This window comes from Ciconia boyciana, chromosome 1 (genome assembly GCF_034638445.1).
Source record: "Ciconia boyciana chromosome 1, ASM3463844v1, whole genome shotgun sequence".
In the NCBI taxonomy this organism is placed as follows: Eukaryota; Metazoa; Chordata; class Aves; order Ciconiiformes; family Ciconiidae; genus Ciconia; species Ciconia boyciana.
In genome coordinates this window covers 30,506,028-30,566,274 of record NC_132934.1, presented here as the reverse complement: position 1 = coordinate 30,566,274, position 60,247 = coordinate 30,506,028, and the positions used below count along the sequence as shown (strand labels likewise).

Here is a 60,247-nt window from a genome sequence, read left to right as displayed (position 1 = left end):
ACATCTAGAGAGATAAGAGAGGAACTGCATTAGAAAGTGGTTGCATCCTAAGCAGGCAGGCAGGCAAAGAAACATGATAAAGGATCAACTGGAGGAACTCCAAAAACCCTTCCATAAAGCGAAGACCACAACTGAGATGCAGAAGCTGAAACTGAACTGCCAAATTTAACATCTTTACTATAATTCAGATGCTTATAAAATAAACCCAACACAACTATTTTCTTGACAATAAGGGAAATAACTATGCATTGGTTTCACTGAATTTCACCATAAACCAGCTGCACAGGAAGAAAAAAAGGACGACATCTCCACCCCAAAGAAACAAGTTTTAAAAAGGTTTTCAGTTTGTTGTGTTTTTTTTTTTTTAATAAATGTGCTTTGTTCACAAAAAGTAGTGACATAAAGACAACAGAAATGCAAATACACATTTTTTTCCTTTTCCTCTCCAGCACCTTAAGAACAAGAGATCTCTTGCACAGTCATAATTTTCAAATATTTCATAACCTAGAACATTCTTCTTACACTAAAGCCAAATATCCAACAACTCCCGATATCACCACTTTATTGTTCAGGGAGGTATAAGTATTTATGTAAATCCCACTTTCCTCCTCTACCATAATCTACTGTCCCTTGTAAAAAAAAAAAATAAAAAAGAACACTTCAGGTATTTAGAATGAGCAGCAAGAAAACCAAGCTGTTATGAATCTCAGGTCCCTAAACCACAAATACAATGGTGTCACCAACCTGCCAAAAAGGCTTAAACTTTAATGTTAATATTTTAAACTATTTTGGAGAGATAAATCCTGGCCTGAATTGCTTTTTCGTATGAATCACAAACCAATTTACATTAACCGATGCCAACATATATGTTAGCTGGTATAACTTTTTTTTTAAAAGGAGTATCATTAAAATGTTAGGTACACTTTGAATTATGCACAGATTAAGTTTCCATAAACAGCTGAATTTATAGCACCAATATTTTAGCTTTAACATGAGCACTGCTGGAGTCAGTGGTTAACTGGGAAGAAGAAAGGCTCTGAATGACAAACATTTTAGTGAAAGTGGTAAATCATTAGATGCAAATACTGACTTATAGCCAACTTTGAAGCCATTCTGTATTTCATTAGAGAAGTATTCTCTGTAAAAAAAAAAAATTTAAAAGTCAACCATGTACTTGTATGTCTAAACTTTTTTTTTTTTACACATCAGAATATAATTGCTTAGTTTGTATATAACTATATAATTCAGATTAAATAACAAGTTTGAATCAGGTATTAGGGGATGCTTTAAATTTAAGAATTGAGACAAAAAACTTACGTTAAAGAATAAAGTATTGCAGTCCCGTTCATGTTTGAGTAAGCAGGACCAATGCAGGATGATTCTTTATAGGAAACAGTATAAAACAGGTAGGTCAAACCGTGACACTTTCAGTGCAAAACTTCAATGGAAGGGGTAAGTTTCATTTTTGTAGCAACCACTGTAAATGCCACATTACAATTTCAGTTTATCTGGTAACTTCTGTACTATAAATACAACTTGGTAGGTTAATGTGGTGTAAGGTATATTTCATTACAACCACCTGTGAAACTATATATTAGTATTTTCTACCATGTTGCTGAAGTCAGTCTTAAAACCATGATGTGGCACACAGTTCAAATCATTTATTATTAGGCACTTACATATAGATTTAAAAGCCTAACATTCAAATCTGAAAATTCTGGCCATTATTTTTAAATGGAGGGAAATCTAAGCAAAACTAATACTGAATCCTCAATTTTTACCACTGAACAGAATTGTTTTTTCCTGCAAAAACTCACAAATTCATTATACAAGTTAAAAAACTTAATAGATGTAAAACACTTCTTCTGCTCCATCTCCTTACAGTGCAGACCTGTTTTCAGACAGCTATGGAGTTTTTATTTAACTAAACAGAAGATTTTTGGGTCCAAATAAGCAAACAAATAATCTATGTTAACTTCACTTGTGTGGTCTGAATACACGCTTTTGTGCAAATATGTGTATCCTTGAAAAACGTGTGTAATTATGTTCCTTTTTACAAAATCAGTCTGTAGTTACTGTATAACTTGGGAGGTCTACAAGTAAGGACAATTAAAGAAAAAGTTGTTTGTTTTTAAAATGCACAAATAATTTACTTTAAAACATGACAAAACCCACCCTGTCCCCCCCAAAAAACACAGTTTGAAGAGAATACAGAACACCATAATTGGGGAAATACTGATATATGTTAGTGCTTGTACACTCAAAATTGCAAAACCATGTTCCATCTTTGAAGTGAAACATAATTGTCTAGACGTACCATACTCCTCGGGGCGGGGGGGGGGGGGGGGGGAATAACCTCTTCAGAAATCTCATGTCTAACTACTATTTATGCAATGAAATTACACAGTATGTATAACTATGGATGAATATATTCCAGTGTTTTGGTGTTATCTCAAGAGGGCTGCAATAAACATAAAATCAAATGTGCAAGCATTATATGTTCTCCAGCCCAGGCTTAACCAGAGTGAAACAAATTTTGGAAGAAAGTTTTGTTCCATAATTAAGAAGGGACATGGGTAACCAAGTGTCTTAACCTATCTGCACATTTAATTAAAGTGCAAATTATTTCTTCCTACATATACTTCTCAGAAGCCCACCAACTCCAGTGCCTTAAGCTCAACCACATTGAGTTAAAATATAGAAACAACATTTAGCAAATTAAATAGAATTCACACTTCACAGCACTAAAGAAGAGAATGGTACCTTTCTGAAAAAAAATTAGTGATACAAATCTAAAGAAAGTAACAGCAATTTATGCTATGACATGAGTCATTTGCATAAAACTTGTATTTTTTCCACTTTCATACAAGAATAAATTTTAAAATTCAAAAGTAGAAAAAAATAGCAAACTCTGTAAACCTTTGCATTTTCTTTATGCAAACCATTTTTGTGTGTTGAGCCCATGTTAGTATAGCAAAATTAGTTAAGCAAGAGGTTTGACTGAAAGGGCATTTCAGCGACTACATTAACTTAGAAGCAATATAGGATCTTCTAGCTCATAGAAAGGAATTGAACTAGACTGGCTTTCTCCAGAGTCTGAGTCATAAGGAGCGTCAGGTAGCTCCATAAAACCGTAAGCTAGCTGTTCATCTTCTGTGTCTGATCGAACATAGCAGGAAGTGTTGGAATACTCCTCATCCTCTATACTGTTGAAATCCTGTGGGATATACAACATTCCTGGGTAGTTCCTGCTAACTAAGTCACTTGTTGTTTGCAGGGAAGTTTTCCTAAATGCCATCAGGTGCATGTGAGAAAACTTGGAATACTTGAAGCGTTTAAAACCCAAGGACTCTATGGCAATTTTCCAGCTTTTCATCATCATAGCCCGGCGATTCTGATGAGATGAATCAGGAGTTATTACAAGCAATAAGCCATTTAATACGAGAAGTTCATGTGCCTTCTTGCAGCATATCCATCGTTGATAGGGTGATGGAAAGTAAGAAAGGAGGAGTGAGAAAACGACAACATGAAACAGTTCTCCAGGTAGAGAATCAATGGGATTTTTCAGTTGCTTAAGAAAGGCATCTATAGCATCTTGTGCCAGTTGGAGAGGTTGCTGAATTTGAAGATTTAAGAAGTCACATTTGTATACGCTCTGGTGGAATAAGAAAAACAGAAAAAGCCAAACAAACATCAAGGTTAGTTTAAAGGACAATTAGAATTCAAACCTACAGAACAATCAATGATAACCCCTTCATTCCCTTGAGGAAAATTCAAGCCTGCTGAACATCCCCCCTTGTTATTAAATTAAACACTCTAAAACAACAATTTAAAAACAATGCATATTTCCAGCTTTCACAGTTGCAAAGAAAAATTTTAGATGTGCAGTAATTTAGTGGAGATTTGATAGCTGAGAACCATTCGTTTAAAAAAAAAAAATTAGCCCAAATAGAACAGTGTCAAATCAACTATCTCAAATTATTTTGGAACAACTCAGATAAGCCTACATTGCTTTTGTTTCTCCAGATGCTGGAAGCCAAAAGTATCCCCTATTGACTGCCAAAATTCCATGTTTTCCTAGTATACCATACATTGTAATATGCAACTATCTTGACAATGTGGCAATAGCATGAAACAATGGAATTCTTAAAATTTACATCTACATTATGTGGTGGTTTGTTTTGGTTTGTTTGGGTTTTCTTAATAAACCTGAAATCAGTAATTAGAAAGTTTGATACCCCAGTATTTCCACCAGCTCTTTAAAGAATCCAGGAAACTTAGTAGTTTGGTCACTTGGAAAAAAGTGATATTCCTTAGTGTCACAGAAACAAATAAGTTACAGCAAGGCAAGGTATGTTAGAAAGTAACAGCACACTAACTGCTTTGCAGCAGTGATGCAGGTCCATATTTTAACCTTGCTATAAATGCAAAGTGTAGCAGTACACATTTGGGAGTTACCAAAGTAAGGTAAGGGCTTTAAATTAATCTGTTGATAATTTGTGTGCTCAAGCCGAAGACTGGAAATGACACCACAATAGAACATACAGAAGACTAAGTTCTTAATATCCTTAATCACAGAGCACTCAAAACATAAAAGGAGCAGTATGCTATTCACTACGTTTAAGTTTTGACACTTTATATTCGTCAAAACCTGGGCTGACTTCTCTGATAAAAAAAGGTATTAAGATACAAGGCTTCAACATGATAGCAACAAAAATTGTTATTAATGCCTAGAGAATGTGTAGTGAACGACATTTCTAAACAGGCAAGTGAACATGAAAGCAGAGACAAAACATTCTGTGGAGTACATCTGAAAGGTGGAGTTAGATCTGTTGCATTTTCATACTGCAAAAATATTTATAGTGTGTTTTATGAAACAATATTCAAAAAAGAGATCACCAGAACACTATTGTAAAGGTATTCATAAAGCAACTGATACGCACAATTGTTTCCAAGTAGAAGAGACCGTTATTTCTCTTTATAAAATCAAATTCTCTTCTGAGAATATGCAGTAAATCAGAAAAAATAATCAATGTTCAAAAAAAAGAACCACCTGTGATTCATTTTTCAGTAGCTTTAATATTGGCCTCCAATTTGCAAAAATCAAGAGACACACTTGCATTATGTGGCTATAATAATGAAATTTTAATTGCAACCATTATACCTGCAGGTCTATATTCTGTTTCCTTGTAATATTTAGAACAGGAAATTAACAGTAGTAATTTCATGATATCCTCTAATAATTTTTAAAATAAAGAAATGCTTTGAAGAATAATTGCTCAGAGTAAGTCTTGCTTCTAAGTATAGTTAGCATGTTAAAGTTAGAGGTTATACATACACAGTTGAAAAAACAATTTAGAGTGCAAGTATTTCTCAGTAGTGGAAAAATATTAATAAAACATGATGCAGAAATAATCTTAAAGAATTTCAGGACTAAAGTATGTTTCAAGTGGAATTTGAACTCTGCAGGCAGTTTTAGGACAAAAATGCTGCTAAACTGGAGATTGCTACTAAACTCTAGATATGCAAGTCTTCAACTGATGTTAAAGTCCTTCTAGACACTGTAACAGCAAACAGTCATATTTCAGTGCATCCACTGACATTTAAGAACACAATCCTACTCGTATTTTCAAGTTTTTAATTCCAGTACTCTTCCAGCCTCTTTTTCTGTCTCAGACTATATTTATTCCAATACGACACCATGTTTCCCAGCAGTATGAAATTATATTCAGATCTTCCCAAAGTGGAGATTCTCCCTTCATTCCAATTTTGCCCTTTTTTTTTTTTAAAGTGTAAACAAATTAAACTCCTCCGTAAAAATAACCACTGCTAATTATACTCCAGAATATGTGTTACAAGCAAAATGTTTGAAGGAATGGCCAACAAAAATACCAAGTCAAGAAGAAACCTGCTCTGCTTACCCCATCTCAATTCCCTCTTCCTAGTTTGTAATACCTGCATGTTTCCTTCAGCATACCTTACACCAAGACACTGAAAGTGATGAGTGAACAATGCCTTATCAAAGAGAACACCAGTCTTTTCTTGGTGCAGACCCACCCCAATCAGAACACAAAGCCAGATTACCATATTCCCATTATATTCCCATATTCATAGCTCTACAGTTCACATTTTCAGAATCTGTATGTTTCAGAGTGAACAGTTTGAAGACACTGATTTTTTTTTATTATATAACTAACATTTCAGTTCCTCTCCTATTTTTTCCACAATTACATCCTTCTTATTCCTCAAGTTAGCTGAAGTATTTTACTCAACTACTTGGTCTATATCCAAAGCATTTCTATAAACAGAAAGTGTATTAACCTATTTTTATTAATAAAGAAGGAATTATTTAACCCTCTATTCAATATTATTCAAGAAACTGACTTCCTAAGAAGCCTCTATGCTTCAAAAAGTATTTTGGTATCTTATCTAAAAGATCTGCTAAATCAGAAGATTTTACCAGTTCTTCTATTTTCAGCTTCTACCACTAAGTTATCAGATCCATTTCTCAGGTCAGACAATGACATTAACTACCATAAGAACCCTCTGGCTGTTATTCTGAAGTCTTAAATCAGTGCAGGCAACTGCTGGCCTAAAGATAAATTTATTAAGGAGGTTATGGTGCTGATACAGCTCAAAGTAGAGTCATCTTGAATATATCAGGGCTTATTAATTCTGTTTTGGAAGTGGCCCTAAGCTTATTCCAGCAGATGAGTTTGAGTGCACAAATTGTACTCCATGCCACTTCAAGGACACTTGCTAGCTAGGCTGCATGGTGTCCTGAACACACCAAAGTATCCAAGAGGATGGAAGTAAGACAAGCTGGTGAGCCCGAGACAGGCCTCACAGTAACTACGTTGATCTGTACAGTAGCACTCCATGGAGCTCCTATCATCAAGCTGTATTACTAACTGTGTCAGATGACAAGAAATCAATTATGTTATCGTTCCCTCGTACTAGGAGACAACCTGAAGTACTGGTTAGTACACAGAAATTGCAGCTACCTGACCACTCCCTCTCCTGTTTTCTGGCCTGGATTACTCACATTCCTCCATTACATCCACAGAAGTAATGTTTCTGGGACTCTTCCAATAATGGTTTTGGTCACTGGACATTTAAATTGATTTTCATGAGAACAGAAGTAATTTTCTTATGAAAACAGCATGATAAACTAGATAGCAAAATATTAACTACCATACCTCGAAATTAATGGTTAGATTCAGCTCATGTAACTTCAGGTGTCTAGGCTCCCATTCTTCAAATTAGGCAAGATGGAGCCCACTCAAAGTTTCTTTGTGTTTTAGATGAAACTAACATTGAATTGCTTTAAAAAGCAATTTATGAGACTCAGATTTTTTTCAATAATATCTTTCATATATCTAAGCATATACACAAAAATATAAGTTACATGTTAGGGGACTAAACCTGGTGACCACAACAAAATACCATGCATTTAGCATGTAAACCACACTGCAGCAAATAAGAGAACATTACTTTCAAGTTAACTGTATTATTGTACTTGTACACTTCTTCTCACCTCTCCACTTCTAGAGAGGGTTACCTTAGGCCACTGATTATAGAGCCTGATTTTAAACTGTAAGTGGTCAAGATGTGTACGGTCAAAGGTTTTTGTTTTCTGTCAGAAATGCATTCCTTTCTGTATCTTTTAATTTTCATTCCACTTGGTCATTTTTCTTGGTTGATAAATGCTTTTAGGATGAACAAAAGTTGGTTAAGAGCAAAAGACAGAAAGAACATATGATTACAGAAGAATTAATGCATTGGAGAACCTTACTACCTAGAGAAAATGAAGCAATTTACCCCAAAAGTGCTGATAAATTTGTCCTCGGGATTGTAGAAGTTCAATAATATGTGTAGCACTAGACTGAAAATCCCCCTTACAGTGCTCTTCTGGTTACTAAAACTCCCCAGAAAAACTCACCAAGTACAGTCACTGATCATTTCCTTCTGTCAGTGAATGCAGCTTCCAAGAGGTTCATGCCTAAGCATAAGCCTACTCAATTTTTATTTATGCCTTTTAAGATGCAAGGACTTATCTGAAATGCCATTAAAAGATGGCTACTAAAATTTTCCAATTTTAAGATTCACAACCGCATTATAAAGGCATAACTCTTGAAAAAATTTGATTTTTAAACCAAAACACAACTACAGTTTAGAGCCTGTTTATGGGAAAGGATGTAGTAGCAGGGCCACAGTTCCTTTTAAAGCACAGATATTTAAGATACATACTTAAGAATTAAACATACTTTTTTACAGTCATTTTGAAGCATTTTAGAAATGTCTGAGAATCAAATTTATATTAAATTCAGCAAACATTACGTACCTCAACAGCTGGAACAATATCTATGCCAACTGTCAGAAATTCTTCAAACTTCAGAAATGGATTAAAGCAGCTACCAACATCAAGTAATCTGATCTTCCCCAAGGAGTGGAGCAACCTAAGAAGCAGCAAGAATTCAGTTTTATCAAGTGTTACTTTTGATATTCTGAACTACAATTTCAGATAACTAATGCAAAAAATTTCTCATAGAACACCACAGTAGTGACTAATAGAAGTGAATGCCTTACTTGAATTGCTGAGATACCTAAAGAACCAAGCTCCATCAGTAAACCAGATGGTCCTCAAGCGGAAGAGTTTATGTTCAGAGCAGCTATAATACTATTAACTTGTGTAACTGTAGTAAGAAACTAAAAGGGCAACTTATGTGTCCACTAGGCAGGCTTTCTCTGTTGCTTTGTGTTTTCCACTTACCTTTTTGTAGTATTTATTGGTGTTGAAGTCACACAAGTCACCAGAGTTAAAATTTCAGGAGTTTAAAAGAAACTGACAACACTCCAGGACCTACCTACTTGTCAGTCCCATTTTAAAGGGCATCTGAAGTCAGGTGCCATAATTGGTTTAATAAAGACAAGAGAACACATAATGGTATTCCAAGGTAAACAAACAAACAAATCTAAAAATTAAAGCATTTAGTTATTCCCTGCAAAAATTTTAAAATATTTTATTTGCTTTATATTAGCTAATATTTTTTTAAATGCTGGAGGTTCACTCCAATTCTATTTTCAATGGATGCTATGAAAGAGTTAAATCAGTCCACGCAGAGCTACAAACTTAAAAACTGGCTGCTCAAGTTGTAGGGAAGTTATTCTAAACATCTAAATGAACTGAAGTATTCCCTCAAAACTACTTGGGGGGAAAAAAAAAGTCTATTCCATGTCATGCAATCAGTTTTCTTTTGGAGTATCCAAAAGCTTTTTAATGAGAAATAGTCAAAAATAGCCATCTGGTTTAGGAAAGAGAGTCCTAATCAGAGTACTTCTGAAGTACTCAAAAATGAAGATTTATTCCATAAGAATTCTGGAGAACATTTTAGTAAGCCAAAAATCTACCTCCTTATCTGCTACTGTGTGATGACCCTACTATTCAAGATAGAAGGCCAATGGCTGTAATGCTAAATACTTAACTAATGAACAACAAAAGGTGAATGATTAAAAAAAAAGGGGGGGGGGAGGAGGATTAACTTGAGAAATCATTATTTACTGCTTGGACTGATAGAAAGAGGTTAACAGACTGCTGAGGACACTTTAATACTTTGGTTCCAGAATGCTGCAGAGATGCACATATACCCTTCCAAAAAGCCATGGAAAATGGAAAGAAAAAAAAAAAAACCACCACAAAAAAATAACCCCACTCAAACAAAAAAACTACCACACTGAATGACTGGCCTATCATCTTCTCAACCAGATTCCAGAACTTCCTGGGGTAAAAAAAGTTGGAGGAGTCAGAGATCAGAAAGAAAATAGCAGACTAAAGAAACAAAGAGGACATACTTGTACTGTCCCATTATAGCACAGCAGAAGATATGCTAGAAGCTGGCAGATGAGATTTGCCTTTTCTTGGGAAGCTCTGACATCATCTGTGACCAACTGCAAAACCAGTCTGAAGTTCCTTTATGAAGATAAAGATATCATTGCTCTTTTCTTTAAGTTAAATATATAGTTTAAAAAAGAAAAGAAAAGATGATGCCTGGCAACTTTTGAGGATAGTGACTGCTGCCTTACCTCTGAAAGCGTTCTTATCTTCCAAAGGATTATCTGCTTGACCAATGCCTAGAGGAACATTTGCGGTCTTCAAGATTGCAACCATAGGCATTTTCTTCATGACTAAGGCAGCTACCAGTATATAACATGTAGCATCAGATAAGATCAATGCAGCTGTACAGAATTACTGGCAGTCAGCTATCTCGTTGTCATTTAAAGGTTTTTGCCTCATCCTGGCACTTAGTTTGTGTCACCTGATAGGCTATCCCTCTTAAAAGAATTAGAATTTGAATGTTGCACTCAGTTATCACTAATATCAAGGACTCAGCTGTTGAATATATCCTACAATCAAAGACACTGTTCTTTAGTTTTTTATTTTCCTTGCATTCTGAATTTGGAGGCACCTGCTGTTTATTCTTTCTTTGCAACTGCAACAAACCAGTAAATGCTGGAGTTAAACAATTCTGTTCAAGTCCACTAGTACAGACTTTACATCTGCCTGTTCTCTAAAACACAACTTGATGAGTCCATCCACGTACAAAAAAAAGAAAATATACAGCACCACTAGCACCCAACAGTTTGAGCTCTTTCTATCAGATCATGTGCAGGGCTGCATCTAAAAATTTCCATCATGATTTGTAAGATCTTAGAACACCCAAAATCCATCAATAAAGGCAAACAATGTGAACTCACAGCTTTCACAGGGAGGAGAACGATAACTTTCCAGCAAGCAAATGTTTCTTTTTGCTTCAAGTTTCTGTAGCCAATTCCAATTGGCATCTCCAAAATATCATTTGTCATCTTTCTGGGAAAGATTCAGCCCTAGAGAGACAGATAACTGCAAAAACTTTCAGAAACAGATCTGCAGGGCCAGTGGAGTCCAACAAAGCCATGGTTGTACTCATAGCAACAACAAAGTAGTAAGGAATACTGCAGAAAAAAATATCTTTAAGCAGCAATAAAGAGATCTGGGCTCTCTGTGCTCCTCCTAAACTCCCAGTGATCTACCACAGAGAGGATGTTGGAGAAGCAAGAGAAGATTTCTTGTTGCATTCAGCAGAATAATAATGCAAAGTTTAAGGATTTTGCTACTACATGGAATAGAAGATATCCAGGGGATACTTCTGTCAAAATATCAGCATCACTGAGGCAAACAGTGCAACAATTATCTTTAAATTAAAACCGCACACATTACCAGGCTACCCTGTAAGTCAGTCAGTGCCGAGTGAGATTTCAGAATGAAGATGATAGCAACAATTTTTTCCCCAGCTTGGATGCCAATCACAATGTAATCTGTACAACAGGAATTTGAATACTGCAGAGGGACCACTCAGATCCTAGTGGCCATAAATCACAAAGACGGGCTGAAGTCTTTTTCCATGTAAGGCTAGTATGACATTTCTCAGACCAACATGTCTCCTTGTCTAGCAAATGGAAACACTAATGGCAGATTCTCTCTCATTCAAACACAAAAACGTATGTCTGTATGTATGCTTGCATTCTACATAAGTGTCCAATGGTAACAGCAAAAGAATAGAAGACACATGGGACCACAGGAAACACAAGTGGGAACATGACTCTATAGTGCAGAGAAAAATTCCCATAAAGAAGAGTGACAGCCCCTAGAGATCTTAACATTTTCTATTTAAAGTGTTCAATGAAATACTTGTACAGATTAAAATTAATCAGCACAACCCTCTAATCTCCAAGAGAGACCACTTCACTTATGGTAGAGTGAAAAATCACTGTGATGTATTCTGTTTTCCTCTCTTACAAAACCTGCATTCTTGGCTGCAGCATTATTTTTCACTGGGTGAAGGGGGACACAACTTCAGACTACTACAGCATTGGGGCACAGTTCTGGAAAGCTACAACTCCAGATTCCAAGCTGAGCAGAAGCCAGAAACACTCATCTACACTAATGGACAACAGATCTAAGATCATTTGATACAGGGCAAATTCACTGATAGGCGTGTCGCATCCAAGGAGCTTTGTAGACTAAGTTCAATGCAAATGTACTTTGAAACCTTAGAAGTAGCAGAGATTCAGATGCTCACTTGTGTCTTTGACTTCCTGTTGCTTGTCAGGTTTTGCTGCCTCAGAACACAGGTACAATTAATCGCTTAGTAGCAATTCTCAGGCTGCCAGTTATCAGTAGCAACAGGATCCTAGTTAGGTGCTTGAAATCATTTTGAAGCTCTTCAGAAGCACTTAGGTCCATCGCTGAACATATACAGAGAGCACAGACCACTGATTCAGATGGTCTGAAGACCACTGGTTCAGATACCTACTTTTTCAGCACTGTAACTCTTAAGTCAGATTCCTCACTGAGAATATAACTGTAATCTAGGTGATGATCACTGATCCAGTGAGCCAATGACTTTGTTAGAAATGTAGTCTTGCTGAATTCATTGATAATCACCCTTCAGCCCCCTGTTTCCTAATGATTTTCAGTCGAGGCAACATTAAAAGCAAGGGAAATACTTTGCCACTGCAGGTAACCTCCAAGCACATCTTGAATCCACAGTTCTCCAATGCATTAGTGTACAGGTAGAAAAACAAAATGTAAAGATCAGGAACTGGTAAAGAAGTGTACATAACTTGGGAAACGAGTGCATTTTAAATATATCCCACACTTGTTTATTTCAAGAACTTTATTAAATGGACTGCAGCTCTTGCTTATTAGCTCCCTTAAAAATGCACCTATTATTCAACTGGGTCCTGTACAGGTGACATTTTCTCTTGGAAGTAGATAGAAATAGAGCAGTTATATGACCATAAGGAAAGTCACTTTACCTCTGAAATTAATCACTTCAAGTGCTGATTTCCTAGTTTACAGTTTTCAATTACTCTATTATTTATCAAGGATGGGAGGGGAAAAAAACTTCAGAAGCCTTACGCTGCTGTCAGAAGAGCAGAACAAAGCTATACATCTGGTTCTGAGTGGCCACACTGGTATGCCTGAAATCTTTTGTAACATCCATGCATAAAGATATCCAATGGGAAGGTCTAGCTTGCTGAGATACATATATCAGGAGGAGTAAGTTGTACCTTGAGACAGTCAAACCAGCACCTGAGAAGAATCCATACCAAAAAGGTTGTGATTTTTACCATTAAGGATGAAAAGCAAGACTGCTTAATTTGATGGAAAAAGGAAGAGGTACAATACCCAAAAAGAGAACAGAGGGGACTGATTTATTGAAGGGAGGAGCTGTTAAATAGCAGATAACAGCCGCTTTTATCTTGCAAGACTGAGACACTTTGATGTCCAGCTTCACAACAAGTGCAGCTGTAATGTTAGAGACATAATAACTCATTCTGGGATGGAAGGAAGTGCTGTGGACAATACCTTATTTTTCATATAGATGAAAGTAAAAAAGTTCACGTCAGTTTTTTCTGTGAGACTCACCAAGTTTAATCTGGCAAAGAGGTAAGCAACATGAGCAAGTGGAAATTGGTTCAACGTAGCTGAGTGACTTTGAGTTGCAGTAAACTTTGCACTTCTGGTTCCTATGATGTCTCCTACCATCACCTTTAAGAGCTGTCTGAGTGCTTCCTACTTCTCAGCATCTCCCAGCGTCTTTTTCACTATCTGTGGAACCTTTTATTCCTGAGCTAGCTTTGCTCTTTACCAAGCAAAGTACAGTGGCTTGCCAGTAAAGGTAAGCTCAGAAAGAGCTCCTACATAAGCAACCTGTTTTTAATACTACTTGAGAGAGGATTATATATGGGAAGAACAAAATTATTGCCTTTACACTTACCAGAGTAAAACAAAAAGTCACAGGCTTAGCCATACCTATAGACAACTCCACAACTCTTATTTATAGCATTACATTACCAGAATGGAGTGACAGTATTTGAACAAGTGCGTGTGTGTGTGGAGGTTCCCCCATACCCCTTGTACCAAGACCTCACCAAGATTCAAAGACTTCACTAATTGATCAGTGTAGACACGGTAGAAAAGCATTTCAGGAGAAAAGTATGCTTTGTGTAATACACAATCCATTTTCATTCTGATAAACTCTGTAATTTCTTCTATAAGCCATAAAGGAAGAAATCAAATTTTGATTTCTCTGGGCAGTAACTTGGAACAGCTATGCCTTGTTGCTTTAAGGTCTGTACAGATACTAAAAACCTTACTACTATTTGTTGCTTACTCAGGTAAATATTATGAATCTTGCCTTTGCCAAGTATGTCTTAACGGATGTATGTATTTTTGAAGTTTTGAGAATGAAGATAAAAATCATCATCACTCACTATATTAACAAATACTTTTAAAGTTATTAAAGAAAAACTTCTCTATTAACTACTTTCTATACACACTAGTCAGAACAAAAGGTAAGGCTACAGACTTGCTGGTAGCAAGAAGAAACTCGTGTGAAGTTAGCTCCGCAATGGCCATTATAAAATCTGTACAAAGTATGAAGATAGAGCACATGCAAAGAGAGAGCTAATGCTTTATCACAACAAGGCCTCCCACTGGAAGACAAATCAACTTTAAGTAGTGTATAATCATCAAACCTATTGTTCTAAACAAACAAGTACCAACAAATTGCTATTTACAGTAATGCTAAAATTATGTGTCAACAAATGCCAGCATTGTTGAGATGTTATAAGGTATTAGTATCTCATCAGCTCTTTGTGCAAAAGTGCCTGGCAGTTCTTATTAAAAACAGGTATTCATTTTGAGGCTGACTTAGCAAAATGAGCACTAAAAAGAGGAGTCGGTGAGGGAAGTCAGCTTATGAGAAGCCACTACCTTCACTTTGGAAGCATCTGTTTTGTCTTGTCATAATAGGACAACAATAGGGAAAATGTTTTCATTTTGCATGTAACTATTCAGCTACATATGCCTTTGGGATCTTCATGTCTTTTGCAAGTTACTTTACAAACATGAGAAACCACAAAAGATGCCAGCTCACAGGGACAGACACATGTGCTAATAACATTAGTAACGTGCTCATTCCTTTCTTAACTAATACTATGTCTAGCTTAAAGTAAGTGCTGATCACAGAAGACATGCTACAACAATGAGAAAAATCTCTTCACATAACAGAAAAAACACTGTTGCAGACAGTTGTAGGAACTGGTCCATAAAGAATATGAAGAAAGTCATAAGGGTAACATTTAATGATAATATGCTTATGCATTCATTATTCCATTATACTTGCAAAATATGAAATTCTTTCCATCACACATGGAATAGCCACAGACATGACCCATGTTATTTAGGAAAAAAAGGAGGGTGGGACAGTAACTGAAATAGAGCTACTCCTGAATGCCAAAAATAAAATTCTTACTTGAGTGAAGGTCAAAAACAAAATTAAAACTGTTGTTTGGAAAATACCTCAAGGATACTACAACTTCTGCAGAGCCAGTCATCAGAAAGCTAGCACATTTAAAATTAAGGGTTATAATTCAAAATTGCTTTTGAAGTGTATAATTGGAATCAAGAGTTTCTCTGCAATTATTTATGAAGAGAAAGTTTTAAGTACTCAGATATTTACATTTGGCACTTAGTACTTACATAAGCAATTGACTTTTCAACAATGCTGAACAGCCATTAGATTCTAACTTAATTAACGTCTCCCTTATTTCACCTCAAGGTTTAATATAAATTGCATTGCACACCAATGACATACAAAAGTGAAATTGCTCTAACACTTAAATGAAGATGACTAAGTTGTCATTCTCAGGCAATTTTTTATGGCATCCACCAAAATATACTACAACATAAATATTTATTGAAACATGTATATATGTTCACATGAAAATGCCCTTTCTTAACTATTAAAAATACATCAGACTGATCTAATATGTTATGGGGAAAAAACGTCCAGGTAAGTCTTATCACGCACAGAAGGGAAAAAAAAGTCTGGAAAACAAGTAAAACTTACTCTTCTGTTACAGCTTCATGATTTGTCAAGCCAAAGTTTGGCAAGGGATCTTCAATCTTGGGAGCCTGGGGAACATTTAAAGCTGGAGTGGTCTTGGAAGCAAGAAGTGCTCTTTTTTCATCTTTCTCAAGTGCTTTTCTTTTCCCACCGTTCTGAAAATATTCTCTGCATACACTGAGAAAACAAAAAGAAAAATTCCCCAGAAAAACAGAATGCTATTTTTGGTCATTACTATAGATAAGACACAAGACAGAGGTTTAAAAGACACAAGTGCTGTCAGCTTTTAAACAAATCTGGGTTTTACTGCAACTTTGGTAAGTCAGCTTTAGGAAAGATGTGATACACCCAAAGACACACTTGAAGCTGATTGGTGTTTTATTTCCAGAAACTAGGCCGTAAGTCACAGTTGAGTAAACAGATTCAAAACAGTTTTGGAATAGACTGGATAGACTTTTAGAGCAAGACAGCAGAAGTCTTGTCAGAACATCACCAGAAGGTAAACTTCAGCTGTCACCTGAGCACCACAGTTCTCCACTAAGGTGCAAACAGTTATTAACTAGCTCCCTGTAAATGCAGGGGCTTTTGAAACATCTGTGTCTTGCAAGGCACATAATGTGGGGGAAAAGAAACATAATCCAGGCTTATGGGCTAGCTTACATACACCAGTTTTTAGTTTTAATTGAATTTGCCTGGGGTGTTTTTTGGTTTTAAGTAACAGATATCTGCAGTAGCTGTATTATTGTGGAAGACTTATTTTAACTTTCAGTTTTTTCCCCATACTTAATTATTTTGCTAATAGGAACCAGAACAAAATAATCTGTTCATACTCAAACAGAAATGTTAACCAGTTTAAAGGAATGAATGTTATCAAAAAAGTTAAACTGTACCTGTATACTTCAACCAGTAGTCACCATTAGTGTACGAGAAGCAAGCGTTATGTTCAAGAATAACTGAATTTTGTCCACAAAATAGAATTGGAAACCATTTGTTGCTGTGAAATTAAAAAGCCTGACTCACCTGGCACAAAGCAGTATTTTTAATTAGATGTGCTAGCCAAGTATTTGCATGGAAAGTTTAACAGAAGTAGTACTTGTTTGAATGATGTTTTCATAACAACCCATTTTTATGATGCTGTCTTGAAACTCACTCAATTTTCCTCTAACAAAGCTGCAGGCTTTTGAAGGAAACATTCCAGAAAACATAAATTCAGGTGTAGTTTAATAACACCTTATACAAAGCAGGATCAAGATAACATAATATTTCACATCACAGATTCAGGAAAGGGCATGTTGGTATAATGCTGCATTAAATCACAAATAGAGACAAGGACTTGGAATACATAGGCCTTATCTAAGGGTTGGTGATATTACTGGCACCAAATATATCCAGCCTCTCCACCATATAAGATGTGAAGGAAAAAAAAGTCATTGGAGTAGAGTTTCTTAAAGGGAAACATACACAATCAAAGAGGTACAGATAAAAGCCGCTTTACTCCAAGCTGGTAGGAAATGAACACCTTGAATCAGTAAATATATAATTACAGTAGCACATTATGTCCAGGTTACTAATTCTTGTTGTGAGGGGGGGGAAAAAAACTTATCCTGGACACATTTCTGTGCTGACATGCTTGAGGACCTCAAGATCAAAACTGACCTGCGTCTAACAATCTCAAAGCACAAGCAAGTTTTACTTGCTCAAGCAAGCCCTAGGCATTCTTGCACTAAATATAAAAGTCTAAAATGCAGACAGCAACTTTACAGCAGAAAACACAGTTATACAAGAAAAAAACTCAGTAAACATTATATTTATAATCAACAAGTTTATAGTTACAATTCCTCAGTAACCAAAGCTGTTTTCAGACCAAAGAGAAGCTAGGTGGAATAAAGAAATAAAATCCACATCTTAAGAGTATGGAGCAAGATCACATGCAGAAGCATGAACAGCAGTCGAGGCTGCAATACTCCCCGATATATAGACTGTGAAACCGTATCAACTCCATCCATTAAAGATTGCACATATGGAAAGACCACAATTCTAAAATTAACAAAGTTAAAGTAGGAGGAGCCAGTCATTTAACTTAGCAGGAAAGATATTTAAAACATCAGTAAACAAAAGAGAACCCTAGAAAAACACTTGAATTATTGCTGGTATGCTAATAAAATTCTACACTACATTGTATTATTTGTTTATAAGTGTATGATCAATTTAGGGATTATGTCTTTCCTAACTATTTAGTTCTGTGTGTCATTTAGTCAAAGAAATGAAACTCAAAAAATAGCTCTTCCCTCACCATTTATCAACTACGTTACTACTTTGTTAGCATCTTGCAGTCTCTTTATTTTTATTTTAAGTCTTTTTTCTCATTATATCTCTTAAAACATCCAGAATCAATGGCAGTTTAAATACTGTTGCACTCCCATTGATGCTGACATCTAAGTTAGAACACATCAAAGAGTTCCCAGCCTTGGGGGAATGTATTGTTTTTTCTCCTCAACTATTGATGTTATCAACTTTTTAATTCACTAGAAGCTGGTATGTTGCCCAGCTTAACACTTAACAAGCTGTTGCACAGGAGAACCACCTACTTGTAAAGCTCCTCTTGTCACTGAGAAGCCATTTCTTTCTCATTCTTGGTATTGGTGCAAATTAGTATTTTTTCTATCCTTCTACCCTTGTCTATCATGTCAACTGAGTTCTCATAATTCTATATTCTTCTTAACTGACCTTCCTTGTCTGCACATAAGACACTATCAAAGTCAACCATGAGGAGAAGCATCTTCTACTCCTGGGTTTTTGCTGGTGAATGGAAGGGCCAGAGCCACAAGAAGGCCCAAGACTGGGTAAAATTCTTCATGTTCAGATCCCAGTCTGCATACCTGTGCAGTACCACAAGGAAGCATAAAAAAAACCCCAAAACAAAACCAAAACCAAATCCACCCATCCAAACAAAAAATCCCAGAAAACACTGCACTTCATAACACTGAGGGCTATCTCCATTTTACGCCTTTCTGAAGTTACAATAATTCTGGCAGGATTACTGCATGTTGCCCTTTTGACTCCCGTGGCTTCAGAGGAGCTGTCTTTGTACTCTCCTCATGGAAGCAGACCTCACGCCTGCTGTGGGGTAACAGTGAGCATGTGGGCAGTCACTGCACAGTAGCTAACCAGAGGTAATACGCTCGGTAGTTTGCCCCATGGTAACTTGTTGATGTAGCCACATGTTTAACTTCGTAGCCATTAAAAGGCATCATTGATCACACTGTGGTTTTGAGGAGGTAGCCATATAAGACTCTACATTTAACAACTGTCTCAAGTAATAAACAGAACATCCCTTAATTATCTACAAAGAGAAATAAAATTAAGGAATCTATTTTACAATTGAGAACTGACATGGCTCCATTTTTAACTGACATTTAAGCTTTCAGTCTTCGATGATACAATAATAGCTCTACAATTAACACACTTGTTTGTGAAGAACTGTGCAGTGTAAACGCTACGTGAGCTAATACTTGTTACAGTTTACACAAACTGTGAAATACACATTTCAGGTCTAAACTGTTTAAGTTTGGTGGCAGAGAGACAGGTGAAGTGTTCAGTTCATGTCTTGCTTTAAAAAAAAAAATCTAGATATTTCCTCAGTGAAACTTGTTTTTCATACTTCAGATCTCAAATGGTAAACAACCTGTTCAAGTTGACCCCCCTGTTCCACCATTTTGGGCTGGGCACATATAGGAAGTTTCAGTAAAAGCCGATATAAATACATACCCATTTGTCAATACTTTCCAGCAATGAAAGAGAAGCTTCTTTTTCGAATACAGTGACCAAAACCAAGGGTTTCAATAGAATATGTAATTAAAATAAAGGAGGAGGGAATTGCCAAAGAAACACCATATGAAATTTAAAAGCCATGAATCAGTCGGTAGTTCTTCTCATCAAGTAATAACAAACAACTAAATTAAAGCTGGTGTGCTCAGCTTTTATCATGGCAAAAAAGCAGTTTCTGATAGCTGTTATCAATGCTCAAGGGTTTCAAGCAGCCAGTTTTACAGGCTAAGAACTGACACAGTCCACCTCTTTCCTTCTGCTTTATAATGAGGAAAAGGTGAGCTTGACTTAAGTTCCTTACAATACTTACTAACCAAAACCTAATATTGAAGATGAAGTTCAGTGAGGGTACAGAGAAATAACGTACTTCCCTTCAGAGCTGAAGGAAAGGTTAGACTTCTCATCATGGTTTCTGTCTGCAAAACATTTCTCTCCTCCTCCCACACACTGAGGAATAAGTTTATTAATGTCAACTGACAGAGCTGCTGGCCTGAAAAAAAAAAAAGTATAAACTCTTCTTCAGGTTTAACCCACCCACCCCAGAACCTCCAAAGAAATGCAAGGAAGGGATGATTTTCAATTTCTCTTGTACACATTAATCATACCTAGAAGAGTAGAAAAATTTCTTCTGGACTGGAAAATATTTTGCTATTGTCATGCACACCCAGCTTTAGGTTAAGCAAATCCTGTATTCAGCATAGGTGAGAGCACTACGTTTCTCAATGTAAAGTATTATAATTTTTTACTATCATAATTATATTGTTAAATTTCAAGTTGAGAAACTTGTATACAATACGTTTTTCCATTTTATTTTTCATACTTGGGTCTCAGTTTTAGGGTTTTGAGAAACATGATTTTTCCTTTTGAGAAACACGATTAGGTCTGTAATCAGATGTTTCTCTGGTGTTGTGTCCATCCCTCCACCCCAAGCCAGCTTCTGGAGGCAATATCCTTCATTACTGGAGGATTCCAAGAACTTGAAAATAGGCGGCAGTTATCATATGATCACTGCTCTAATTAGCTCTAATGTTCAAACAGATATGGTTTTGTGAGAACAAAGTATTATTTAAGAGCAAAAATGAAGACTGTCATACAAACATGACCAATGAACATTAAGTCTTTTTTCTATTTTAAATTGTTTCCTTCCTCCTGTTTACACCACCTCCCTCTTAATTTCATTCTCCTGAAAGTGAATTGCTCGACTAACTACATTCATCAAAAAAGCTGCAAAAAAGTGTTGAAAGGACTTCAAACATTCATTCAGTCTTCCAAACTCAAACAAGTTTGGAAGCAGCTTTACAGTTCTAGAAGAGGCCTGTTATTCTCAAAGATCTTGTAAGAGATCACTTAGCCTTCTCTTCTTTTGACTACACAGCTCCGGCTTCTAGAAAAAACCCAAAACTTTTGTGGAAAAAATTAAATATTTTTGATCATTTCTTTATCTAAGATAAATCTAATGTTTAATTAGATTTATCTAATTAAATTCTTATCTAATATTTGGTATAGTTAACAACACTTAATTTTAATCCTGCTCTCAGTGACAATTCTTTTCTGTTTGGTCTCATTTGCAAATTTAATAAACAGACTTTATTCTAGCAGATTGCTAATGAAAATATTGATTAGTAATAGATGCAGGGACAGACACTGACAGAGTCCTTCTCAGTAAATCAAATTTTTAAGATAAGCTTCTAACATCTATTCTCTGCAAGTTGTTTCCAAACAGTTCTGCACTCACCTGACATTAACTTAATCAAGACCATATTTCTTCAGTTTGCTCATGAAACAGTCAAAAGACCTTTTAAAAAAATGCAGGTCTAGATAGTGCTTCGTCATGATAGTTAGAAGTGCAGATTTTGTTATTTGTTATTTAAAAAATAGCCAAGTCAACACAAGTCTTAACACTGATGCAAAATCAACAGAAAGAAGCAAACCTGCTGGTTTAGCTTATTTTGTTCTAATTAGAACCAGAACAGGCTGGCATTCATTGTCCATACAAAGGCTCACCAGCCTATCTATGCCAGCAAAAATTAAGTTAGGACAATTATTCAGGGTAAACATCATCTTACTCTATTTTGGTTTAAGGTTTAAGTTTTGTGTTGTAATATAAATGAAATGAAACAGAAGTGTTAATTTCCAAATACCATTTGCTACTCTGTATTCAGTTTTCTGAAGATATAAAAAGAAAGCAAGGGAAGGACAGTTGAGCATTGCCCAGGCTTTTTACAACACCACTCAGGGTATCATTAACCTGCATCTGAAAGGGGACAAAGTTTTAATCCCTCTTCTCCCTACCCCTCTCCCCAGCTAACAGTTGTATGATGTTGCCCTGAAACAGTAAATAAAACTGGCCCTATACAACACAGCATATGGTCATCAGCAGTCTATCATGTACTGCCTTCAATTTTTTACGGTTTCTAAAGTCTGGATATATGCTTGTTTAAATCAACCACTAATGAAGAAGTAAAGTAATAAGTTTTTTGCCATCTGGTTTAAGAATTAATGTCAGAACAAGCACTTTTCCAGTGTCTTCACCTAAACAGCTAGAAAGACTTTTGAAAGAAGAACCCTGCAAGAAAATTGTTATTCTTGATCCTGAGAAGTACACATGGCTTCTCTAGTGGTTATTCTGCATTCTCTGATTTACTTTATCTGGTGCTTGTTTATAAGAGAATACAAGGAAAATGAAGGAAAGAAAAAAAACTTGTTTGGTTTTCTAACTAGTGGAAAAAAACACTTCTCAGTTTCAGATCCCTGAAAAGATCTTCTTTCAAAGAAAAACAAAAAAGCTCAGACTAGCCTTTCTTCAGCAGGGGTACACCAGTGGTTCCCGAGTACTTTCAGCATTCCACTCCCAAATTAAGCTTCATCTAATACGTCAGCTACCGTTCTGCTGTTATGGTGACACAGTTAAAGCATTGAGCAAAAGCTTTCAGTGAGGTCTCATGCAAGTCAAGTTCTCTTGCATGCAATTATGCAGACACAAGGAGGAGTAACAAATGGGGTCTGGCACACCTCTTGGCCCTTTGAGAAGGAACAAAAAATTGCAGAACACAAAGTCAATCTGATATGTTCTGGTATCTAGCCATCCAGGCCTCAGTTTAACTCGAGGCACACAGAAGTGACAAGTATCCCTCTTTTTCTACTGAAGTTAAACTCCTGACCCCTTGACTTTGCAAACTGAAAAGGTACGTGCTTTAATTAAAGCTTTATACTGAGAGCATTTTAGTCTTACTGGGTGGATTCTCTTTTCAATGAGTTCATGCTGCAAGGCCCAAACTGGACACTTTATTTAAATATTTACTTTGTAAATCTTGTAGGAACTACAAACAGAAAACAAGTGAGACACAGAGCCAAAAATCTTCAATACACAGGCCATCAACTGTTCCTCCCCTGTCCACAAGGAATATTATCCTGTCCTACAGGGTAACAGACAAGTTTGCCACAAGCTAAGGGAATCCTGTTTACCTGAAATTACTTTAAAGTAAGTGCACACAGCTCTACTGAAAAAAGTTTCACATATTAGTTGACAATCAAATTGTAAAAAAATATCAAGCAATGTTCCATGGATATCTGTCCTGGATCCAGTACAATTAGTATTTTCACAGATAATCTGAACATTGGAACAGTCAGTACTCCTCTTGACTGATCTGTGAATGATGCCAAGTGGGGGGTAGATGCTGCAAGAAATCGCAGTATTAAGAATTCAACGTGATTCAAGAGAGTGTAATTTAGTAAAGAGAAGTACAAATATCAGCATTTCCACAGAAGTAATGAATAGCACAAATATAAGAAAACAACTAGCCACTGAAGAAGCCTAAAAAAAAAAAAAAGGGCAGTTGGGGATAACAAGTGAGCATAAATCAATGCCACACCAATACAAACAAACAAAACCCCTACAGAAAACCCACCAAACAAGGTCAGTAGCATAAACAAGTGTTTACTACAACCTCAATAATATTTCTTCATTTTATGTATCCCTGACAAGGCCAGGGGAATGCTGTGTCCATTTTTGGACATAGTTCTTTCCAACTGATCCACCTCTCTTGTAACTGGGATAAGGATACACGAAACATGTCTGGAAAAGAGTCTATAGAAAAACACTTAACTAATTTGGGGGGGGGGGGGGGGGGCGGTGTTAAGCTAAAGGATAAAAGATTGATACGTAAAGGAATGGTTTTCAAATATTTAAGAGCCTGTTGTAGGGAAAAAGGAAACTAGCTTGTTATTACTTGCTCCATTTCCAGAAGCAACAGAACAGCTCAAGTTGCCACCAAGATGTACTCTAGATCAACTGTTTCACAGTTGTTCCTCCCTCCTCTTTTTTTTGTTTTATGGGCTCAAAGGACCCATGTAATGAATTTAAATTTAGCAATACTATGCCTGTTTTTCTTTGCTGCCTGTTGCTCATCACACTGCAACACTCACCTGCAGGACCTACAGTCTGGCACACAATGTTACTTTTTGCCTGTCTAAAAGGCAGAACCATTGATAAATTCTCTTCCCAGTTAGACTTCAACAATATTTTGTTTTATTCTGCTGTACAGATTCCATGATATGCCTTGGATGCCAACTGTATGCAGGAATCCTGAGTGACCAACATTTCTCTTTTAGGAGTTTATTTTCCTCAAGGATTGAAATAGTTTAGCTGAACTCACTTCATGACTTCACTATTATGACAACCCAATAAAAAATAGACTTTTATGACATATAGGAATTTTAAAGTTTAAAATCCATTTAAAATAAGCTTCACAGAGGTTAAAGTCAAGATTAAGACTTAAAAATTATGCAGCACAGATTTGCACTTAGAGATCAAACACTATTATATGCACAAATCAAACCAAAGCCCTGAAAATTAAACTTGAGCTACACTCACTGCATTTGCTCAGTTTAGGTTCAAATGTATAGAAAATTGCTTCATAGGTTTACTTGCAAACAGCTTCAGTATTTGAAGAAAAAAACCCCAGAATACAAACCTTGTTTGTGAAGATACTTCAAAAAAGGGTCACCTCATAACAAAACACTTCATAAGCTGTATTTCCTTAGTAAGTTGGAACAGTAAGAAGGTATTTGTTTTAGGAAGCAATAAGTCGTTAACATGTTATAGAACAAATCTTAAAAATTGGCAAAAAAGCAAAAAACGCTTAAGCCTTGTATGACAAATAATTGCAAGTAGAAGTGTGTAATTGCATCTTTCAAATGCGTTAAGATTTACCTGCAACACCATTCAATTCGGCCTTCCCCTTCGCAAGTTTTTGCCCAGTGATTATCTGCAAGGTTTTTCATTGCCACAGCATATTCACACAGAGTTTCTTCATCCTCACAGTGCTCACGCCAGATCTTATCAAAGTCTCCCACTAAACAAAACAACAACAGAAAACACTGCACATTAGATACAAAGTGTCTCATTATCTCCATGGCAAAATCCCCATCTTCCAATTAAAAGTTACATAATGCACCAAGAGATTACTTTACCTGCATGTAACAAAAACAAGGTCCCCTTTCTCTAGTCAAACACAAAATTCCAGGTTTTGGAGAAGGAAGGGGCTATCGGGTACTCGAGAAACTAGCAATATTCTCAGTATACTGATTTTGTTCAGTTTGTTCTGGGAAATTCAAGTCTCTGGGAAGTTTTGCTTTCAGGTTTCTGTGCATGAGCATTAACAGGACTTTAGAAACGAAAGACTGAAAGGTTTTCTAGTAGCATTCATGTTCGTGGCAAATACTGTGGATGGTATTACATGCAAAAATGCTGAAATGGAAGTTTAAACCAGATATAGATTTCTTTGGATACATTGGAAAAGGAATTCAAGCCTTTGCTGATGTCTGATCTAGCCAGTCCCAATGAATTAGCTTCTAGGGGACAGTACTGAAGAATCAAAACTGACTATGGTCAGGAAATCATAGATAAACTCATCTGCTGATCTGTAGGGACAGGTTTATTTCCATGCTGCTCACCTTGCTGAAAAGAAGTCCTGCAGGTTAGGTTCTGGCACTTCAAAGTAATTAAACATGATGATTTTCCCTCTTTTGCTGCTAAGTTTCCACTTCTCCTAGCTTGCTTTACATAATATACTGCTAAACAAAAGCAACATAAATGCTAGTCGTGGCTAGCCACAATTCCTATTGTGGTTTCTACAGCACACAAACCCTTGGTATACCTTACTAAAAGGACATTTCTGCCCTAAGAAAGAAAAATACGTGCTCACTGGTATGATCTTCACTAACTCCTTTTGTGTTTCTTAATCACAAATGTGTGCACACATCTAGTATAAATATATATAAATCTGTAGAATAAAAATTATCTACTGATTTTGCACCTACAAGCTGATACAGCTAACAACAAGTTTTTAAGAGCAGAGCTATACTTGAAGCTTTGACTCGGACAATGAACTTACTTTTCACAATATGGTTCCAGAACCAGTTTTTGTAGCACCTTCATATTACAAATCAATATTTAAAAGGTGTATCAAGCATAAGCTAACCATTAATGTCTGCCAAAGCCTGAAAGAAGCTTACAGTATGACCTGTCCTTCTCTTATCAGTAAGAGATTTCTGCTTCTAACCCGCTTATGGCAAGTTCTTTGTTGTGCTTTGTTTTAATTAGCAGTAAATAATTAACAGATTTCTTCCACTGGCAATTTTTTTTTTCCCCCCTCACGTGTGCAAAGCAGTAACAATCCCTTCACTTCACCTGTCCTCCAATTACAGCAAGACTGGGTATGATGGACAAGTATAAATAGTTGCACACAGATTTAAACCAACCATCCAGATTACTCCCTATTTAAATTTGGTTTAGGGATGTCACAGCAATTTTCTCTTCAAAAATAGTCATCTAGCACACTTGTACAATCATAAAAATGAGTAATGTTTAAAATCAGGTGTTTATACTCCCTTGTGTGAGATGGCAGTTGAGATGGAAGGGAGTGGACATAATTTAGTTTTTAACAAAATCGGAAAGCTATGCAAGAAATCATGTATCCTGCTTCCTATTCAACAAGCATATATGAGAAAGTTACTAGACTGGACAAAAAAAAAAGTATAATATTTGAGTGGTATCCCTCATTATTTCCCAAATGATCCTAGTTCAGAGAGACACGCTATATAAGAAAAGGTGCTAGTGTGGTCACCAACTGAGCACTAAAGCAGAGAAACACCCAAGTTGCAGGCAGGGCCCTGCAGACGTTTCTGCTAAAACCTGTGGGTCATTTTTCCAGAGCTTTCAGGAGAGCCTTATGTAGAAACAATCACACAGGACAGAACACACTTTACTGATGAAAGAGAGCAAAGAATGGTAGAGGCAGTAAAGGGGGCAAAACAAGCACAACTCTTACGAATCTTTATTTCTCGTGCCAACAAACTGCAGAGCCTACACAGCACCAAGCCAGAAAGCACTAGCCAAGTTCAAAGTGTATTCTCAATAGCCAATTAGTTCTGGCGCAATTTAGATATAGTTTCATAGTTTCTCTGCCACAGTACTCTGAATCTTACATGCTCCACACAACTGTGAAACACTCAAATGACATGCAGTTGCTGAAGTTTTAGTTGAAGAATACAGGAATAATTAGAAAGAAAAAAGGAACAAGTGAACACTTAGTGAGGGAAAACATCACAAATACAAAATCCCAAGTTTAATACTGTTCTTTTAGTCCATTACTTAATTTGGTCTATTCTTAAGCAACTATTCTATTTCCAAATACCACTTTTCCTTAAAACTTAAGAAATAAGACAGATGGGGAAGAAGAAATATGCAAAGACCAGATGTTCTTAAATAGCCAGTCCTTTCTTACAGCAAAGTAGTGATGCCTCCTAACACTGACTCCTGCTCTCATAGCAACTCTTCTTATTTCTTTCTCAACAAGGCAGGGATTCTCTCAAAGTCAGATGAAGGGCAAAAGAGTCCACAGATAAGGGATCTTAAATTTAGATATATAGCAACAGACCCGGAACTGACTACTAGCACCCTGGGACATGAACTTTGGGTTACAACAGAGCTGCCTATGACAGTAACAGCTTCTTGGCACTGAGCTGACAAGAAAAATAAATCTGAATGATACAGACTATTAGAAGAGACATGCAGAACAAAGTGAAAAATTCATCACAAAGTAATTCCGTCACGCATCCTATATCAACTCAATTCTGTGTGCACTTTGGTTTGTTTTCATCTACCAAAACAACAGGTCTAGAGAGATACAGAAAATGGCAACATGGGACAAATACAGCACGGCTTCTGTATGAGGAACACCTAAATAGAGGCAAGAAAAAGATAGATGAAAGCAGGAGAGGACAGACCTCCACAAGATCACAAGTGACATAGGAAAGGTAAATATGGAACAACTTCTCGTTATTCTAAGAGTAGGAGACATTCAGGAAGAGCATAGAAGGGCAGCTTCAAAGCAAAAAAAAAAAGTAATTTCTTCACAAAATATGTAATTAAGCTTAAAGTTCATGTAGCTGGGCAAACTAAGGGAAGAAAATCCATGACAAGCTCCATATTCGAAGATGCAATTTCTAACATAGGAGCTCCTAGACCATGAAATCACTGAAAGACAGACTGGTAAGCAAGCATACAGTGATACTCCTGCAGCGCTTCTCATATATTCTTGTCTAGCATCTGCTGTTGACCCACTGTCAATACTAGGTTTGATATGATGCCCATTTGTCTGCCCTTTCATTAATGTAAACTCCAAAACAACTGCAGATAAAGGGTTTTCTTAAGACACTGGCACCATTGTGCAGGGACTTTCAAAGAAGCATTTGAGGTCCAGTTTTCCTTGAGCAAGTACCATGGTAGTGAGTTGTTCTTGTGTTTTTCCTCCATTCTTCTCCAGGGTGAGCTTTGAGAAGGCATAGACAGGCACATTAGACAGATTTACCAGAACTTTAATTCCAGAATCATGCTCCAATACAGAGCTGAAAATGCAAACAATGCTTCCTATCTGTTGAGATTTTGAGGTAGTGACTACAACAGGTCTTGCAGCACCCAATTTCAAACTGATACCCAGAACACAGTAGAGCTATTTATTAAATTTTTCAAACAATACATTATGATCCATGTGCAAATACTGCATTAACTTTAGTGGAGTTAAACATTTATTTATGAATCATTGCTTGAGTAACCAAAGAGGCAGTAAAACATGCAGGAAGGTTTCACGGCAAAACTAATGGTTACTAAAGAAATAAGATAAATAAAATCTTCTCTTAAGCAATCAATAATGCTGTAAATTAAATATAGGTTTGTGGTAGGCTATCTAAAGGAATAAAAAAAAAGTCCTGCAGCTTCGATCACATCTTAAAGTTAAGATTTGATTTTGTGCATTAAACTTTTCATCTCACATAATCATGACCATACCATAATGTAAAGTTTAAGGCTACTCGACACTCTTACTATGCACTTGGAGATCATCTTCTATGTGATTTAAAACCTGTTTTGAGCACTGACTCTTCAGAGATCTTCATACACCTAAGATCTCCATCAAGGAACCAGTTATGCCAACGTCCAGCTGAAAAGTGTGATTGGTAAGACTGGCTCATAACAGGAGTTTCACGCACCTCTCAAATGCCTACAGTGAGATTATTTTAAAATTATTTAATGTTTGCTCTCCTCTCTATCCAGAAATGCCTAGAAAATAAATAAATAACCTTCTCTTCACCTTGAAGATTAACTATTCCTTTAAAAACAAAAAGCCCAAAGCCACCCACCTCTTTCTAGCAGTTTTGTCAGTAAAAAAATGACTGACCAACTTGTAGGTTCTTCGTAACACAGCCTTTTCTAATGCAATAACAAAAATCCAATACTATTTACCTAGAACAGATGAATCCCTCTAAATAATTTCCACCCACATTAATATTGCCTACAGAATAGCCAAATCACACCCCCAAACTCAACCACAGAGTAATCAGCAGTTACTGAATCCTGTCACAGAGAGAACAGGTCAGGCACGTAGAAGTTATTTTTAAATTATCCTAATTACAAGATAGTTTTTAATTGTGGGTAACAGCAATAGACCCCTAATGTTAGCTGTAAGTTTCAACAACTGAAAAAATTTTTAAGAAGAAAGAATCATACAAGCTCAGTAAGAACTCCCCTCATTCCACATTTTACAAGATCTCATCAAAGGTCCCCAGCACAGCGTGAGAAGACCAGGTTTGCCATGGTGTGGGATTGTACCACCATGAATAACTCCTCTCTCCAGGCAGTCTATTTTAAGCTTTCTTCCATCCTATTTTTTGTCTTTTTTTATTTTTTAAAAACATTTCTTTACAGAGTGTTAAATGGAATTGCTGTTTAAGGTATGTTTATGAAATAAATAGAAAAATTAATCAATTATTCTTCAACGTCTGAGACTGACAGAAAAAATCATATCAATTGGTATTTTAAACAAAACACAACCCTCTGTATATAAAAGAGACAGAGGTCAGTTTTGCTAAAGAAAATATTTTTCATTTTGGAATGGGATAAACCCCCAAATAACTGATTTGAATCATGCTGTCTTATCAAGCAATAAAATAGTTAAGTCATACAGAGTTAAAAGTAATATCTGCAGCCACAAGACAAGTCTAGTCTATTTTCTATCTTGTCTATTACTATTTTCCTTAATTCCACTGGTGCTCTTCAGAAAAACAAAGCAGTCATCTCTGACAATCTCAGAAACCAGTACAAAATACTTCATCCGTCACCAAACAAGATCTTGTATCCCAAAATTTATCTGACACCATGTACTTAAATTTTAGGTAGATCCAATGTGGGTTTAGATCTTAATCAACAAGGCCCCCAAAAAGAAACAGTTTTTTAATACTTGAGGAAAACTGGCATTAGAACACCCATTATTTCCTTTTGGAAAACTACAATTTTCTGAACTCAAAGTAGCTGTAATTGGAGAGGGGGGGGGGGGGGGAGGGGGGGAGAAAAAAAGACCAAACAAGGGTTTAAGGGTTTGAAGCCTTGGCTACATACATGCTGATATAAATTGGTAAGGTAAAAAAACAGATTAAATCCACTGCCTTTTCAATACTTCTATTTAACAGCACATTGCCTTCCTATGTACACCTTTGATGACTCTGGTAGAGGAGAAAATAAGCTCAATACATTGACCAACAATGAAAGACAGAGGCAAAAGTGACATGTTCATATTTGTACAATAGTTGTTAATAAAGCTCTTTGAATTGCTCATTGTAAAAAGTAAACCTATCCCCACGATTAACAAGAGTCCATGACAATGCTGGATAACTTCAGATGACAGGCTGCTGGCCATAGCAGCGCCCAGCAAGATCTTTGAGCTTTATTTTTTGTTGTTGATGGCAATGCACTGCGGAATGAAAAAAATCCATCTCATTTTTAGCCTCTTAAAACCGCCTCTCACTTTCTTGCTGGAAACAGTAAACTAGCTTCTACAACATGCTAAACAGTAAATGGGAAAAGCAACCCCACACTGTCCACTAGGCTAAAGCTGAAGTCAAATTTGTCTGAATATCTGACAAAATTTCCCCATTAACAGTGACTTGTCAGTTGAAATTTAGCTGTACTACTAAATGTCTGGATCCTGTGCCAATGATTAGTAAAATCAATTACATGAGGGAATCTCAGCTAATATTATGCTATTCACAATTTTCTGTGTATACAAGATAAACTAGAAACTTACTGAACATCTGTCTTACTAAAACAGTGTATCCAGTATTTCTTGTGAAAGACATTAAGTATTTTTGGCTTCACTGTTTTCCAATTTTACATGTCTAAATACAGAACATGAACTTCAACTCGGACAAAGTTCAAGCAGTCAGAGCTAATATTTTCCTTCTCTTGTCTGACTAGTGTTTGCTTTACATTTCTTAGGATTTACCTGAAATATTTCACAATAAAATCTTTAAAAAAACTGCATGAATCTCATTTTCTCTATCTATCTCAATACCAATGTTCCTCCCTTCCACTCACACAGAAAGGATCCATTTGATCAAATGCAGATTTCTACATCTGACCTGTCAGGTAAACTTCCTATCTATATGTTTACACTAAACAGACTCCCAGGGTACAATTCATCTGCTATTTAAAGCATCTACTGCTGGTCAGCTTATATCACCCTGAAGAACTATCTACATCTCCGATCTGCTATAAATCTCTGATGGCTGTCACACAAACAGTAGGAAGTCTATTTGTGATAGTTTAAGCAATTACTGCCCCCAGGTGTTGGATCGACTCTACTGGAAACTATCACCCCTCTCTCCTCCACCCCAGACCTGACTTTGTAGGATGGACTATGTGCTGCACCTTAAGGACACCAATGCAGAGATGAACACATCAACAGAAACTATTGATTTTTGTAGATTTGTGCAAATGCAGGAGCAAAAATCAGAAGCAACTGAGGCACAGGTACAGATTTCATTATGATGACCCTGCAATAGGAACACCATCTTCGCCACCAAGGCAATAAAGAAGCAGGGAAGGAGGTTACATATAGCTGTTTGTTCAGCAGATGCAAGTCTGTGCTGTAGCAAGTGGGTTTTCAAAATTTGTGGGCTACCTAAATGATACCAACGATTAAATCCCCCAAACTGTAAAATATTATGGGATTTCTAATGAAAGTTTCACTGCAAAACTGTGGTGTGCAAACAGTAAGGGCAATGACATCTCAATGCCCATGTCATAAAATAGCATCAATTTTAATGAAGTGGCATTTAGTTTCTATTGCTTAAAAATGTAACAGCTAGTATTACAAAATGTCTCCCTCTTCCAAAAAATTAATTTAAGTGGGGAAAGTAGTGATGAATGGACATCTTGAAAACATAGGTTTATTTCTATAGTAAACCAGTTACATTTAACAAAAAGAAGTAACAACTGTTAACTTATCAGGTAGAGTTCAGTGACAAAGTTTTCCTGTCCTGTGAAAAATGTCACTATTTCAAAATGTTTCCTGTTTCACATCAGGAAGAACTTAAGCTCTCTCAAGGTTTTTCATGAAAAACATGAGAGAGGAAGAGATCGTAAAGCAACTGACTTCAGAACAACACTTCTCACATGAACGTCTAAACCACTTACCTACTCAGGCTACTTATTATCATCAGGCAGGGTCCTGTAAATTCTTCCTAATTTTCTGGATTTGAGAAACCTCTTAATAAAGTTATTATCCATTTCTTCAAAGTTTCAAAAAATCTTTTTTTAAGGAATCCAACTACTACCTAGATACATTTCTATCAGCTTCTGTGACACAGTAACTAGTACCAGGACAAATACCAGTTCTGTGTGATTCCAAGCCTGAACAACCTTAACAGGTGTACGGAAGGAGAAATGCAACATTTTAGTGAACACACAGCAAATTATTTCATAAAATACCTTTACGGATACCTCAGCAAATTTTTTTCCACTTGTACTCAACACAGGATTTCCAGGGAAAAGTAGAGGGGTCCTGTAAGTCATCTTTCCAGACTACATACAAAGCCATCTATAACTGAGGGTCATGCTGCAGAGAAAATGTTTACTTGATGAATACAGCTCTGCATGACTACAAAGGTAGTAAACAACTCAGAGAGAAAAAAAGGCTGCCTCTGTATCAGGGGAAGGGATTTTTATCACAGTAAAAGTTAAGCCTACTTGGCTGCTACAAGCAACTGGAAACAAACAAACAAACTAATATCACATAGCAGATGTTCAATAGATCATGTTTAGTTCCATATGAACCACTAAATCTGCTTTTACAAGCCTGTCTGTCAGGCTTGACAGACATCAGCATACATGCAATATATGCAACATACATGCATATATGCAACCAATACAACATTCTCCAGCCCATGGCTATATATGCCTAAAAGATGCATAGAAGAAAATCCTGTAAAATTTGCGGTCACCTATGGAACTAGGCAACAGAATCATGAGCAAGAGACTAAACCAAACACTGTTTTTTCCCCGCATCCCCATGTTGTAACATGCTAGTAGGAGAAATTTGTGTCTCATGAAAGAGCCTAATTTCTGTACTTTCTAAGTGTTTGTGTCAAGCATGCAGAACCCTGAAGTTTCTCATAAGTGAATAAATGAGTATTTGAGAGCTGTTTCAGCTTTTGGATTTTACCTTGGTAAGGTAATTAAGATTAAACTAATCCATTTGGACAGGAAACAGAAGTAAAACTTCAGAAAAACATGAGTCTTATGCTAATGAGATACACTCTAAGTGAAAACGCTACACTTCAGTGTGTTTTGTTCTCAAGAAACTTTTCTTCATGAAGACAAAGTTTATAGGCTAACCTGAAGAATGATGTGTATTTTTAGGAACCACTAGACAGGTTTTGTCTGTCTCTATCACTGCCTTAAAGTAGTCTGAAACAACTTATTAATGATTAGCTAATTTAGTTGTCCACACTGAGTGAATGTGTCAAGGACCGATCACCTTAATGAAAAAAAAAAACCAACACTTTTTTTTTCCATACTAAACACCCCACGCTCATTTGTTAAACTTCATTAAACCATTTTAAAATATATGACATATAATACTACCGTAGGATCCACAGTGGAAAAAAAGAGTATCCTACAATCACAAAACACCAAATCTGCCATGGCATTTACAATTACATGCTTCCCTTCTTTATTTACTAAATAACAGAGAGGGCATAAGGGAGAGGGAAGGAAATCAAAAAAGATGAAAAGAACAGGAGATGAATAAGAAGAAAAAATATAAATATTCCCACTAGAAGTCACACTAGATTAGTAAGACCCTGAAAACAGGAAAAGGTAAGTCCTAGTCACACAGTAGAAAGGTTAAATTGTTGAAGAAAACAAAAAAATGCACTTCAATGTAAACCTTAAAGAATTTAAGCCGAACCATTTTGAACATGGCAAATGCTTGTCATAAATACACTGGCATGCTCTGGGACTATGATATGAGCCACAGTACAGAAGTACATACAAAATCCATCCACCATACTTACAAGTAAAAGTGGTTCAACAAATGCAGAAATTAAAAGAAGCCAAGATTCAGCTTTGATGAATCTCAAGAGTTACTAGTTTTCACCAAGGGGAGGGGGGAAAAAAAAAAATTAATCAAATCCTTTAGATGACATAATGCTGACTAAACTTTACCCTACTAATTCCTCAGTAACTACAAAAAATTTGTTGTGATGCATCCCTCGTTAAGAAATATTGCTTTTGCACTTTGACAAGTATGCAAGTTCTTCAGAAACATGTTAGCTTGCAGTTTTGAAGCATATTGTCACTTTTCCACTGGCTCATCTTCAGAAAAGACGGGAACCATTGTGGGAAATGAAACAAAATGATAACAATGGTGCCAGTTATAAGCAAGGCAGATAATACACTGGCTTGCCTTTTACAATTGCTCATTGAAACTCACTTGCTAACATCAGCAAGGCAAATGAATTCTCAAAGAAATCAGCTTATTAAAAATCAAGCCTGCATAACTTCTATCAACAAACATCTCGGTGTCTCAAGGAAGCATGTATTTCCCTTCAACAATTCTAACAGAAGACAGTAACTTAAGATCATATTACAATACCAAGGGCTTTCTTAGACTTATCCACCCTGTGCAACATAATCATATAGCTTTCAGAAGGATACTCAACGTGCTTTTTCCTCTACCAACAAAATTAATATGCAATTCTATTTTAGTATCTACAGACAAAGCATCGAAATTCATGTAACAGCAATTCTAGTACTGTTTGCTATTTAGACAAAATGGAAACTAGCTTCATAGAACTCTAGTAAACTTGAGAAGAGGCAGAGTAAAAAAAGAGACAAAACAAAAAAAGGACAATACAAGATTCTGGAATAATACAGATAGTTCAGTTTCTGCTTCATATGGAGGTGGGTGCAGTGCACTGTGAGAGGCACAATGAGAGGCACTGTGAGAGCAGTGCACAGGAGACAAGAGGCTTTCCCTGTGTAATAAGCTATAAGCATATAACCAAGGATGCATTTTTTACCTTTGCTTTTCATATCCAAGTTATAATTCAATTCATGCTGAGAAATTACAGATAATGTGTTGCTTTTTTTACTTCTCTTTAGCAAACTGTCAACTTTGATTTTGCCAGGGTAACATACTTGCCAGTCAGCGTCTCTGAGTATTAGAAAACAAAACAAAGAAAAAACCTCAAGAAAAGATCCTTCAGAAGTCAAGCACATACTAGTATTACAATTTCAGAATGACATTAAAGGCTTTTAGGACGGAGATTCTCAAGTCTGCGTTTCGAAACATAGAGAAATGTAGGGAGAAAAGACTCCAAAAACAAAATTCTGAAGTTGAAACAACCTAACATATGAAGTACTATGACTACTGATTGCTAGTAACTTGTAAAGAGCACCTACTATTGGATGAGTAGGTAATGGGTGGAGCTCTCCTTATTGCATAGACATGATGTGATGAAGTGTTTGGGTTTTAACTCTCTCCATGAAAATACATAAAATGTTGCTAATTTAGACTGGCTAGAAAAATCACTGTAAAGTTTTCACTAACACATGATTTACAGGACATACGAAGTAAGTTAAGAGCACTATTTGCTCTTTTGTTTAACCAATATACACTGAACTAAGGATAAAACACAACTTACCCTTCCTTACTAACTTGCTCTTTGCTGACAAGTAGGCTTACATAGACTTCCATGTAACTTAGGCTCTCATCTAAAAAAAATTCAGTTGTTACAGAGATTGCTCACATTTTTGTAAAGTTAACAGTGCCAATGTTTGTTTGGCTTAATCTGCAGGCACTCTGAAATAACAGAGAAATATGAACTGCTCAAAGCTGGGCTCTTTTGCCAGGATTTGACTGTTAAAACGTACTATGTTCCTTCACCTAAATGTCAGGAGAACAAGGGAGATCCTCCCTGCAGTTTTGGCTTACCAAGGCCAAAATAAACAGTGACTCTTGATCAGTGTCTACATAGGTAGATATCTGTGCCCAAATCCCATGGACAGGCTCCTGTGGAGACTTCTGAAGTCCAGAAAGCAGAATGACCTTGTTACTTTAACAGAAGTGTCACATGCAGACATAGAAGAGAGGCAAGAACTAGTGCCTACAACTGGAAGAGTTCCCATTTCATAAGTGTCCTTCTTGAGGTATGCACCAGGTCAGCAAAGAGCTGTGGACTCGCTGAAAGAATGAATGGATGGGTTTTTTGTAACCTGTATTGTAAAAATTAGACAGATCATTGTAATCAACCTGAGGAGACTACAAATTTCAGTAAACAAATCTCAGCTCTAACACTCATCTGAAAGCATTTCTGGGAGATTTTAAGCATTCCAATACCACCCATAAGAACCTTGCATAAGGGCATTAATACTGATGGCAAAGTAGATTTTTCAAGGACTCAGAGTAATTTATTTTATAACAGCTTTTCTCCAACTCTTTTGCTTAGTGCTCTAGCCTGAACTATTCCTCCATGTCTGATAGACAGGAGGCACAAACAGTTCACAAACACCCGTGCTCTCCAGATCCCCATTCAATCCCTCTTAGCATTCACGACCTACTGTCCTCCCCACTCCTGCAGATCCTCAGTTGGAAAACATTGCCGTATGACTTGGAAGTTGCCTGTGGTGAAAGGCCTGGCTGTAAGCTATGAGCCACTGTCACACGGAGCAATAACGTAGGGCCACACGGATCCGTGTCCATACACAGGTGTAGCACACCTTTAGCCAAGCGCACATTTTCACCTCGCAGCATTATCCGTGCACACTAACCCTCTTCTACATCCCACGGGAAAAGCTCCTAAGGATGTGCCGTGAGCCCTCCTGAGCCAGGAAGGGGTCTCCGCTGCCAAAAGCCCACGGAAACCGGCAAAACCTCGGCAGACCCGACCGGGGCTCCTCGGCGGGGCTGCGGGCAGCCGATGGCAGCGGCGCCCCCGGCCGCCCGGGGAGGAGCAGGAAGCGAGCCCGGAGCTGCTCCCAGCCGCTGCTCCCAGCCACCCCCCGCCCGACACACCCCCTTCGGCAGCGGTCCGCGGCCCAGCCGGCCCGCGCCGCCCCGGCAGCGGCTGGGGGGACCGGGCCGCCCCGCCGCGCCCCGCCCGCGGGGGGACGCCCCGATCCGCGCGGAGCCCCCCGTGGGGGCGGCTCCCTTCCTCCCGCCGCGGCACGGCGGCTCCCCGCCGGAGCGCCCCTGCCTCCCGGCCCGGCTCCCGCCGTGAGGGGAGCGGGGCGGCCCGGCCTGGGCAGCGCGGAGGGGGCGGTCCCCTCCCCCGCGGTTACCTTCCCGGTACTTCTTCCGCAGCCGCCGGTGGACGCTCTTCACCACCCCCGACAGCTTCTCCTGCTCCAGCTTCCGCTCCTGCTCCGGGGGCGGCGGCGGCAGCGGCAGGGGGGCGGCGGCAGCGGCCCCGCCGGGCCGGGACCGCGGCTGGGGAACGGCCTCCATGGTGTTACCGCTGCTCCGCCGCGCGCAGCCCGGCTGAGGGGGAGGCGTGAGCGCCGGGCACTATGGCAGGGCGGGCATGCGCGCCGCCCGCCCCGCCCCGCTCGGCATGCCGGGAGATGGAGTCTGCAGCGGCCCCGGCGCCTCAGGGCCGCGCCTTCGCGGGCGGCAGCGGGCCTCGCCGGCGGGGCCAGTGGGACTGCACGGCGCCTGGTGGCCTCTCTCGGCCTCGAGGGCACGGGGTTGGCCGCCCCCCGGAGGTGTGGGCTTCGTTATTTCCAGCAAAACTTTCCACACCCTACATCTGGAGCAGGTCACCCTGCGGCGCTTCATAAACTAGCGGGAGAAATGAGGTGAAAAACGCACTAAGGGAACGGGGGCAGCGCGTCTTCCAGGGCACCACTGCAGCAGGGGCTCCTCTCTCCTCCCGGCCTTCCCCCAGTTCACATGCTACCCCAGAGACCCCTGTAAAAGATCTGGGTGTGAATCCCTCTGAAGTAGAGTGGTAAAACCCATTCCCCATCTACAAAAGACCTCACGGAAACAAACTGAATTCAAAATAAGGTAAAGCAAACCCTGGTAGGTTGGTGTCTGTGGTGTGGAGGCGGGCATTTGAAGAGCACAGTTTTGTACAGGCTTTTTGCTGTCTTCATGGAGCTGCTAGGCCTGTTTCTCGATGGAGTACGGTTTCTGACATTATTTGGGTGGAAATACGCTGCTGAAGCAGGAGCAACACCTGCAGCCAGCAAAACTGCCCCTTACAGGGCAAGACCTTTGTCTGCACCTCTCTCTGCCCAGCTTCAACCTTTCAACAAACCCAAAGATCTTCAATTCTCTCTTTCAGTCGTCGTTGGAAATAGGGTAAGACAAAACCACTCCTAATGAGATCACGGCGGGGAAATCTGCCATGAAGTTGCTTGCTTGTTTGACTTGGCCAGAAGCAGCTAATCATCTTCTCTGAAGATGTTAAAAAACATTAAGGAGGTAATTGCAGCTACAATTAAATTGGTGACAAATCTGACTTGGGTAGGGTCAAGATTTCATCCTAATGAGAAGTCAGTGACACACACGACTTTATGCAGTGGGGTGTATAACAAGTCCTTATCAGCATTGTGTCAGTCCTGCCAAAAAGATTTTAGAGCTAATCACGGAGCACAGTGTTGCTCTGCTTTTCTGATAAACTTCTTTTTGAAGGCGTAATTATCAAGACAAAACAGCAACGTCCAAACAAAAGCTTTTCATCGCTATTGACTCCAAAGACATCCCTTTTTCACTTCACTCTGAGCTATGCAGGCAAATATTGCATCGCACCCATCTCCCTGAAAGTGGGTTGCACATTATGACTAAAGGCCCAGCTTTTTCAGTACTGTTATTTTTCAGTAAGTGCTTAAAAAACTTCAGTGTAGTTTGGATCTTCCATCACTATATTTACACACCATTATGTATTTTATTGTCAGAATATTTCAGTTTGGTTTTTTTCCTCAAAATTCGGGATGGAAGGAGAATTTCAATTTTGCTACTGACATCAGCACTAAGAAAGGAAAGAGAAGTGTAGTGATTTAGTTATTCTTTTAGTTATGTTTTTCTTTTAATTTTGAAACTGAAAAAAAATGAACATGCGTTAATTAAAAAAATCCCAGTATATATTAATTTTACTTTGACTTGGAAAACATCCGAAACTCAGCTTCCCATATGGGTTATTGTATTTCATATTCACCGAACTGATCCAGGAAGTTAAATCTGAATTAGAAAGAAAACTTGGTGCTGGGGTTAATGATAGCTTTCTGAAATATTCCTATTTCTAGTTTTATATGCAAGTCCACACAAGAAGAATTAAGACGGTGTAAAAAGAGATTACATTGATAACTACTAGGAACCTCTTGGTTAAGGGGCAGCCTACATGGTGGTTAATGTTCTTTCCACTTTTACGTTGTGTAGGATTTGGGGAAGCACAGAATGAAGAGGAAAAGCATGAGCCCGTCTTCTGTGTGCGGTATGATACTAGGAGAGCACTGAGGGAGTCTTCTCAGAAGAGTAGGAGTACCAGAGTGACAGGAAAGAGATGGAGGCATTGAGAGGATCCCTAACTGTGAGATACTGCTGTGGCATCAACCCCCCAGGTCACAAGCCTCCAGACTCAGAAGTGTAGGGTACACAGTCAAAATATGAGTGTATCTGTGGTTTGGAAAATTGGAAATCTAATTGTAGAATTGGAATATTGGGGGCAAAATTGCACTTATGTGAAATATACTCTCTCAGAATAATAATAAAAAGTTACTATTTGAATGATGTTATCAGTGTTGTTTTTCAGTTCTCAGGAATTCTTTCTAAAACTAACAAAGTGGTTTTAATTTATCACAATTATTTCAAAACTTACAGTATTATTATTAGGCAAACTTTATTACTATGACTTTACGCTGTACAGTTTTTACTTGACTCTCCTTTTTTAATAAAAGTTAATGATTTTGTTGCTTTATATTTTCAATATTTTGATTATTTTCTAGTATTTTAGAAATATGTCAACAAGGGAAAAAATCCAATTCAGTACTTTAATGCACAGACTACTTTCATATCTAGGTGTACAAGCTATTATTAAAAAATAGGAAATAGAGAAGTATCAAATTTTTAACATAAGATAGCGGGGGGTGACGGAGTGGGTGGTTAAAGCAGGACCAGTTCTGGCAGGCCTGGAACTGATGACCCAGTGCTCTGTCAAGGTGGAGGAAAAACATCTGTGCTCAATACATTTCTTGAACACAGTACAGGAAGAGTCAAGGAACAAATTAAGATGAATATAAATCTTGTGATTGTCCCTGAGGCATGAGAGCAGAACGAGCGGTAAGGATGTGTGCACTTACTCCAAGGGGATAAGACAATCAACTACCTGTGTCCTGATGGGGACAATGGAGTTTGACCATCTAGGAAAGAATTGTTTTGAGCAGCTGGACTTACTATCTTGAATGTAGAAAATGGCCAAACAATCCTCTGTGTATTAGTTACTTAAAAGGAAGCTGATTTAGGGCAGACTAGAACAGTTTCTTTTGACATTTCTGCAATATTTCAGTGCCTGTCACTTTTCATGAATAGCTTCAGAAACAAGTCTTGATTCACAGGCCGGGAGGAGGAATAACCCCAGCCCTTTCCAGTACTTGGGTGGCTGGAACATTCACTGAGGATGTGGGAAAACCAGTTCACATCCCTGCTCTGCCTGAGGGGATCTGAACCCACATCTTCACTACAAGATTACACAAAGTGGAATCTACCTTCTACCTCCCTGAGGGAAGGGTGACAGCAGCCTATATTTTCAGTCTTTCTCCCCAGGGAAACTGTGGAAGAAAAGTAACATAAAAACTTTCTGAGCTGTGCAAATCAGCAGTGCTGTTTCCATCTCTATTTCAGTGGTACTTTTGATAATCAAAGTCTGCTCGGCCTCTTCATCCCTTCTGTCTTATAGATGCTGGTTGTTTGAAAAGGAACCAAAAAATGACACAGCATCAAAGAGAAGAAACCTTTCTAGACAACACTCTCTCCAGTGTGATGACATCATCATAAGAGTCTCTAATGCAATGTAATCTGCAAAAATATTACCAAAAGCATGTAATGATTTTAATGGAATACTGAAACACTGTGGTAATTTAAAAGGAATAAAAGGTTCTTTGTTAGATGCGGAACTGTTTTTGCTATGTGTATCCAAAGGGAAGACAAACAGGCAGCAGTAACATATTTGGTTTGAATTTAAGATTTTTCCTCTTCATTAACTGAGGAGTCCTACAAGCCACGAAAATAAGATAATTTGATTTAAAAAGTGGGAGTCACATCCCTGAATTTGCACTGATGCAATTATTAAGAGCTGGTCCATTATTACATTTCTCCGGACTACATACTTCAGTAATTTAGTAATTAAAGTTACATAGTAATTGAAACTGCTACCCCATAACAATAATTTTATAACTACAGATCCTGGATTCCATTCCTGGAGGTTGACACCTCTAAAAGTAAGTTCACATCAGCAGTCCCCTGCTTAATCCCCTGTGTATTTTAGTGGAAAAAATAGGCTTGATATTGACTTCAGTTTGCATCTGAAGTCCCAATATGTACAGAAATAAACATTTTGCTTCTGGAAAACAGAGGATTCTTCTACTGAAGGACCAATTAAAGTTGCTCCTCAAGTAGGCAGAAACACCCAACTTGGAGAAGGCAGCTGAAAAGTCCTTCACACATGGGGGCTCATTGTGGAGTCTAATTATGTATCCTCAAGACCACGAGAATTAGATACTGATAAGAGATTTTATTTATCGAAATCATGTCTTTTGCCTGTTAGCTTGTGTTGCAATAAGGCAGGAATACTTTTAACAGTAGCCAGCATTTCTGATAAACACTACATTCACTGCCTCGATTGTGGCCAGCAGATACCACCTGTGTGCGGCCGTGGAAAGGAGCTGTTTCTTTTGACACAGGAAGGAAAAGTTATGAATTTCTTAATCCCTTCAGTCTGTCACTTGTGTAATAATAAAGTAGGAATTAAATTCTGTGGAACTACTGAAATGTTTACTGAAAACCAGCAAAGTACTTTATACCTGAGTTATTGTGAATGTTATGTGCATGTGTAGAAAGTAAAATGATCCTTTAATGCTGAGAACAGATAATGCATTTTTTAAATAAATGCCATACTTCATTGTACAACTTCTTTGCAACACGAGCATCGCAAACATACTTAATACTCTATTAACAAAGATCATTAAATATAAACGTAACTTATTGAAAAATAATCCTGAATTCCCTTAAAAATCTGGTTTTTCATTGATTTTAGTCTGAGCACATTCCCCTGTTATTTGGAATGTATAAATTATTAAATGAAGAGGGTCAATATAATGATTGCTTTAACAAAGACTACTAGCTACTCTTTCTAGATTGAGTTTCTTCTTAGCTGATTTCTTGCTGCCATAAAAGATTAACTCATAAAATCACTTTGATTTAGCAAGAGATGTCAAAACATCCAGCAGGTCTAACCGGTTTTCTTCCAATGTCAGTCAAAATAGTATGTGGTTTTAGCACTGATTCATGTTTCTGTCAGCTGCTATGCATAAACTTGCTGAGTAATCAATTCAGACACAGTAACTTCAAGAAAATTTGGTGCTAGTAGGAAAGCTTTTGTGTTTGATTATGTGTGCATCTGTGGAACCTGATAGCCTTAAAGATGTTCTCAATTCTTGGGATTCATATTCCAGTCTTCCTGTATGGGTCAGGTATGTATAATTCCAGTTCAGCTCAATAGCAATGTAGCTGTACATGAGGTCATTTTCAACTTGGGAAGTACTGCAGTATCCCTGTAATCTTGTATTGCAGGTATGATAGCCTGACTCATAAACTAAGATGACCTCACAGTCTGATTGGAGTTGCGGGTGCTAAAAAGCACACAGAGAAGGACTAAGCTGCATGTGAATTTTTGAGACAGAAAAAAAAAATCTATGTAGGATAATCTGTTTCTGTGATGCCATGGATAGATCAGGGTATGCTGCGTCATTTCACTTTTCTTTTTCTTTCCCCTCCTAAGTCCTGAGAGAGTGTGGGAGAAGATATTTTGAGTATCATTAGATATGACCTATAAAGGAATACATCTCTAGTATGCACAAACTGTTCTTGTCTATTCCAAAGATTACCCAACTCCTTTTAATCTCTCCTGCCTCTTGAATACTGTCATGTGGTTATTTGGGACTCTACTGAAGTTCAAGTCAAGTTTTCAGTAAAGAAGATGAGAGAACAACAACAAAGTCTATTCATACAACATCAAACGGAGCTCTATCTTTGGGACAACATATTGCAGGCGGTCTAATATACTTCAGGAAGAGCAGGGAATGCCAAAGCTCTTACTTATCCTGCACACGCGGTATTCGGCTTGTGCACAGTTCATGTTTTAGGTTTGGGTTAAGTCTCACCTTAGTGATGCTAATCCCTAAGATATTACCAAAAAAATTGAAAGGGTTAGTACTCTCTTCATCGTTTTGAAGGATCAGGAGTTAGGAGCCTAAAGAATGGTGGTAGGACAAATGAAACTACGAATATTAAGGCTGTTTCAGAATTTTTGACAGTAGCACACAAAGGCTTGCAATAGTTTTCCCATATGAGCACCACAGATAAAGATTATCTACTGTTAGAAGAATGGTTTCTCTTTTCTTCTCCAGAACATCTAATAAAACAACTGTGACACAAATACCATGAAGTGAACATTCTCCACGCTAGATTTTTTAAAATTTTATCTCCTATTACTTTGGATTAAGAATGATCTGATAGCAGCTGCCCTGAGGTATGAGTGGGACTACAGTCTGCAGAAGAAGAGAGCAGTTCTGAAATGCTTATTTAAAGATAGGTAGAGTTGTGATAAAATTAAATAACCATTTCAATTTGTTGCGGATACACTGATAAACTGTTACGTTCAAAAACGAGGAAATAGAAGAGAAAGGTACTGTAGCAGTTAATGGAAACATACATTTCATACTGATGTTCAGATTTTAGTTAAGACTTGAAGTCTTTCAGATTTCTGGCTAATAAAAATGTCTATAAACTCTACATGTAAGGGTGTTCCTGGACATTAACCATCTTGTTAGCTCCTAGAAAAACTTTAGACTAATAAGCGTCCCTTATTGAGTGCAATAGTTATGGTTGGAATCTTAAGTCTTGTTAAAATAATGCATTCTCACACACTGAAAACATTTCAATAATAATTTAAAATACGTGTGTTTGAGATACATATAACATAAATCATTACGTTAAATGCAAGTTAAAAAAACGAAATTGTCAAACAGCAAGGAAGGAAATACCTATCTTCAAACACCCTTCTTTCAGTTCCCGTTGGATGGGTCATGCGCGGGGGGCCGCAGCAGCCCCTCTGCCCCAGTCCCAGGCGAGACCAGGGGCCATCACGCAGAGTTTTTTGCTGTTCTGCCATGCTCTCCCTCCGCCGGCAGGGCCTGCGTGGCTCCCACCGTCTTCTCCACCTGAGCCCCTGCCATGGCAAGGCTGCGCCAGGCCTCTCTCCTCCCCGTGCCGCAGCCCCCTCGGGTCCCTCCAAGCTCCCAGTCTGGCTGCTGGCGCCCACTCTTGTCTCGTTTTCCTGCTTTCCTGTAGGATTTCTGCAACTCCCATCACTTTGTCACTGGGCACAACTTCAGTCTCACTAAAAGCAGCGGAGGGCAGTGCCCTGTGCTGAAGCCTGGCCTCGCAGCCACGCAGAGAAACACGGAGGTGAAACAGCTGCTGTAAAACCATTTGTCCAAAACGGAAGGTGGGAGCCATGTTGAGGAAGGAGGAGGCATGTGAGGAAAAGCTGCCAGCTGCCTCACGGCAAGGTTCAGACTGCTGCCGTCAGGAGAGCTGGCAGTGCTGAAAACAAGAACGGCTCATTTATCTGGGGAGGATGGGGTGATGTAGAAATGCAGGCTGAGAGACACATCCAGCAAACCATGGAGGAGACACACGCGTGCAGACACACACAAAGTTAGGGTAGCCACCAAAAAGCATGAACCTTTGGAGTATGAGACCTACGGGACTTCTGGGCTTTCTCCCCAGGCAGCCTCAAAACATTTCAGAGCATGACCGTAACCTCACTGGCATCCTACCAGGAGGGGGAAGAAGCACCTCCAAGCCACACGGCAGCCTGCGCCTTCACCTGGCTTTGGCAGAATCCCAGCTGTATGAACTGAACGGCTCTGTAGTTACAACCACAACATATTTTTCAGCCCCTACAGGTGCCACGTCTTTTTCATTAATTAAAAAAAGATGGGGAGGGGAAGAGCTAACTGCAAATACTTAACTTCTTCAGAGTTGTGGTTGTCAAGTCGAACCTGTGTCTTTACAGAAAATGTAGTTCTGCTTTTCAAAGGCAGCTAAATTTTGCTGGGGATCCAGTATTGAAGTGCTGACATTTGCCATTTCAACTTGTTCCTTGGAACACATCGCATGTAGGTACTCTTTTTTGGAAAAGTTTTCAAACCAGTGCAAACACTCCTTATAAATGTTGATGGCTTCATTACAGAGAAATGACATTAAGAATGCTTTTATAATAAAAATGTCTATTTAGGCTACTCACTTTTCTGCACTGGTCACCAAGGAAAAGACATCATTTTGGAAGCTGTAATGACAACATATTGTGGAAAATGACAACAAAATGTGGAAAATGACAACATAGGACGTAATGTAAGAAGGTTGTAAGAACCAGAGGCAGAGCTCCTGCTTGCTGGAACGTGAAAAGTGGATTTTTGCTGAATGACTCCTTTAAATCCAGGTGAAATGGCTGTCAGCTCCCGGGTCATATGCTCAGCAGGAACATAATTTCATATTATAAAGTTATAATATTTGTCTCTTTTGGAGCCTGGTGATCAGCAAAATGCAGCATGAGCCTTATCACACAGCCAAACAGGTACTTGAAGCATTGCTGTCCTTGCCTTTTCAGAAGCTAGAATGGTCTCCTGGAGGCTTTTCTACATAAATAGAAACAGCCTTTTCTTAGAAGACATAGAAATAATTCTGAAGCATCAAAAAAAGTAATTGTGGCCAATTTTCTTATATAACTCATGACCTTTCAAGCTCTATTTGTACTCATAAAGGTGAATTTTATCCATCATTACTTAAAGGTCCCTGAACCAGATCTAAAAGCATGACCAAAAATGTATTTTAAGAATAATTTTGAAGCCTGCCTTTTCATTAACTTTTTTTTTTTTTTTTTTTTTTGTGTGTGTTCTGAACAATATGAAAACCTGTGTGAAAACATGGGAAGAAATTTTTGGTTTAAAAGTATTTCAGGTTGTACTTCCCTTTGGTAAAAGGCTACCTCAATTTTTTTACCATTCAGGCTGAAGTCTAAAGACCCATAGATATATAGAAAGATCTAGCTGGCCTTACAGTTATTGGAGGGTTGTCCATGTGTGTAGTTATTTTTACACAATACGCTATTTCAAAAGAAGTTGCCTGTAAACCCAATTGGGTGGGACAAACAGAATTCTGTTCATCTGTGAAGGCTTGTTTACGAGAGAAGCAACTCAAATGGGATGGTGTGAAAGACATTGTTTTTTGGTATGGACACCGGTTATACTTAAATCACGTTTGGTGAGGACTCCTGGGAGCACTCAGAATTTCACCCTGTTCCCAAATCCAGCACGAGGTATCCTACGAATCCTCGTTGACAGATTTTTTTCAGGCTACCTACAAAATCTCATTTATTAAGATGCCTAGGATTACCTAGGACAAGGATGCATTCTTGGTCTTGTTTTAAGCCTAATGGTTTTCCTTAATTTTAGTCTGTAATTTGTGGCAGCCCAGCAGCTGCTTCATGAACTAGCCTTATAATGGAGGCAGAAACCTCTGAACAAGGGGCATCCATCCAGCTGCGAACAGCAGCTTCTGTAGCCACCCCAGTGTAACCTACTGGAGCCAGAGCGCTAAGAGAAACAAGAGAAATGGCTATTGTACTTTAAATTCACACCTGGCTTGCTTGTTTTGCAAAAGCTTCTCCATGCAGATGAACACAAATGGGATGGTGGCCAATTTTCTTTTGCTGGAGGAACCTTTTGCTCCTGGGGATTGAATGGGTCTGCCTACATTAGAGGTTAAGAGCACTACATAAATGATTCTATGATGTGAATCGCCCTTGCCTATGAATCTCCCACGCACGATGTTCTTTAAGTTACGTCACTTAAGCCCTTTGGAGGTCAGGAACTAGATTTCGTCCTGAAGAAGCTTAGCTGGAAATTGCACACTAGGGATTTTTCTAACACACCTCAAAGGTAATGGGAACAGGTAATCTTTGGGCTGTTGAGAAAGAATACAGAGGTTGATCCTGTTATTCTTTTGAATTGTACTCCAGCTTCATTTCCTCTTTTATCCTGAATAAGAGAAATACCAACACAAAGGTGAGCTTTTAAAGCTCTCCATTGCTGAGACTTCTATAGAAGTGCTATAGAAGCAACTTATGAGATTTTTGAAACTGTAAAGAGAGGGGCTTTCCAAAATGCCTGTGTTATTGGTATGGTGTAAGAGACTTCCAAAAGAGTTACCTAATCCTCAGTGAGTCATGTTTTTAATATAATTTTATTTTAAATAAATTATCTTCTACATTCTCTCCACTCTGGGGTATATGCTTAGTGACTATAATACTTGCTGTTCTGATATTTCAAGTTACCAGGTCATCTGTGAATGTTTCTGAGACTCCTCTTCCTATAGAACCTGGCACCTAGATGAAGGTGACAAGCAAATGGCTATAGTCTGAAGTCTTCTTTTGCTGCTGGGGATTGCTGAATTCACGTGTGCTTGCTGGGTCTCAGAGATGACTGACATAAGCAGCTACCACTTCTGACAGCAGTTGCTTATCAGGTCTAAATTTGAATCTCTTAAACTTAGTGGCAGGGCTTGGGTCAATAGGCTTAGTAAGTGATTTGTGATCACTGTTACTCCGCATATACTCTTTTTACAATAGTTTTACAAACGGTTGGCTCCAGACTAATGTAATCTGTCTTTCCTCTAACACAAAAACAGTAATGGCCATTGGATCGCATGTTGGCATCTGATGTGTAAACATGCAAATCTTGACTGATAAATGGGCAAAATAGCTGCATAGTTTTGGAACAGGCTGTAATTCTGACTGCAGGAATAGTAGTCAGTGTGCTCAAAGTATTTTCTCACTTCAGTCCTTCACTGTTTCTTGTGTGATATTATAATTTCACATAAGTAGAAGTCTGATGTAAATTTCTTTCTAAACATACTTGCAGAGTTGAGTCCTTAAATAAGAAGACCAGAAGAGATTGCAACCAGAAGAGATTTGTAAACTGAATAAAGCCAAAAATCACAGAATCACAGAATCGTATAGGTTGGAAAAGACCTTTAAGATCATCGAGTCCAACCATAAACCTAACACTACCAAGACCACCACTACACCATGTCCCTAAGCACCTCATCCAAACGTCTTTTAAATACCTCCAGGGATGGCGACTCAACCACTTCACTGGGCAGCCTGTTCCAATGCTTGATAACCCTGCCAGTGAAGTAAAATTTCCTAATAAAGAACCAATTTTTCAATCTTATATATAAACTAATTGGCACATTACACTATTTTTTACCATTCATGTAATTGTGTTGAATGTGGTCATGAATGCCATAGGAGCAACTCGCAAGCCTCAGCCAATGTGCAAGACCCCATATTCAGGATCATATGGTGGGGAGAGTTCCTGATATGTAGGAAGTATTCTCTGGTTTTGGCCTCACTGAAGGATGACCCCCTGCCATCCTACTGTGGCCCCTCCCTGGCTCCACCACCTCTTGTGCCGACACAGCAAACACGGCTTGCCCAGCTCTGTCTAGCATGGAGGTTACCAGTGTGGAAGGGAAGCGTTGTGCTGTAAATTAATGAAATTTGGATGCCAATGCAAGGAAGCATGAGGCAAAGACCCATTAAGTGAAGGTCACACACAACCTAGAAAATCTGAAAGGTCCGTGAATAAATTGAGGTTTACAACTGGAGCAGGATTAGGGCAAACTGGGCTCTAGGTACACTACAGCCCTAGATCAAGTGCAGTTCTCCTCTTCAGTACTGTCCTTTGAGATTATTTCCGGGCAAAAAATCAGATCATTAATTGTATCTGGTTCAGACTTTGCAGAATTTCATAACAAAGAGCAAGACTATATTTTAAATTATATATTCTTGCAGAAATTAAGATGTTGGTGCAAATGCATCATCTCACAAACCATAGGTAAATTGGCCTGTAGCATCTATGCTTCAAGCTAGTGCTGATCAGAATATTACTTTTAAGAAAGGAGACTTCTTTAAGAGTAACCAGGGGGGAATTAGGTCCAGTTCATCACCTTTTATAACTCAAGAGAATTGAGTCATCTGTTTCTTGTCAAGTCACACACCTTGCATAGTCACTTGTGCAGTTTACATGCTAAGAAAAAAATGACCCTTTGCATTATACAGGGTGTTAGACCTACTATTTCAGAGTACCGTTTATTTAAGTCCTCAAGTTCCACCTGCCACCTGGTTTCAATGTGGAGATGAAGCAAAGACTCTCGTCTTTCAGCCATTTTGGCACAGGGTAACCTCTGCTAGAGTGCCACAGAGATCCTGTAATTCCCAGGACATCCTCCAAACGTAACCAAGGTGCCTCACCTGCACTGCAAGTTTTGAGCCATCCATCTTTGAATCATTGAGAAAGAAGTTGCTGCCTGCCAATAGACCCTTAAGGCAGAGCAAGGTAATGAAGAACTGGGACATAAGTCAGGTTTTTGTTCTTGGTTCTATATGGTTCCTGGCTCCAAATTCAATATTTTAATTGCAAAATAATACTTCATAATTGAAGAGTGCATACTTTGAAATGGTAACTTTAGCCAAGTATTGATTATTTTTTAAAAATTTACAAGATTCATTGTACGTGATGGGAGGTGACCTAATGAATCACAGAAGAAAAGCCGAAATTAAAACTTATACTAAATATCTGTCTTTCTAGATTCCACCAGATTGATTTTAAGTCTATAGGCTAAGTGAAGATCGTATCTATGAGACTGCAGTTACACAAAGATTGTTTGATTTATACTAATGAAGCTGAATTGTAGTACTTGCAGATTTCCTGTAAGTAAAAAGTGTAGATTTCTTACAGGAACCAATTACCAGTAAATGGGAAGTGATCAAGTAAATACAACACTTGGAGACAGAAAACATAACAGAGGAATATAACATTTTTCTAAAGCTCACAATGTGTTTAAAATAACAGAAGATACTATAAGGATGGTCTGCAATCAGAAAAAGAATTGTAAACTAATTTTTAATATGCTCTAAAAATTTAAGAAATAGCAATTAAGAGGAGGAAAGGCACATACCAGGAACACATTTTAATCCAATCAGCCAGTTAGGTGATCAATTAGACAACATAGCAAGGGCAAACGGATCAATGGTTCTATCTTCAAATGAAAACAAATGTGTTTACTTACCAACATTTGCATCTTTAAGATAAGCATAACCTCATTTCATGTTAGTTGAAATTCCAAGTCTTGTTGATGTTGCCTCTTTTTTCCCTAAATAATTACTTTTGCATTCACTTGTTTTGCCCTTACCTGACCTTGAGCAGAGACTGGCTGTCAGAAAGGAGTCAACTGTTGACATCATGCAGCTTTCCTCAGAACATCCTACGGTAGGAGATTTGTTCACAGAACTCATTCTCCTTCACCCTGAAGTCACAGATTCAGATCTATCCTAGTTGGAATTAAATATAATTAATTTCTCATGACTGCTTTTCAGTCGCTTCTTATCTGTCAGGGACAGTTCCTAATGGACAAGTGCCTGTGTGGCAGCTAGATCACTAATGGCATCTGCGGGTTGCTTTAGGAGCAGTGGAAGGAGCCACAATGTTCACTAGGACTAATCCACCACAGTCACAGGAGATCCTGTGATATGTGTGTACTTCACAAGCATCCACAAATTGCCCTACTTCACATGCAACTGTGAGTTTGCTGCACTTAAAACACCTGAACTAGACTTGAAGTAGAAGGTCAGAAAGCATAAGGGAGGAAGAGACTTCTTAGGAAGGACTCTTTCAGCATGGAATAAAAGTATTTCTTGCAGTATCAAAGGACTTTATTCTTTAAAATAAAGGAGAAAGACCTCAGGAAAGGGCAAAGTGCACTGCCACTTCCTGAGCCATTTCCAGAACGTGGCCAAGAAGGATCCGTTCCCAGGGCATGAACCTGAAAGCTTCCACCGACCCCACATTTAATATTAACAGTCACTTTGGTCCTTGTGCTGGTGAATTCAACAGGAAAAACTTTCAGTCATAAAGCCTGTGCAATGTGGAGATGGTTCTTTTTAGCCTCAAGCTGTGCGAAGCAGGCATAAGATGCTCTTGTTCAGCCTGGTGTACAAGTAAGTGGTAACACATTGTATACAGTAAAGACAAGAAAAAACAGGTTTGTCATTCTCAAGCTTGAGAAATCTTGGGAATGCTTCTTAAATCATATTTCTTGTGAAACAACTTGCTTCAAAAACAATAACTGATATGATTGGTGATTATGATGATATCATCTACAATAAATTACAACACCCCCCCCTCCCCCCAAATCTAAGTATTGTGCTGTTCGTTTACCCCAGGGAAGAAAACCAGCTGGAGCCACAGCTGCACTGGCAGCAGATGTCGCAGCCATAATGCTCATTGCCTTTAGGTGTAAGATATATGAAAAAACCTATTTACCCTGCGAAGCAAGACGCTAGTATAGTGCTGTCTGAGCTATGGAGGCTAAAAGCTAGTATCCATAGCTGAAGGTCAAACAAAACACAGTTCAACTTTCTGGGTCTAATAAATGTAATAGCAAGTTTAGCTGATATACAAATCCATCGGTTCTGCAAAACACAAGTGAAAGTTTAAAAACAAACCTTAACTGCAAGACTTTGTCTTCCTATTACTCTGGAAGAGCATGAACAGCTTTCTCTGGGTATATAAGCACTGTGAAAATGCATGGCACTCTAAGAGAATTATGCCATCAGTGCCTCAGTGTTTGTGTGCAATTACAATATATAGTAACTGGACAAAAATAAGTTAATTGCAAAATCATCCTCAAATTCTGTTTCCTGCTCCCCACATGAAAAATCTGCCTTTGTTTAATCTTTAGGTTTGGTTTGCAAGTTAGAAGTCACAAGGAAAACTACAATTTTTGGTGGGGAACTTAGCTGATAGAGCAGTACAAGAACACGCATCAAAATTTTTCTGGCTGGCAGTAGGTAGGTGTAAAGGTTAATGGGATCCAAAGGCACTCTGAGTTCTGGGTAAAGAAGTCTGGGGAGAGACTCAGCTTACTGCAATTCAGAGCAGCTGTGGGATGTGAGAGTGCTGGGATTTTCTCAACCTGCTTTCTTGTCACTTAGTTTTTAGCTGCTTTGCAAAGTCTAAGTTTCAGTGATTACTGTCCTCAGCTGTCCTTGGCATTAAGTCTTATTGACAAAACTGCTAGGAAGACGCCAAGCTCCCTCTTTCTGTCCACAGTCGTATGGCCCAGGTCAGGGCTCAGAAGGCGAATTCACTCGGCACTGACGGGAGCAGTATGCAGAGAGTTCATTACTTGCTGTGAGTCACCCACCCAAGCTGCCAGAGAGAAACAGATCTTTTGTATTTTCTGCCTGCTCCTGGCTCTTGTTGCTGTTGTGAGGCAGGAAAAACAAGGCATCCTTTGACTCTGTTTTTATTTTTAGATGCATTTTCTCCTCTTCCCTGATTCAGTATTTGACATCTAAAAAGCACTGAGATACAACTGACTTTCCTGCTACTTTCATAGACCAGATTCCCAGAAGTATATGGAAGGAACCTGTGGACGTCATCTACCCCATCTCTTGCCTGAAGCAGAACTCATCTTGGAACTAAATCAGATCAGCCATGGCTTTGTCTAGCCGAGTCTGGAAAACTTGCAGGGATGAAGATCCCTTAGCCTCTTTCAGTATGTGTAGTGTAACATGAGTGGAAACAGAAGCTGACCATAGGCTCTCCTTTTTCACAAGTTTCCTGCTCGGCAGGAATGCACTCAGCAGAGCAGAGACTGAGTAAGCTGTCTTTCAAATCAGGAAGCTAATTTTGCAGCAGTTAACCTTGTTGATACAAAGTAAATCATGCTGTTATGTGGTGCATGGTTTTTGATTTATTTTGGTGATTTTCATGAAACCTCAACTTTTAGAATCATATGAACTAAGAATGTCATCCTACTCTGCTTTATGTGGAAGTTCTAGCAGCATTGATTGCAGAAATATAATGTAAAATGTAACTTCAGCATACTCCCATATTAAATAGCTTAGATCCCCTTTGCCGTGCAGAAGAAAATGCCCACTTGCTACCAAGCAGGAGTTTTCTAACTGTGTGGAGCTTTGAGGGGAACCAGAGATGGTAGAGAAATGCTTCAGAGAGGTGTCACTAATGAAAGGATGCTGGAGCAAAGGTGATTACAACAAAGCAGCAATTCTTGTTTCCACCCTCAGGTATAAAGAGTGATAGGCTCACACCAGGTGCTGGAAGGAACGCTTACCTTTCCCTGATAGGACTGGAGCCTCTGGCACAGTTTTTTATTTTCTTCATTTCCTCTCAACCCACAGCAAAGGTTTTCTGAGAAGTAATTATAATAGGATTAGCGTGTGGTGGGAGTAAATGTGCTTATTTGCAGTGTGACTAGGGAAGATGGAGTTAGGAGAGTAGAGGAATATTCTGTTGGATTGTCTGAATTCTCAAAACTCTGGGCAAGGGCTGATTGAGTTGGTTATTTTTACTTAAGGCCAGTTCCCTAATCATAAGTTTTAAAATGCAGTAATGCAGAGGAAGACCTGAGGGTGATGGAGAGCAAATGAGACAGGAGTTCACAATGTGATGAAGTTGCAAAAAATGAGTACTGTACCAGATATATAAATAGGATATGACTTTTAAGGACAGGAAAAGAATTCTGCTTCATGCAGCTTTGCTTACACTTGGGAATACTGTGTCCAGGTTTAAAAAGATTTTGAACATTTGATGGAATCCTAGACAGCCGGCAGTAATCCTAAGGTTTTGGGGAATCATTCCTATGGAAATAACAAAGGAATTTAAGTCTAGAAAGAAAAAGCTGAGGCTACAATCTGTTCCTCAGCCTGGAGTAACCTATGATATTTCAGTCATGTGAGACAACTGCTGATATAAAACAAAGGGAATGTCCTGAAATCAAAATAACTGTCCCACTATTTAAGTCTAAATGAGCTTCTGGTGATTTGCCCTGTTTCAAGAGTGGCCCTATGTACCAGTATAGGCCAGTGAGGTATTTCCTGCATCACAGAAAATTGTCAGATGCATCAAAACCAGGATGGTGGTAGGCACTAGACTCCCCCATATCAGCTTGTCTGCCAGCATGTCTTAAAAGTACAAGTTATTCTTCTCCAGAATTTTACAGCATGTGAGTTACTGCTTCTGAGCAAACATAAATGAAGAATACGTATTTCTTTCCATGTATAGCCATGCACAGAGATATCAGTATATCAATCACAAAATGTGCTTTATCTAAAAACATGTGCCTAGAAATAAGTATTAGTAGATGGGTAGGTTACTACACACCAATATGTTTGCTAGCTCAAGGTATCTGGCCATTTGCTTAGTATAGTAAGATATGAACATACTGGATTAAAAACAGGCAAACAGCTGATGATGTAATTAGGAGTTTCCAGAGTGGCTGTATCTACTAACTCCAAACAGCTTCAAAGTTTTCACAGGCTGCTTGTTTACAGTGTTTTTAGTATGTACTGCATAAAAATGCTGGATTTGTCTATAACATGAGCCAAAAAAAGAGCACTATTATTTTATGTAAGCGTGTGTATAAATTATCTAATCTCTATCTTTGTCCAAGCGCTTTACAAATAGTTTGGGAAAAGCAGACCCTTACCTAGTCTGAACTCTGTCCTTGGATGTGACATCTCTAACTCATCTTCTGTAGATAGAAACGTCGTGGATGTCAAATACCAACAGGATGTCAGGTACATTTTAATGCTGTTTTAATGTACGAGTAGAGGCTGTGTGGCTAATGCCAAGAAGAATATACAGTCTTTAAGTTGCATGATATCATAACCCACTTTTGCTCCAAACCAGGAGGAGACTGGGTAGCTGAAAAAGTTGATAACTGGAAGCAAAACTTTTTGCTTCTAGGCATAAGTAGTTAGTAAATAATTATTATCTCTTATTAAATATCCAATTAGAGAATTAAAAGACACTATTTTTATGGGTCTCTACATGAGAAAAGCAGCATGTTTCACTGAGTTGAAACAAAATTGAAAAGCTGAACAAAGTTTCAATTACTAACTGCTGCTTTTGAGGAGGATTTTTTTTCCTAGGAAACAAATATTTATGAACATAATCAATTGTAAGCTTTATTTTATGTTATTTGTAGAGAGAAGCAACATTAAGTTAGGTGAGACATTCAAGCACTACTGCCATCCTTCTCCTAGCATTTCACCTATTACACACAAGCTCCAAGAAAGCCAGGGATAATGACATGAAAGATCCATTTCTAGTGATGCGAGTGGGAGCTTGCAGAAAGTAAAGAGTGTTGCTACTCTTCAGTTTTTGTGCCCTTGAGGTGCCTTTCCAGCCCTGCTGATGGCTGAACCCCAGACAGGGGGGGCCTTTTATGATGCAAGTTGGGTTGTTCTCCTGACTTCTTCAGTGCTGTCACAAATATATCTCATCAAGCACAGAAATTTCCACGAAATTTCCACGTGACCTGTCCTATCTTCACAGTCCGACTTGTCTCCGCAAAATAAATACAATATTGTGTTCAAGATCACCTTCCTCTTCTATAAGGCCCTTAAAGACATTTTAAGGTATGCATCTGGGTTAAGACAGCAGCTGTCAGCTCAGGTACAATGCATCTGACTATCACAACAGAAAAGTCAGGGGATGAGGCAGTGCTTTCCTGGAGACTGACTCAGGATGACTTCTGATCTCATTACTCTCTGTGCCAGGTAGAAGAGGAACTCCAGGCCTGCCTCCATGTATAAAAGCTCACAGACTTGATGATGAATGAATGCATATGCAACTTTTATCAGGAGAAATAGGATGGGCTCTGTACGTGACAGATGCTGTGGTTTGTTTTCTTTTTCGTCTTGCTGTGTTATGATTTGAAAGTGTGTCATGAAAAATGGCATAGAAACCTGAATGGTGCTGCATAGCCAGGGCTACTGTGAATGCAAATTGTCTTCTTCCGAAGGCCTGGTCCAAGACAGAAGTAAGGGTTTTATACAAGCATGTAAAACCCTTATACATATATACATATAAACCCCTATACATACGTACAAATATCTTCTATGTATGTAGATGTATCTTTGCCCTCTTAAATGTTCATTTTCATGAGGGCCTTGTGCCCTGGGAGGCCAGTTAGATGAGTACTGCAAGGTTCTGTTTCTTTGGTTTTGTGCCTTTTCATATGGATTTTTTTCTGAACATTGGCTTCATAGTAATTTCCTGTCCTTTGGCACAAATGGTTTGCCAATATTTGTAGGCTTTTCTGGCTTCTCTGTATCAATAGCAGAATTTGATCATCCTTGGTATTTATTTGTTGCAAATTTGTTTGCTTAATTGCCCTAATACAGTATACAAATGGACTTCCACAACCCACTTTTTAGCTTATGGTAGCCAAGTCTGACTTTCCAACTGATCCTGTACAACACTAAGCCCTGCATTTTCTCCTAATGACTACAGTTTATGCCGTCTGCTGGGTTGCTTTTAGCCCTTTGGTTTCCCTCAGCCTCTAATAATGCAGAGCTAAAAAACATCTATGCCTCAACCCATTGCCTTGCAATCAAATGAGAAATCAGAGAAGCCTATTGACTGAACTGGCTTAACTGCTTACCATACTGGCTTTAACCTTGGGCAGGAGCTTCTGTTTCAGGTGTCATCACACATGGGAATATTTAATTACTCCTTCCTTTAGTCTGAATGAAAGGTACTTACCAGACCTGTGTGAGTAATGGATTTTGTTGTGGGGAGGCATAAAAATCAGATGTAAAATTGTTTGGATTTACTCTGAGTTAAATGTATCATTCTGACTGGAAATGAAAATGTAATTTTGGAATGAAACTTGTTTTAATTAAAAAAGCATTAAAATTATTCACTTTACTCAACCCAGTTGTAATTCTTTCCAGATTTGCCTTTCCTCAGCATGATTTCTGATCTCTGAAAATGTCTTCTACTTCTACTGTTGTGTTCAGTATATCCATTTACTTTAACTGTGCTGGTAAATTAGTAGCAGCATTTTTTATGAATACTAAAAATGGACTTTTGGGGATCATAGCTTGAAAGCATCTTTTTCCATCCAACATTAATTTTCTAAAACCATTTTTGTATTTTGGTTTTATTTTCTGGTTCCTCCTTTCACTGATTGCTCTCCCCCAATACTGAGCAGTGCAGAAAGCTGTCTAATGCTCTTTTCACAGCACTTCCTGCAAATGTGAAGGTCCTCATGTTTGCCTTTACTTGCATTTATCTACTTACATTAGCGGCTCATCTGCTCTTACCACATGCTTAGACTTCCAGACTGTGTTCAATATCGTAGTCATTTTTGAATAATTGTTAATTTCTGCCCCAATCCTAGACCTACTTTTTCACATATGCACTTGGTAAAGCTCTTCATAATCCTCTTACCCATTTGCCCAGCATTACTAACATGGATTCCTTTTTTTTGATGTTCTTGCTCTTTCTGAAGTCCTCGAAATTCGCTTTGTGGAATATAGCTGTTTATGTTCTGAAAAAGTTTTCATGTTATGCCAAGAAATCTGTGATCTTTGGGACTAGTTCTTCAGAAAGGTGGATTCTCGCGTGCTTGAAATCTTTGATTTCAGGATCATAAAATTGTAGCCTGTGCAATTTAGTCTTCTCAAAGCTTTATGCTAGCTTTGACTCATGACCAGAAAAAACATGCAGTTGGAGAACCCAAGCCCAGTGCCAACTTTCACAAATTTCCAGGGAAATATGTGATTTTTAGATGTTTTAATAGACTAGACTAGATAGTGCTGACTCATGCACTTAAGGCCTATGATGATACGGTTATATTTAGTAGTTTCTGTTGATGGTCTGTCGGTGGAGCCATGGAGCCTTTCTGATATGCAGGTGAACTCCTTGTATTTTGCTTTTTGAAGCTTTACATTGTTTCTCTTTTTGTAAATGGTATAGGTATATTCTCTGAAGATACAATCTGGTACCTTTATTATGCACTCAGCAAGACAGGCTTTGGGTCACTTTGCATGTTAAACTCTGTATAATCTTAATGTACTCTATAAACAACCCATAATCTAAAAAGAATTGAGACACATAACGTTGATGTATAATTCATGCATTCATTTATAGAGGGTGCAATATGCACATGCTAGCAGTTTCCTCTGGGGCCTGCAAACTGAACGGAAAATTGTTTTGACTTATGTTCAGTGTAGTGTATAGAATAGTAATTTTCCAAGATGTATCTTAATTGTCAGAGGAAGAAGTGAATTACCATCCAAAGAAGAAAGTAGGACAAGAAAATCTATGTCATGTCACAGTCATTAGTCCAATCAGAATATGAACAAAGAGGAAGGACCATGGAAGTGCTAACCTTGTCAATCATGAAGGAGCACAGCCTCAAAATTGATATTAATCTCATAGTGATTATTTAAATGTTAGGAATATCTTCCTTTATCAAGTGTTGTCAACTCTTAAGAGTGGTGTCTTACAAAATATATTAGGGATTGTAATGGATGATCAGTTGGGAATAAGAAGGAATAAAATCATTATGTATCAAAATCATTAATTTAGTCTTCAAATCCATGGGGCTAATGGGAAAAGCAGATAACTATGCTAGACCTTATATGGTATTTTTCCTGGGCTTTTTAGCAAGGGGGATATCCATATTATACCCATATTTGATTAATCAGGTCTTGTGATTTTAAAAGTACATTAGGAATGCGCACAAAGCGTTAAGAGGAAGAATCAAGAGTAGCGTTGTGGGAAAGACCTCTTGTAAGTGTTTGGAGAGTTTTTTATTTCTGGTTTTTTTGTTTTGTTTTGTTTTTTAATTTATTTGAGTGAGTTGATTTTCCTCAACCTTTTTTTTTTTTAATTTGTTATTTCCCTTCTGGAAAGGCTTTCCTTTTCTTGGCTTTTTTTTCCTTTCTTAGTTAATTTTTCATACCTTTTGTTCTTGTCCCCTTCCTGGTTTTGTCTTTCTTTCCACTGTAGCTCCATTACCTTGAAAGGCCCTTGTCTCTGTAGCATCGCCTCTTTGAGGTCAGACCTTTCTTTCCACTGCTCAGTGTTTGTAACAGTTTAGAAATACTTAACTAATTTCTGCTATGATTCACACCTTATCCATCAATGCTTAAATCAGTGGAATTGTTTAGGGTACGAGAGGGGTTACACTGTCTACACTGTGCTGCAGGTATCACATCAGCCCAATGCGAGAAGATACCTGTTTTGTAGCTGAAGACCTTGGGACAAGAATTTCATTACTTCAGGCAGAGGCAGAGTCCAGTTGGAGCTGGGCTTGGCATGCAGCTCTCCCTCACTGAAGTATTAGTTTTTATTCCTTTAGACCAAGCCATGTCTTACACTCTCCTGGTCACAACAG

General features: G+C 38.2%; 1 protein-coding gene and 1 long non-coding RNA gene across 2 annotated transcripts; one reads left to right on the top strand and one right to left on the bottom strand.

Annotated features, from left to right (window-relative positions):
- Positions 1-292: 292 nt before the first annotated feature.
- SAMTOR (S-adenosylmethionine sensor upstream of mTORC1) lies at positions 293-38,117 on the bottom strand. Its single transcript, XM_072861696.1, has 6 exons — positions 37,963-38,117; positions 35,703-35,836; positions 24,997-25,138; positions 15,960-16,133; positions 8,345-8,459; positions 293-3,655 (listed from the first exon to the last, which is right to left on the bottom strand). The coding sequence occupies exons 2-6, from the start codon at positions 35,713-35,715 to the stop codon at positions 3,026-3,028; spliced, it is 1,074 nt and encodes a 357-aa protein (XP_072717797.1). The 5' UTR covers positions 35,716-35,836; positions 37,963-38,117; the 3' UTR covers positions 293-3,025.
- A 47-nt stretch (positions 38,118-38,164) lies between these two features.
- LOC140651785 (uncharacterized) lies at positions 38,165-40,379 on the top strand. The gene is made up of 3 exons (XR_012042516.1): positions 38,165-38,689; positions 38,970-39,109; positions 40,064-40,379. It is a non-coding gene; the product is annotated as an uncharacterized lncRNA (long non-coding RNA).
- The last annotated feature ends 19,868 nt before the right edge of the window (positions 40,380-60,247 follow it).

Bases quoted from the DNA above. Each gene is read 5' to 3' on its own strand.
- SAMTOR (XM_072861696.1), bottom strand. The intron at 16,134-24,996 runs GTAAATCTTAAC...TTGTTTTCTCAG, and splicing joins CGAATTGAATGGTGTTGCAG to TGTATGCAGAGAATATTTTC. The intron at 8,460-15,959 runs GTAAGTTTTACT...GCTGCTTCTTAG, and splicing joins CATGAAGCTGTAACAGAAGA to GTTGCTCCACTCCTTGGGGA.